The sequence below is a fragment of the Rattus norvegicus genome, chromosome 20, assembly GCF_021556685.1.
Source record: "Rattus norvegicus strain SHRSP/BbbUtx chromosome 20, alternate assembly SHRSP_T2T, whole genome shotgun sequence".
Taxonomy (NCBI): domain Eukaryota; kingdom Metazoa; phylum Chordata; class Mammalia; order Rodentia; family Muridae; genus Rattus; species Rattus norvegicus.
The window spans coordinates 20,609,939-20,682,027 of record NC_141553.1 but is presented as its reverse complement, the minus strand read 5'-3'; the positions used below and the strand labels follow the sequence as shown (position 1 = coordinate 20,682,027).

Here is a 72,089-nt window from a genome sequence, read left to right as displayed (position 1 = left end):
ATATTTTGGAAATAAGGCCTCTATCTGTTGTAGGATTGGTAAAGATCTTTTCCCAATCTGTTGGTTGCCGTTTTGTCCTAACCACAGTGTCCTTTGCCTTACAGAAGCTTTGCAGTTTTATGAGATCCCATTTGTCGATTCTTGATCTTAGAGCATAAGCCATTGGTGTTTTGTTCAGGAAATTTTTTCCAGTGCCCATGTGTTCCAGATGCTTCCCTAGTTTTTCTTCTATTAGTTTGAGTGTGTCTGGTTTGATGTGGAGGTCCTTGATCCACTTGGACTTAAGCTTTGTACAGGGTGATAAGGATGGATCGATCTGCATTCTTCTACATGTTGCCCTCCAGTTGAACCAGCACCATTTGCTGAAAATACTATCTTTTTTCCATTGGATGGTTTTGGCTCCTTTGTCAAAAATCAAGTGACCATAGGTGTGTGGGTTCATTTCTGGGTCTTCAATTCTATTCCATTGCTCTATCTGTCTGTCTCTGTACCAATACCATGCAGTTTTTATCACTATTGCTCTGTAATACTGCTTGAGTTCAGGGATAGTGATTCCCCCTGAAGTCCTTTTATTGTTGAGGATAGCTTTAGCTATCCTGGGTTTTTTGTTATTCCAGATGAATTTGCAAATTGTTCTGTCTAACTCTTTGAAGAATTGGATTGGTATTTTGATGGGGATTGCATTGAATCTGTAGATTGCTTTTGGTAAAATGGCCATTTTTACCATATTAATCCTGCCAATCCATGAGCATGGGAGATCTTTCCATCTTCTGAGGTCTTCTTCAATTTCTTTCCTCAGTGTCTTGAAGTTCTTATTGTACAGATCTTTTACTTGCTTGGTTAAAGTCACACCGAGGTACTTTATATTATTTGGGTCTATTATGAAGGGTGTCGTTTCCCTAATTTCTTTCTCGGCTTGTTTCTCTTTTGTATAGAGGAAGGCAACTGATTTATTTGAGTTAATTTTATACCCAGCCACTTTGCTGAAGTTGTTTATCAGCTTTAGTAGTTCTCTGGTGGAACTTTTGGGATCACTTAAATATACTATCATGTCATCTGCAAATAGTGATATTTTGACCTCTTCTTTTCCGATCTGTATCCCTTTGATCTCCTTTTGTTGTCTGATTGCTCTGGCTAGAACTTCAAGAACTATATTGAATAAGTAGGGAGAGAGTGGGCAGCCTTGTCTAGTCCCTGATTTTAGTGGGATTGCTTCAAGTTTCTCTCCATTTAGTTTAATGTTAGCAACTGGTTTGCTGTATATGGCTTTTACTATGTTTAGGTATGGGCCTTGAATTCCTATTCTTTCCAGGACTTTTATCATGAAGGGGTGTTGAATTTTGTCAAATGCTTTCTCAGCATCTAATGAAATGATCATGTGGTTCTGTTCTTTCAGTTTGTTTATATAATGGATCACGTTGATGGTTTTCCGTATATTAAACCATCCCTGCATGCCTGGGATGAAGCCTACTTGATCATGGTGGATGATTGTTTTGATGTGCTCTTGAATTCGGTTTGCCAGAATTTTATTGAGTATTTTTGCGTCGATATTCATAAGGGAAATTGGTCTGAAGTTCTCTTTCTTTGTTGTGTCTTTGTGTGGTTTAGGTATAAGAGTAATTGTGGCTTCATAGAAGGAATTCGGTAGGGCTCCATCTGTTTCAATTTTGTGGAATAGTTTGGATAATATTGGTATGAGGTCTTCTATGAAGGTTTGATAGAATTCTGCACTAAACCCGTCTGGACCTGGGCTCTTTTTGGTTGGGAGACCTTTAATGACTGCTTCTATTTCCTTAGGAGTTATGGGGTTGTTTAACTGGTTTATCTGTTCCTGATTTAACTTCGATACCTGGTATCTGTCTAGGAAATTGTCCATTTCCTGAAGATTTTCAAATTTTGTTGAATATAGGTTTTTATAGTAAGATCTGATGATTTTTTGAATTTCCTCCGAATCTGTAGTTATGTCTCCCTTTTCATTTCTGATTTTGTTAATTTGGACACACTCTCTGTGTCCTCTCGTTAGTCTGGCTAAGGGTTTATCTATCTTGTTGATTTTCTCAAAGAACCAACTTTTGGTTCTGTTGATTCTTTCTATGGTCCTTTTTGTTTCTACTTGGTTGATTTCAGCTCTGAGTTTGATTATTTCCTGCCTTCTACTCCTCCTGGGTGTATTTGCTTCTTTTTGTTCTAGAGCTTTTAGGTGTGCTGTCAAGCTGCTGACATATGCTCTTTCCTGTTTCTTTCTGCAGGCACTCAGCGCTATGAGTTTTCCTCTTAGCACAGCTTTCATTGTGTCCCATAAGTTTGAGTATGTTGTATCTTCATTTTCATTAAATTCTAAAAAGTTTTTAATTTCTTTCTTTATTTCTTCCTTGACCAGGTTATCATTGAGTAGAGCATTGTTCAATTTCCACGTATATGTGGGCATTCTTCCCTTATTGTTATTGAAGACCAGTTTTAGGCCGTGGTGGTCCGATAGCACGCATGGGATTATTTCTATCTTTCTGTACCTGTTGAGGCCCGTTTTTTGACCAATTATATGGTCAATTTTGGAGAAAGTACCATGAGGAGCTGAGAAGAAGGTATATCCTTTTGCTGTAGGATAGAATGTTCTATAAATATCCGTTAAGTCCATTTGGCTCATGACTTCTCTTAGTCTGTCTACATCACTGTTTAATTTCTGTTTCCATGATCTGTCCATTGATGAGAGTGGGGTGTTGAAATCTCCCACTATTATTGTGTGAGGTGCAATGTGTGTTTTGAGCTTTAGTAAGGTTTCTTTTACATATGTAGGTGCCCTTGTATTTGGGGCATAGATATTTAGGATTGAGAGTTCATCTTGGTTGATTTTTCCTTTGATGAATATGAAGTGTCCTTCCTTATCTTTTTTGATGACTTTTAGTTGGAAATTGATTTTATTTGATATTAGAATGGCTACTCCAGCTTGCTTCTTCTGACCATTTGCTTGGAAAGTTGTTTTCCAGCCTTTCACTCTGAGGTAGTGTCTGTCTTTGTCTCTGAGGTGTGTTTCCTGTAGGCAGCAGAATGCAGGGTCCTCGTTGCGTATCCAGTTTGTTAATCTATGTCTTTTTATTGGGGAGTTGAGGCCATTGATATTGAGAGATATTAAGGAATAGTGCTTATTGCTTCCCGTTATATTCATATTTGATGTGAGGTTATGTTTGTGTGCTTTCATTCTCTTTGTTTTGTTGCCAAGACGATTAGTTTCTTGCTTCTTCTAGGGTATAGCTTGCCTCCTTATGTTGGGCTTTACCATTTATTATCCTTTGTAGTGCTGGATTTGTAGAAAGATATTGTGTAAATTTGGTTTTGTCATGGAATATCTTGGTTTCTCCATCAATGTTAATTGAGAGTTTTGCTGGATACAGTAATCTGGGCTGGCATTTGTGTTCTCTTAGGGTCTGTATAACATCAGTCCAGGATCTTCTGGCCTTCATAGTTTCTGGCGAGAAGTCTGGTGTGATTCTGATAGGTCTCCCTTTATATGTTACTTGACCTTTTTCCCTTACTGCTTTTAATATTCTTTCTTTATTTTGTGCGTTTGGTGTTTTGACAATTATGTGACGGGAGGTGTTTCTTTTCTGGTCCAATCTATTTGGAGTTCTGTAGGCTTCCTGTATGTCTATGGGTATCTCTTTTTTTAGGTTAGGGAAGTTTTCTTCTATGATTTTGTTGAAGATATTTACTGGTCCTTTGAGCTGGGAGTCTTCACTCTCTTCTATACCTATTATCCTTAGGTTTGATCTTCTCATTGAGTCCTGGATTTCCTGTATGTTTTGGACCAGTAGCTTTTTCCGCTTTACATTATCTTTGACAGTTGAGTCAATGATTTCTATGGAATCTTCTGCTCCTGAGATTCTCTCTTCCATCTCTTGTATTCTGTTGGTGAAGCTTGTATCTACAGCTCCTTGTCTCTTCTTTTGGTTTTCTATATCCAGGGTTGTTTCCATGTGTTCTTTCTTGATTGCTTCTGTTTCCATTTTTAATTCCTTCAACTGTTTGATTGTGTTTTCCTGGAATTCTTTCAGGGATTTTTGCGATTCCTCTCTGTAGGCTTTTACTTGTTTATTAATGTTTTCCTGTGCTTCCCTAAGTGTGTTCAGGTCTTTCCTGAAGTCCTCCAGCATCATGATCAAATATGATTTTGAAACTAGATCTTGCTTTTCTGGTGTGTTTGGATATTCCATGTTTGTTTTGGTGGGAGAATTGGGCTCCGATGATGGCATGTAGTCTTGGTTTCTGTTGCTTGGGTTCCTGCGCTTGCCTCTCGCCATCAGATTATCTCTAGTGTTACTTTGTTCTGCTATTTCTGACAGTGGCTAGACTGTCCTATAAGCCTGTGTGTCAGGAGTGCTGTAGACCTGTTTTCCTCTCTTTCAGTCAGTTATGGGGACAGAGTGTTCTGCTTTCGGGCGTGTAGTTTTTCCTCTCTAAAGGTCTTCAGCTGTTCCTGTGGGCCTGTGTCTTGAGTTCACCAGGCAGCTTTCTTGCAGCAGAAAATTTGGTCTTACCTGTGGTCCCGAGGCTCAGGTTTGCTCGTGGGGTGCTGTCCAGGGGCTCTCTGCAGCGGCAGCAACCAGGAAGACCTGTGCCGCCCCTTCCGGGAGCTTCAGTGCACCAGGGTTCCAGATGGTCTTTGGCTTTTTCCTCTGGCGTCCGAGATGTGTGTGCAGGGAGCAGTCTCTTCTGGTTTCCCAGGCCTGTCTGCCTCTCTGAAGGTTTAGCTCTCCCTCCCACGGGATTTGGGTGCAGAGAACTGTTTATCCGGTCTGTTTCCTTCAGGGTCCGGCGGTGTCTGTGGCAGGGGTCCTGCCGCTCCTGGGCCCTCCCCCACGGGAGCCCAGAGGCCTTATACAGTTTCCTCTTGGGCCAGGGATGTGGGCAGGGGTGAGCAGTGTTGGTGGTCTCTTCCGCTCTGCAGCCTCAGGAGTGCCCACCTGACCAGGCGGTTGGGTCTCTCCATAAATAAGCTTTTTAAAATGTTCGTCAATTTCTAAAACTTAGGAAACTTCTTTTGGAGGTAGCCTCCTTTGGGTAACTTCCAGCCAAGATCACTCTTCCTTCTCATTCACACACTGTCCTGGTTGACTTGGAGAACTCCACAAAGATGCACTCTTCTGGTGAAGGTTCTAGAATTCCTCCATGACCGATGTTTCTATAAGGCACCAGAGGATCAAAGGAGGCACATGTATCATTGTTATCTCCCAATTTTTTGCTGACGGATTGATCCTGTGGGCTAGCCTGATCCTGTGGGCTAGCCTGTTCTATAAAGGTCATGTCTACATGGTGGTTGTTTTGTCTTATGTTGCATGGAGGTGTGGATGGAGTACGAACCGTTGCAGTTAACAATGGGAGCATAGCTTCATCTCACTCAGCTTCTCTGAGATGTTTAGAGCATGTCTTTCAGTATGTTAAGCCCTAATGGTGAGAAGGATGGGCATTTCTTTGTTGCTGTATAGAACTATAGACCCTGGGGATCAACGCTACAGAAAAGAGCGGTTTGCAAGGAAAAGCAACATCAGATGAAAATGTCAAGAGTAGAAAATATGCCAAATCGATGTACTTCCCTCTCCATCCGTTCTCACCTTCCACCCACCGCCCTGAGCATGAATCCTTCTGAGAATATTTTCTCAACAATTTTTTTTTGTTCAAGTTACACAGGGGGAAAAAAAAAGAGTTGTGTGATTAGAGTCAGCAGAAGGTTTTGTGTTTCTTTTTGTCACTGAGTCATAAAGAAAGAAAACAAAACACACTCAGTTCAACCTAAATCTAACCAATCACATAACTTTATTAAACAGAGCATCAACAGAAAGAAAATATCTAGTGCTTTCCCAGGAAGAAATAGTGCCAAGAATAGAGTAATTTTCTGGCTTTGTGTTCAGTATCTATAAATTTTGTTCCATGTGTTTCACTATGTTACTGAACAGCTGTTGATATTAAACATGAGGAGAAAATCACAACTAGACAGTGAAATGCATCAGGGGTTAGTGGATACTAACTAGCCACACTCCACCAGGACCCTACTTGTAACCTCAGACTAAGCAAAACATTTTCTTTCCTATTATTCTCTCTCTTCATTTTGTGGCCAAGTGTGTATTGGATACAAAACTTGTTCAGACCAAAACTTGGCAATGTGAGCTCTTGATTTGACTGCAGTTGGGTTACCACCAATTTGCAAAAATGAAGTATGAATAATAATCTTACTTATGAGAGCGCAAAGTAAAAGAAATCTTTGCTTTGCCATCTTATCAAGGAATATAAATCGATCTGGCAGGCAAGTCAACCTTAAGTTCTTATGTAAAGGTTCCAGATGTTGTTACAATTCTGTTTTATAAATATAGCCAGCATGTTAGGCATAATGATATCTAAAGATGCCATGGATCTCAGACAGGGCTCTTGCTCGATGGACTCCATCCAAGCCTTGAGCCACATGACTCAGAAGCTCGACTGGGCTCACTTGAGAGCATTGCCTCCATGCATACTCTCCTGGTCTCTGAAGACTCATGGGTGAACCACCTACTGCTCCAGGAGAAGATTGGAGGTCAGTTCCCAGCAGGTCACCGCTATTTGTACCTTCATTTCCAGGGCAATCTGAGGCCATTGACTTCTTCAGGCACCTACGCTCATGATCACATATTGCCACATAGATATACATCACTAAAAATATTAGGAATAATAAAAGTAAATCCATGAAAAGGGGAAGTTTAAAACAATATCACTGCCTGCACTGAGACTACTATGCCAGCTTGACAAGCAAAGCAAGCCCGGACCCCCAACCAGTGTTGCTCCTTTCCCTGCTCATGACGGGCATTTGGGCAGATGTTTTTCCTGTTTGCAACCAGCCAGCACTCATCAGAAGTTATCCACAGCCCATATCATTTTCATGGTTTTTCCTTCCTTCCTTCCTTCCTTCCTTCCTTCCTTCCTTCCTTCCTTTCTTTCTCTCTCTTTCTTTCTTTAACTCACATATCATGTCAATGTGCGTGGGCATGCATGGACAATGGGGAACAACTTGCAAGAGTCCATTCTCCCTTTCCGCCATGGAGGTAGGTTTCAGGGGTTAAACTCAGGGTGGTGCTTTGGCTGCAAGCACCTTTACCATTGTGGTGGTTTCAATAAGAATGGCCACCATGGGCTCATATATTTGAATTCTTGGTTCTCAGTTTATGAACTGTATAGGTAAAAGTAGGAGGTATGGTCTTTGTTGGGAAATGTTTGCCACCAGGAGAGGCCTACGCCAGACAGCCTCTCTCTTCCTGTCTTTTGAGTGGGGATCAGGTACAAGCCTCCAGCCACTGCTCCAGAGCCGTGCCTGCTTGCCCCCTGTCATGATGCTTGCCATGATGGTCGTAGACTCACCCCCTGAAATGGAAAGCAATACCAAATTAAATGCTTTCTTGTTATCAGTTGGCCTTGTCCTTATATGTTTTCACTGAGCCATGCGTTGAGTTATCTCACCAGCCTTTCTGGCTATTTTATGTTTCATACCTTAGTCTTGGACAATTCTGCACCAGCACTGACTCCAAATGCCAGGGCATGGAGAGTGTCTACCGTATTGAAAGTTGATTATTCTGGGTTGAATAAGGTTGTTTTCATGCATGTATAGAATATGCTTGATGTACATCTCCCCCTGAGCTCTCCTACATCCTCCTATCTCTTGTCCTTATTAATTCTCTTTGTTGCAAGATGGTTGCATTTATGCTTTCCCGTTATCTGTGCATTAGCATTCCATGTGTATGTGTCAGATCCATGACCCACAACTGAGAGAAAACATGGTAATTGCTTTCTGACACTGACTTGACAGACATAATATGATTTCTTCCTGTGGCATCTACTTTCTTGCAAATGACATCACTCCATCCTCACATCGGAAAGCACTCCGCTGTGTACAGAAACCACAGCTTTATGTGTTCCTCTGTCGGTTGCACACCTAGCCAAAGTGCCACAGAGTACCATGTCTTTGTGACATGGTAGCTAACATAGTGAAGAAATAGCCTGCAGAATGAGAGAACTTCCCACAGAGATGATGAATTCAGAATATGCAAAGAACTCAGAAAACAATGTTAACTACCAATCACGCAATGCACTGCATGAATGGGCTAATTCCATAAGCATATGGTTCTCCAAAGATAAAGCACAAGGGCCAATAAACACGAGAAAGATGACTGACTTCACTACCTATGGAAGAGACGCAAATGAAAATTACTCTGAGATTTCATCTCACCCAAGTTGAAATGATGATCCTCAAGAAAATAGATTAAAAACAAGTGCTGAGGAGGATATGGGTAAAGTATATACTACTGCTTGGAATTTAAACCAGTGCAGACACTATAGAAGACAAAAAGAAAGCTTCTCAAAAGTACATCCATTGTGTGAGCAAGCTATCTCCCTCTTTGGTATCTGTTGTAAATCTCATCATCCTTTCTGAGGTTCTGTCCTTACTGGAGTCAGTGGCACCAGATGTTTTTGAATTAAATTACATTTTATTTTAGTGTATTCATGGAGTCTCTTTGTGTATGTATACCACATGTGTGTTGGTTCCTGCAGAGGCCAGAAGTGAGAGTCAGGTCTACTAAAGCCAGAGGTACAGGGGGCTCTGAGCTGCCCAGTGTGGATGCTAGGAAGCCAACTCAGGTCCATTGGAAGAGCAAGGGGCACTTTTAATTGGCATCCCTCCAACTGGGTGTGGATTTTAATGTCTCTTGCGCCTCTTCATCTGGGATCATCTTCAACCTCGATTCTCCACCCCTGCCCCAACTGTCCATGCTCAGACTGCATGATCCTCTTCTATCAAATTAGGTTTGAAGAAGTTTTCCTTTTCTTTTAGCATAAAGAAAACATGACTTCCTTGCTGTCTCTATTTTCTTCCAATTCGTTGAATTTCTCTCCCTTCTCCCCCTTTTAAACTCTGACATATTGAATACTTTGAGACTGCACTGGACCTGTTGCCATCAGCCATTTTGGATCTCTCTCCCTCTCTTACACACACATAAGACCCTGTTCTCTGCTGCCTCTAAGAAGGTGAAATCCTGGGCACTGTTGCCCCATTATTTCCCCTTCTCTACCCTTGGACAGCCGCAGGCTACTGAAAGAAATGGTACATCCTAATATATTTGTGTTAATATCAGAGAGAACTCCCCATTGGCTTCTCGTCTCCCTTTGCTTAGACTTCACTTTCTGCTCCTTAGAGTCAAGCTCAAATCTTACCCAGGCTCCTTTGGTTCCCCCTCTCAGTCCTTACCCCTCCTTTCCCATAACACCCTCATGTCCTACTTCAATCTGATGACTGAGGTCATCAGGGCTGACTCATGCCAACTTCCTGCCTCTCTCCAGTCTTTGCTTTATCTCAACCTACACCCTTCCTTCCTCCCTGGAATCCCAGAGGACATAGTGTCGCTTCTCCCAATCTGGAATCACCCTCTCCTCTCCCCTTTCTCTCCATGTGTTTGACTCCTCTTCTTGAAGAGACCAGTGTCACGGATGGGCTGGCGATTGTCTTCGGAGCCTTCTGTCAGGTTGTCTGCTTCCTGTTGTGAAGTCACTGGGGTGAGGGGCCAGATTCTCCTCACCTAATACTTAGTGAAAATCTGACCCGTAAGGACATAGTTTTATTTATCTGCTTTTTTTTTTAAAGTCACACTTTCTTTCTTAACCAAGCCTGGCTGCATTCCCTTAGAAGCCTGGACAAAAATCAAAACCCAAGCAGGCCAACTAGCTGGGCATATGACTCAGGGATAGAGAGCTTTCTTGGCATCCACAAGGCCCTGAGTTCTTCTCCCAGCACTTCAACCAACCAACCAGACAGACAGACAGGAGCAAAAGCAAAAGGTGAACAGGTCCACAGCAGGAAAGTCTCAGGCTCTCATACCTTTTTGATTTTAATCAAAAACATTTGTGTTTGCCTTTTGTAGAAAATACAGATATACACAATACCTCTTTTTCTAGAACTTTATGTGTTATTAAGAACAGATGTTTCAATTCACCAGTTTAGTCAATGATTACAACAACAACAGCAGCAGCAGCAATAAGAGTAAAAGCAACACAGAAACGTATCAAAATCAAATCTGATAATCTAAAAGTATTGTACTACATAATACTTCTTTTATTCGAAAACTCCTAAAGACAAGAATTTACCTTTAAGTTGATCTCAAATAAAATCAAATAACCAAGTAAAACTGTATGCAGTTGGCTCTCCCTCTCCAGGGGTTCCTTATCTGTGGAGTCAACATGCTGTGAACCCCAAACTTCAGGCAGTGTAAAATTCCACAAAGCAAAACTTGAAATATTCATATTGTCAAGGACCCTGCTGAGTCTTCGGGAAGTAAGCCAGAGGGAGCAGTCTCCTCTGTGACCCTGCCATGTCAGGGGCCCTCAGCTTCCCTCCAGCACTTTCCTAGACATTGCCCTGCAGCTCGGGCTAGCGCTGTGTAGTTGAACCTACAGAAGAAAATTTCATCTGCACGGAATGTGGCCAGACATTCTCCTTACCATTATTCCCCTGACTGTGCATGTAATCTAAGAGCACTGCATATCATGCACACCTTGTATTAGGTACTATGAGTGACTTATGGGAGACTGGAAAGTACACAGTACGAATTCATATGTGTGTAAGAATAGTATAAACACCACAGTATTTTGTGGGATCATTTTAAGCATCTCTTAGCTTTTAGGATCCTGGTCCTGGCACCAATATTTTAGTGACATCAATGGACAATTTTATTTATATACCACTTAACACACTGAATGAATTGAACTATGTTCTGACACTATTTCACATCTGCGTGATGTATACTGACCACATACTGGCCTTTTCCCACCTCTCTGCCTCCCCTCACCAACCTCTTCCTCCCCACAAAGCTCTCTGACATTCGTGTCCATTCATTTTGCTTTGTGTCCCACTGAATTAACATTTTAATACTATATTTTAACTTTGATAGTAGTTTTAGATTTGTACAAACTTTGTAAAAATAGTAACATTTCTTCATGTTCCTTCATTCAAAATTTTCTTTCAGGTCAACACTTCACATTATGCTACTTTTTTCACCAATATGGAGTCCACATTGATTTACTCCACTAACCAACCTCTCCCCACCGTACATCAAGTTAACTAGTTCTTAACGAGTAATGCCATTTCTGTGCTCTAGAATCACATTCTAGTTGCTGTATGGCATTTACTAGCTGCGTCCCTTCTGTTTTAACTGGTTTTATTTGAGGGGAGTCTCTCAACCAGTGTTTCAGAGACTTACGGGTTTGGAGAAGGATACCCATCAAGAGAGTGCCCAGTTGGATTTTGGGGTATTTCTCACAGTGAGGCAGGAATGATACATTTTGGGTAAATGCCCTTCTTTCAGCATGGATGAGCATGATCTGAATGACTGACTACTGGTGATATTAACCTTGACATCAGTGTACGCGTGGATTTTTATCAGTCCCCGGTTTGATTCCTTTTTCCAGAGCTGGGGACCGAACACAGGGCCTTGCGCTTCCTAGGCAAGGGCCCTACCACTGAGCCAAATCCCCAACCGCCGGTTTGATTCCTTTAATGGTCATGGGTGGGACAAAACTGTCTGGGTCAGCTCCACTTTACTGTAGGGACCTTGAGGTAGAAGTTGCCCTGAAATTGGTGGCACCACACCCCCTCACTGCCTCCTCTGATTACATATGAAAGAATAGTAGCTGATGCCTTGCCGTGCTTTCTAGCGTTACCCTTTCTCGAGCTACCACAGCTAGCTGCATGTAGTTGTATTTTCTATATGGTAACCAGCTTTGGGGAGATTCCACACTAGGATAGCCAGTCAGCCAACCATGTAATCAGTAGTGAGCTATATAACTATCTCACTTTGAATACATGCTTAAAAGAAAAATCTCTTTTCTCAAGCTGTTATTTTCGTGTCAAACTTTTTGTGCCTTAAGATTCATGAACACTTTTTAATACAACTTTTTTAAGATCATATGTGTGTGTGTGTTGTGTGCAACATACACATTGATATATTACATATATATATACATGTGTGTGTGTGTGTGTGTGTAGTGTACAGGTGTTGCCCCTGTATGTGTGTCTGTGCACCATGTACCCAAAGGAGTCCAGAGGAAGGCATTGGAAGCCCTGAAACCAGAATTATAGACAGTGATGAACTGCCATGTGGGTGCTGGGAATCAAACCCTGTCCTCTAGAAGAGCGACCAGTGCTCTTAACTACGGAGCCATCCTCCATGGCCACTTTTTGATCTCCCACTAGAGGTAATTGTCTCATCAAAAAAAAAGTGATCTGTGACTTCAAAAGACTACGGGTTTGGGTGTGTAACAGGTGTTCGCTGGTGAGTGACAGAGAAAGCAGAGCTTGCTGCTTATCTCTACAGCTGGTTCTGCTTTAAACAATTATTGTGATTATAAATATTATATATATTCTTTATTATTAAACAAATTAATACTTTTAGCCATTAAAAATAATGAATATGTTTAGTCCAGACTTTGTGCTAAATGATCTCATGTCCGGCTCAAAAAACTCTTTGTCAAATCCCATTAGTGCATTGTCAGTGACGTATTTCTAAGTGTCAGAGTTTTCTTCATAACCCAGTTAGCTCCCAAATAATTGAGCCTGGACTATTTATTTAACAAGCTTTAAGAGCACAACAACCGAGCAGTGTTACCCTATTTTTAATTCTAGAAGCTAAATCTGGCTACCTCTCAGCCCACATCCCTGTGAGACTTGCATTTTAGTACGGATCTGGCTCTCTGTGCTCTGGGTGTTTTCTGATGACATCTCTTAGACTCTCTCCCAGTGGAGAATCCCCACTTCCGCAAGTCCAGCCCTATTCTCTTCCCTGCTCCATCATTGGCTGATCAGCTAGCTTTATTGACCAATCAGAGAACGATTGGGAAGCAGCAATATTTACACAACATTGAGGCAGGAAACTCTCAGAGTAAGAATTGTAACCAGATAGGGCACACAGAAGTCAGCATTTGAGTAAGACAAGGGTAATCTTTGCATAGTGCACAATAACATCATGCCAACAGTACATTCTTTTTAAAAGGTTTATTCTTACTTTATGTATATGTGTGGTTTGCCTGGATGTATGTCTGTGTATCATGTGCATGCAGTGCCCGTGAAGGCCAGAAGGGGAGATTGTATCTCCTAGAAGTGGAGCTAAAGATGATTGTCACCGACTAAGTAGCTTACCCAACACTAATTCATTTCCCCACATTCTGGAGTCTAAAAGTCCCAGAGTAACAACCAAGATCTGACAGGTTTGACTTGCTCTGGAGCCTTTCTTCTTGGCTTGCAGAGAGAGCTACCTTCTTATTTTAACTTTCATGTTCGTTCTCTTGAAGCTAATTCTTCTGGAATCCATGGGCCCCAATATCCGTTTATCCTAAGGACAACGATGAGATTGGATTAGTGCTTAGACCAATTGTGGCTCTGCTCTTGTGGATGCGTTCTCTATCAAATTCATGAATTACTTACCATACTGTTTAAGAAGTGGGCCTTCACTCATCTCTCATGAATGGGTTAGGTGCCCTGTACAACGACTTGACAAGGAAATCTGTCTGTTTTGCCCTCTCACTCTCTGAAATTTCATAATATCCTGTCCTGTCCTTTAGAAAATAGACTGTTTATTGGACCGATGGCTCTGCAGAGCCTGGGACTTCCCCAGTACCCCAAATTATAAGACATGAATAGACAGTTGTGTAGACTAACCAGTCTAAACATTTTGTTAGAGTAACATGAATAACTAAGGCAAGGTCATGTTCTAATGTAATTATCTTTCTCAAGATCTTAATTTTAAAACTGATGCTGAAGAAACCATATGTAGAGAATTGAAACTGGACCCATTTTTTTCCTATTTTGTACAAAAGCCATAACGCAAGGCCTGGGACTTTGATTTTTTTTTAGAAAAACATGGAAACACCTTAGTATATAGACCTGGGTACTTACTTTTTGAATGAGACACTATGAATTAAAAAAAATGGAAAAATATTGACAATTGATTAAGTCAAGTTAAAGAGTCTTTGCACAACAGAAGAAACAATATACAGAGAGTAAGTAAATGGGCTACAGAATGGGAAAGACTCTGTCAGGTTCTCATTTAACACAGAGTATCCAAAATGTACAAAGAAATCAAAATATTGAGAACACAAAGAACATGTAACCCAACCAATAATGGAGTAAATGAACCAAACAGATACTTCAAAAGAAATGCAAAACACCAGTGAATACCTGAAAAGTTTCAGTATTTTTAGTCATCAGGGAATGGCAAATTACAATTATATTATAATCCCATCTCACTTCAGTCGTAGTAGTTACCATGGAGAGAGTGAAAATGATCAAATAAATAAGGAACATTGGTAAGGAAGGGCTAGGGGATCTTCGTGCACTGTTGGTAGGATTGTTACCTAGTCCAGCCACTGTGGAAACCAACATGGTGGTCTCTCAGCATCCTATATGGATCATGATGCCCAGCCTTACCACTTCTGAGCTTGTACCTGGGGGCGTCGAATGCACCGTGTGATGAAAACACAAGCTCACCCATGCTGATCATGGCACTGCTGATGGCAGCCAAGTTTTGGAATCATCTCAAATGCCCGCCAACAGATGAATGGATACAGAAGACATCGGGTAGACATATTACACACTGCAAAGCCCTATTCTCCATGAGATAGAACTAGACAAGGACATTTTCAGGGAAATTTATGGAACTGGAGTTTTTATAAGCCAGCCTTAGGACAATCATCAGTTTTCTCTCATGTGTCAAATGTAAAAATATAGTATGTATGTAGGGAGAGTAAAGTGGTCAGGATAATGGGGCAATGGACTTTGGGAGAAGAATGTAGTGTGTCCTCAAGCATGTTGTTCACGTATCTAAAAGCATCACACTAAACCTATTGTGTGTATTGTTATAAGCTAAGACAATGGAGGACAAAGACAAAATATGACTTAATCTATTTCTAGTTACATTGTGAGATGCTAGGCATTAGGATTTAAAATGTAACACAGGAAGGAGCACTGTTTACCTACAGCCTACTCAGAATTCAAATTTAGCTATATGGATCTGGAGGCTAATTAAACCACTCTGCCATTCTGGGAGGTGTGCACACAAGAGTAGTAAAGACTCTAGCAATTTTAGCATTACTTATCACAAAAGATGCAACTGGATGGTGGTTTTGCGTCACATGGCAGGATAAGGTATCAAGCTCATATACCCACAGGAATGGCACTCATTCCTTTTAATTATTTTAACCCCCACAAGAGAGCTGACCTTAATGAAAATTCACTGGTGACATCTCTGTAGAATGGCAGGTGGGCTTTGTGTGCCATTCATCAACCCTTGTATAACTCCATTTGTTTATTTCACAAATACCTGCTCAGTCTATATTGTAGGGATTTTTCTAAGAACCTTTCCAGATAGTAGCCAGTTTAATCCTAATGGTAGCCAAAAAAGTAACAGCACAACTCCAGTGAAGTGACTTGATCACAGGCATATCACTTAAGAAGGTGAACATTTGGAAAAGGCAAGTAAAATTTAGACACAACTAGATACTCCTAAACTTTAGCTTCTTCTCCTTCACTAGCTTTAGAAAACAAATGTCCATTATTGATAGTTACATTTGAATTTGCTTTCCTTTTTTAAAAGAAAAACAGTCACTACAATTAATGATAAGCCTCTCACCACTCTCCATCATTATAAACTTCCTGCATATGTCTTGCATTTAAGTCACGTATTTTGAGATGGTAAATGAATTGGCTTATTGTATGTACCAGGAACCCAAGACTCTACCTTTATAATGACAGAAAAGGTTCATAAACCCAGAAGAACTGGGGAAAGGAATTCTAAGAACTCCCAGACAGACACAACCTTGGTAGAACCATTAAGTGGAAAAGCCAGAGACAGTGGAGGGGCTCAGCTGCTTCCCTAAGGACACTGGAGAAGCTGACACCATACACCCAGCAGGAGGAGCAGGCTGCTGTGGTGTCAGCTTACTCAGCAGCTGTATCCAGAGCACCAGAAACCGTCAATCACCTCTGTCTCCTTCCTCAAGGGTGCCATCATCGATTCCTTCAAAATAACATGAGCAGTCCTCTCAAGGGAAGGGCAGGAGACAGATCTTGAATTAAGTGAAGCTGTAGAGGACACCACGTAGAATGCAGACCTTCTCTGAAGCCACAGCTCATGTGAGGAGTAGAGAGGAGAACCATGGCTTCAGTCACATCTATGAGGCACACATTCTAGCTATCATTGCCTTGTGGCACTCTGAAAGGAAATGGGTCTGACAAGTATTCCATGCTCCTCTGTCTAGAACCATAGCTCATGCAATGGGCAAACAGCAAATGGAGTCTGTCTGTCTGTCTGTCTGTCTGTCTGTCTGTCTACCTATCTACCTATCTATCTATCTATCTATCTATCTATCTATCTATCTATCTATATCTATATCTATATCTATATCTATATCTATATCTATATCTATATCTATATCTATCTATCTATCTATCTATCTATCTATATATATATATATATATATATCTGTATAATGGTGATTCCTATCCCAGAAGATTGTGACTTCTGAGACCAACCTCTCCCTTTGGTAACCTCTAGTTGGACATGTAACCTTGGACTGTATTCCCACTGCACACACACAGATGTCTTCCTAATCGCTTAACAGGGTGAAGACAGTACGGAGCAGGTGTGGATAGTTGTATCATGGAACATATTCTGTTAGCATGTAAATGCAGATATGAATGGTTCTACATGTGTCAGTCAACATGCCTGACATACATATACACATACACACAGGCATACATATATATGGACCACAGTCTGTTGGATGGTATTGCCTACAACCAAGGTATGTCTTCTCTCTTTTGTTAAATTACTCTGGAATTAACATTTGATATATCTTCCTCTACATCTATTTATCTAGTTTATATCTAATCTGTATCTGTAGCTACAGCTACTTCTCTCTCTCTCTCTCTCTCTATATATATATATATATATATACATATATATGTGTGTGTGTGTGTGTGTGTGTGTGTGTGTGTGTGTGTGTGTGTGTATGCTAAATCTAACTGCAACCACAATCTAGAAGGCAGTAAATGTAATGAAGAAATGACCAAGGAAAAATCAGAATTTAGACTCAGATGAACTGGCAGAACATAAAATATATTTTAAAGGTGTAACTGTGGCCACCAGAAAAAGTATGAATAAAGAGTGCTGATTGATAGATTATCATTCATATCTAGTCTATATCCATCTATGTACCTGTATCTTTATCTCTATATCATCTATATCTGTATCTGTATCTTTATCTCTATCTATAATTCACTGCCGTTACTATGATAAAACATCTGGAATAAGTAACTTAAAGAAGAAAAAAATCTCCCTTCATAGTTTGGGGTCTACAGTACATCAAGGTTGGGGGAATCTAGTAGAGGAACATGAGATGGTTGCCAGGAAACAGAGAGAGAGAGAGAGAGAGAGAGAGAGAGAGAGAGAGAGGAAGCCCAGTGCTCAGCCTCTCCACGTTCTTCCCGTTTTTTTTTTTCTTTTTCAGTCTTGGATTACAGCCTATGGGATGCTGCCTACCATTGTTGAAGGTCTTCCCTCTTCTGTTAAACTGCTCTGAAACTGCCCTAGCACATACACTCAAAGTTGTGTTTCCTAAATGATCCTAAATCCAAGTCAGTTGATGGTAAAAGCTGGTTACAGCAGCTTATTTTATCCTATGGTCAACCCAGACATAGATTTTCAATGTGAAAAGACAGAGAGCGTCTTCGGTCCTTTGAGAATGTATCAACTACAAAACACAGGCATGGAAACACGGGGTTGAGTAACGTGCACAATCGAAAGAAATAATTCAGGAGGACAGAGTTATTTAAAAGCTGTAAATCATATTGTTAAAGATAGTTTGATAGGTGCGAGTCTACACTGAGCAAGAATAAGCTGGTGTGAAAAATAAGATATCAATTCACGATTAAATAGCTTTTCACAAATTGAAATACGTTGACAGATTTCACTGCTGAAGCTTAATAATAGTCAAGAGACAAAGGTAGACATGTTCAGAAATCCCATCAGCGTATAGATTAAAAAGACACACACAAGAAGGCACCTGTCTAGTTTGGTTTTTGTTGCCATGATTAAAACCACTGTCTCCTGTGGAGGAAAGGCTTTATTTGGCTTCCAGGTTATACATAGGCCATGGAGAGAAACCAAGACAAGAACTGAAGGCAGGAACCTGGACACAGGAACTGAAGCAGAGATCGTAGAGGAACCCTGCTTACTGGTTTGCTTCCCCAGGATTACTCACTTGTCTTTCTTAGACAGCTAAGGTCCACCTGCCTGGGGATGGCACCGCCCTCAGTGGACTGGGCTGGGTTATATCACCCAATAATCATGAGAGCACACTACAGACTAATCCCATTGGGAAATCCACCAATTGCCTCTTCTTAGGTGCATCAGGTTGACAGGTAAATCTAACTGTGACCACAATCTAGAAGGCAGTAAATGTAATGGAGAAATGACCAAGGCAAAATCAGAATTTAGGCTCAGATGAACTGGAAGAACATAAAATATATTTTAAAGGTGTAACTGCGGCCACCGGAAAAAGTATGAATAAAGGGTGTTGACTGAGACTAATTCTTCTGGGGAATAGATGTGCACCATCAGATAGTAATTGGCTTTTTCTATTGTTGTCTTGCACATGCAGATACACTTATGTATCAAAATGGTATCTAAATAGTATGCACATGAAATTAAAGGGAGGAATGGAGATTACCACTCTAGAGTTATGTGACTTCTGAAACCAACCTCTCCCTTTGATAACCTCTGGATGGAGATAGAACCCTACCATAAACACACAATGTCTACACCATCAAATACCTAGGCAGAAAGAGGCAGGGATACCTGCATCATGGAAAGTATTCTATGTTAGCATGCAAATCCAGATATGAACGGGTTCTATGTGCATCAGTCAACATACCCGCCGTCTTCCACTCCGTGGCTGCTCCAACAGTTCTACCCAGAATCCCAGGTTGGAGGACCCGGAAAGTTGCACTAAGGTCCTCATTGGGTAAGGATTGTGGAAAGTGAATGGCAGTCAACTGGTAGTCTACGTGGTGGGTGGTGACATGACCTGGTGAGTGACTATCTCCTCACTGTAACAAGATGCTTAACTTGAACTACGCCAGGGAGAAACGATGCATTTTGGCTCATGGTTTCAGAACTTTCATTACGGCTTGACCGACTTCAAGCCCATGGCAAGAATATCAAGATGGAAACAGTCAGGTAAATTCACGTCACTCATCTGTAGATGAGAGGAAACAGGGAGTAGAGACAAGATGCTCCTTTAATCTCACATTCTGTGACGCATCTTCAAATCAGGCCCAAGTTTCTGCCATCGCTACTATCTTCCTCCAGTGGCTGACTCTACATCATTTATGTCAGAGTCGCTCGTACACGCTCAGCAATACCATCAACTAGGGACTGGGCCTTCCACACATGCACCTCTAGGGAATGTTCCAGGCACAAGCCATGAGTCCTGGTATCTAGCTTTGCATTAAAGGAAGTGAATAGAATTCCTTTCCAACTTGAAACCGAAAGCCAACAAGTTCAGAGTTGCTAGGCTGCGATCCACCACCGTAACTCTGAGAAGATGCTACTGCTTAAGTCCACAGCCCACCCGACCCGCTCACTCTCGGTTCTCGGTTCACAGTGAACCTACGACTGCTTTAGAACCCGTGTTCCCTCCTAACAGCTACTCTTTTTCCCTGAGCTGGGAAAACGCTCTACCCCAAAACCCAAATCACAGTATTTTAAAGGGTAGTTTGAGAAAGAATGGTATTCACTTTGTATTCAGAAGGGGAGGGGGTCCTGTTGACAGCTACACGGGAGCCAATGGGAGGTGGCGGTTGCGGTTTTTGAATAACCCCAGCTGACACGAAAAGGACTGCGTATTAACATTGAGACTCTTTGTTGACCTGTGAGGACATTTTAAATTGTTTAATGTTTCTATACCTTTAAAAGCATTATTGAAGATCCCCAGATATTTCTCAAAGCCTCTTTCCTATTTAGACAGACACAGAAAAAAAGGAAAGAGAACTTTTAAAATGTCTTTAATGAAAATTCTGGTCTTTCAGATCCAGATAAATCAGAACCAAGAAAAATGGTTAGAGGACACTGAATGTCTCTTCTTTTATACCCTTTCTGGAGAGGTCCCTGCCGGTGAGGGACAGATGTATCTGTTGTCTCCGTCAGCCACTCCTTGACATCCTCTTCTTGAACAAAGAAAACCTCACACCAGGGAAGATAAATTCTGTGTTCCTGTAGATCAGGATACAAAGAGTTTCCCCTTACACTTCGGTGTGAGCACAGTCAAAACAAATTATTCAAGCTACAGATGACCAAACACTGCCCTATCCAAGTTAGGCTCACCAAGACAGCCAATCTCCTCTCTTTAGCATCCAATCTAATGCCCCACGGTCTTTGAGCCCTAAGACCACCTAAATCCAGCCCAGATGCTTTCTAATAAGTTATTCCTGACATTTAAAAACTTTTCTAACACTCTTACCAATCCAGTCTAGTTTCCGTGGAGTGTCTTTCTCCGGGAAACCATAGTAAATCCAATTTATTTGCCTCCAGGGGGATTAGCTTGATTTTGCTGAAGGCTTTGACAGGTCTTAGGGATGCTGCGACTCTCTCCTCCCTTGCTGGTTTTCCTTGTCTTAATCGCTAAAGAGTAGTGCCAAAGATCGCTATGGTCTCCATCTTCAAACCTATGGACATTGCCTGTGGGTCTTTGATAACATTTCCTGTAGACGTTTCTTTCGGTTACTTGTATGGACAAGAGAGTACTCCTGCTTCCCAGCGCTAGGGCCATAGTTTTCTGAACTCTCTTTGTAACCCAACAAAGAGGGAGTTAGCAGCACAGAGCTTTGAAGGCTCTGGGTAAACCTGGCAAGATTTCAATAACTTAGTTCACTTCATGATTCTTACAATCGTCTTGCCTAGCTGTATAGCCTTTCAATGTAAAAACATAGCTTTTCTGCAGATAGTTTACAGAGCCTTTGAATCCGTTTTTTAAAACTGTAATAGTAATAGTAATAGTAGTAGTAGTAGTAATAATAATAATAATAATAATAATAATAATAATAACAATAATAGTAGTAGTACCCAGAAGGCAGAAAACAAAGAAACAAACATCACACAGGGCTTTGAGGCCCTGACTTCAGTTCTCCTTTTTACTCTGATGCTGGGACATTAACTCATAAATCATCATCTAAAGAGTCCTAGATGGATCTTCTCCCCTTCTCCTCCTCCTCCCCCCAAGCTCTCTCGCCCCGCCCTCATACTCCATAAGAACTCTAAGAACTAAGCTGAAACCGCAACCTTCCTTTAATTGTTTTTCGAGTTGCGGTTTCATACAGGAGCCCAGGCTGGCCTCGAATTCGCAGCAATCCTCCTGCCTCCACCTCCTGGAGACCAGGAGCCACCAGCTAAGAATAAGTACACCAGGGTTACTGAATGAGACGCTGGGAAAGGTCAGACTGTCAGTTGACCTGTGGTTCCGGGGAAGTTTCAATTCTTCAAACTGGGGGGTTGGGGGGAGAGACAAAAAACAAAAAAACTTCAGTTCTAAAACTGCTGGGACAGCAGATTCTTTGGTTCTCCTGAGTCCCAGCTTCCAGTCATCGCGAGGGTCAGTTGTGCTCCTCTGAATGTGAGAGCGATCTAGAGAACACTTGGGGAGAAAAGCAAAGAGAGAGGAGTGAGCGCTGTGCCTTTTCCACCTTTTCGGTCATGCGGCAGCACCTTGGCCATCAGCTCACCTCCACCTCCTTGGAGTGGGGTGCAGGGCATTCTCATGGAATCCCTGGAGTCCTAGGGGTGGGGAAGAGGGCAGGGATTGAGGTTGGCCCCCAGCATCCGCAGGAGGATGGGCTGTACTGAAGAGTAACACCCGAGGGAGCCTGGGTGGTGCAGCCCCAGTTGCCTGCAGAGCCCAGCAGCCAGGAGAAGCTCTGGCTTTGGATTCTGTCTTTGAAGAGTTCTCTGGAAGTTGGAGGGGCGGGGCAAGCGGCGCTCTCCTGTCCTACTGGAGTCTTGCGCGGGAGTGTGAGCGAGAAAGACAATCACAGTCCCAGAGCTGTCCGGCTCCTGAGCTGAGGTGGACCCCCGGTGCTGCCCACGGGGTCGGTAGGGCGCAGGCGCTGGGCTGACAGAGCGCAAGGGCAGAATGGAGGGGCTGGTCTTGCTCAAGGCCCTGGTCACTCGGCTGCTGTTCCTGTTGCATTCCCTGGTCGCTGTCTGGAGAGTGACCTGGGTGAAGGAAGAGCACCGTTACTGGCTGCTGGCTCTGCTCAACCTCTTGCTGGTCCTGGAGACGGTGCTCACTCTCAAGTTCAAGCGCGGCCGAGGCTACAAATGGTGAGAGTGCCCTGGGGGAGGGAGGGCGCACAGGGTCCGGGGCATTGTTCGTCATGGTCCTAGCCGGCGGCACCAAAGCCCGGGTCTCCGATGTCTGTGGTTTCCCCGCTGGCATTTGCCGCCCCCCTCCCCCGCCCGGTTGATTTCCCCTGGAGTTTGGCGGGCACGTGGGATACCGGTGCATCTTTTTGGACACGCCAGTGGTACCTGGGGTCCCAGCGCAGCGCTGGGAAGGCTGGATCCCGGACGGATGGACCTAATTGGTTGATCAGTTAAAACTGTCTACCAAGTGGAGCTGATCTCTGGGTGCCCTGCTTTTTTTTTTTTTTTTTTTTTTAAGTTGGAATGTGAGCCAGGGATGTACCGGCAAGAACCGGGAACCCTTGCGGGGCATCCGCGGTCTTTGCAGAGCTGAGCTCTCCTGAAGTGCGGTCCCCCTTCCCCGCAGCCCCCCTCCCCAGCACCTTTGGTTTTAGCCTCTTCCGTTCTCCACAGCCCTCACAGCGCCTGAGGTTTTAGCCACTTCCAATTTCTTCCAACCCCAAAGGTCCCTGGCTCACCAGTGTGGAACCAGTTTCAGGTGTCTGGGTTTGGAGGCTTGGGAGCTTGGCAGCCTACTTCGCAGGCCAAGACTTGTACTACAGACACTGGAGGAGGGGCGAGCAGGTAGCGGTTTTGTCTTAACCTCAGCGTTGAAACTCCAGGTTCCGCTGGCTGCTGCAATCCTCCCCTATAGACCCAATGCAAGTGGAAAGGCTGACACAAAGGTGGTTTGGCCCTTTGCAAAGAGCACCCCAGCTCCCCACCCTTACCTTCCAGGGAGGTTCCATCTCAAACTCTTCCAAGTCAGGTCTTTTTCCACAAAAAAGGGAAGTATTAGTTTGTTTATCCACTACATACACTTTGCTGTGGTATTAGCCGTCATGTTCAGGGGCAGAGAAGCCCCCTCCACAAGAGAGTGCAAAATGGTTATATATTTCATAGCCACCGTGGGGAAAATGGGCTACCTTTGCAGCTGATGTGTACCTGACTTAAAATCTCCGCTTTTGAAAAACTGTCTAGAAATGTCGGTGCTGACGTTCTTGGAGGATTGGGATAGGTAGCATGGCAAGGGTGGGTTTGGTAGTTCCTAATACCTTTCCCACAGGCGAGGCATTTGCGGCCATTTCTAATCAGACTTCTTGATATCGCAAAGAAAAATCCTATTCAATTCCCAAAAGACGTCTGACTCATAGAGGGGAGAAACAAAGAAGGAGAAAGCGTAAGTTCACCCCTATAACACTCCTATAACAGATAAATCTGAGATTCGTTGCTGCTGTTGCGTATTTGAAATATACTAGACGTATCTTCTATCGCAGGAGGAAGTCTGAGGCCAAAGATTGTCCCGTGTTAAGTAGTCCTGACACCAACCATGAGTGCTTCTGGGACAAATGTCAATCTCAGACTCAGAAAGGAGTCAGTCAGATCAATAAAACCTGAAGTAACCCCATCGTTCCCACGAGCAGGCCCAAACCATTCTGGGCTGGTAGACTTTTAGCCTCTTGTGTGCATTTTGACTGACTGCTGATTCAGGCTATTGTGTCATTTACTCTCAAGAAGGGATAGATCATGTGGACCGAATGTATGTGTGCTAGTGAGTCAGATGACTGGGTAACTGGAGCAGTGGTGGATTTGATGTGTGGGCTGCAGAACTAGACTTGAAATGGGGTAGGTGGTGGGCATTCTTTCTTACTTACCATGTGATGCCAAGGAAGTTATTTGGTGTCTGAAAGCTTGAGTCTCAGATCTACAAATACGTATTTCACAGTCGTCGAAGAATTACGTGAACATATACATATGTTGATAGTTAACTAATCATAAGAGGCTTTCTTTATATCCTGTTTTTTCCCCTTTTGTTCATATTAAAACATTCTACATTGAAATTTCAGCTAGTCACATTTTGTTCTTATGTAAGTCAAGGAACTTTAACAGAGGAACCAGCAAATAACCGTTGGTTCAGAGTACAAAAACACAGAAACAATCTTATATTTCAAACTAGAGACCTGGGCCGTGTGTGGTACATTTGAGCACTGGCTCAGAGAAAGTTTCTGGTTCGATATCCATCAGAAATATTCAAAAGCTAGCAGATAAAAAAGTTGATACATCTGGTTTATTATAAAACTTCAGGAACAAATGAGTGTTTGCAACCTGGTACAAATAACCCACTCAGAGTTCCTCCCAATGCCCACGCTATACTTTGATTTTACTATACATAAGTCTGCAAGCACGGTCATTTGTGCTGTAGGTAAAAACCACAGACAAATATGAGGAAAAAAAAGCCCTAAAATAATACTCTGCTAAAAGTACACATGAAATTATCCTTGAAATATCAGGACAATGAAATGGGTTTTGATTTGAGATCTTTTGCATTCATTCTAGGTTGGCGTTTTCTGAGTAAAACACAGCCTAATCATTTGCGACTTGACAGTGTTAAGAACAGTTTTCTATCCAAAATTTCCACCCGACAGAACCCAAGAGGGGAAAACCCAACATTATTGCAACATCTCTGCTAAGTATATACAGCGAAAGAACACATATTGTCTATATGGGAAAGTGTTAACTTTATTTAGTTGTATGTGTAGATTCACATGAACCGAGATAATTCAATAAGTAGGTACACTTTTGAACCATGGGCTGTTATATTTTGGAACCTGCTCAAAGAACCAAAAGTATCTATATGGAGAGAAATAGGCAAAACCATTATCATCCCATCATAGCGGGGAAAACACCATGATTCACATTAAAGGACTAATTGAAAGAATATGGTTTCTTTAGACTGATGCTATTGAAAACGGTGTGGTAGATTTTAACCACTATCCAAGAGGGCTAGTCACAGGACCCTGCAGGGACAGACTTCTGTGCAATGGCTTATTATAAGGATGGACTTGGAGGAGAACTGTAGGTCTTCCAATTGGAAACAATCGTTCTTTCCACCCAAGAAGAAGAAAGAAAGTAGTTAAGAGCATTTCCAGAGAAGAAGAAGAAGAAGAAGAAGGGAGAAGTGGAGGGATTATTACTTAACTCTTATGTTTTCTTCATTTTTTTCTCTCCATTGTCTGTCAAACCATCCTATGAATTGTCATTTGGGCAAAGTCAAAGCACACAAGACGGGGTTTCAGTTGCTTGGCAGCTCATAGAGCCAGATAGGAAGAGCCTGTCTTAGAAGTTGCAGCTCTCCCATATTAAAGGATCCATCGTATCCAATAGAATCCAACCGATGGCTATGACAGAGTAGAGTCAAGAGACCAGCCCAACCCTGCAGGCAGAGGTCGGCATGCATGCGCAGGGAGCAGAAACCCCGTTACAATACTGTTACACCCATGGACCTCCTTCGGTCTATTCAAGGCTAATTTGAATGATACTCGTTCTGTTAATATTTAAACCTGGACCCTAAAACGCTAAAAAGAGGGGATTTGGCACAAGTCCCAGTGCTATAAAGGACAGTGGAGATTTGGTTTCCTAGTGTAGCAAGCATGCACAGGCCTCCAAGGACATCTTCCCAACCCCTTGGAAGGGAAACGTAGAATTAGATGCTGAGCTCAGCTGCTCAGGGACAAGGAACATTACAGCATCCCGAGGAACTTGCCAGCTGGAGTGGTGAATGCTGGAATCCTATAGAATCCACGGGGCGGGTCTGTGACACACCCTCGCAAGACCCGTCAGGACCATCAGGGGAGCTTGTTCTTCAACCCGTGTTACCTGGATCTTCACTTGTGTTTCTGCAAGATGGAAATCAGCATCACTTAGTTTCATTATTTTTTCTCGATTTTTATTTTCAGTTGTCTGGGCAACGATCCAGTGGATCTGAGACTTACCATTTAGGTAAAAATCAAGCACAAGACAATATTTCAGTTGCTTCCCAGCCAATAGTGATAAAAGAGTCCTCGGGGGATAGAAAAATTACCCAAGATTGTGACAAGTTTGAAGCCTGCTCGCCTGGAAGGGAGGCGGTATCTGGGAATTTAAAAAGAAAAAAAAATCAAGTTGAATTTACTGTCAAAAGTACTGAATTTTAAACACACATCTTCCTTCATCAGAGCATCAATAACACAAAGGATATCTTCTGAGCCTTTGAGTTCGTAGATAGTGGTCCTTGCTGTCTCTCCTTTCTGTTTCCTTTACGTGTGGTCAGGCCAGAACTATTTCTTTGTTTTGTTTTGTTTTCTGGACGGTCCAATGTCATCCTGGTGACCTTTAACCTGTGCTGTTTTCTCTTCCTGTGAGTGTGGTGACTATTGATATATGCCACCAACCCAGGCTTGACAATTATTTGCATGACAACTAACAGCAACATTAAGCAAATATTGAGCCTGAAATTTGTTGTTGTTGTTGTTGTTGTTGTTTTATCGAGGATATAGCATGATTTTATAATCCATATTTATATTTCTTCATCTAAAAAAATGAATATCAAAGTCAGCAAAAAGAAAAGAAAGAACATCGCATGAATGTTTTCCTGAAGGAGTTTCATTCTTACCAACCATAGAAAAATAGAACACTTAACATTTATATATTTCTGCACAACTATAATTTAATTCATACTCAATAGTCACTGGCTAACACTATCATTCATGATAATCCAAAAATACCTAAATTAGCAAAGACCGCATGCCTGAAACTTTAAAACAAAAGGTAGTGTTTTGATTAAGGGCCCAAATGTATGGAATGAGAACGATTATGAGTCTTTAGCATTTGCCAAACCTCAAGGTCCGATAGAATCCATATAGGTGATCTCGTATAATCCAGCACACACAGCAATTGCTTTAGTTTTCTCTTTTTAGCATTTTCAGGAGGGAAACTGAGGCACAGAATTGCTAATCTTTTCACCTAGGCGCACGGTGTTAGGATCGAGGAGTAAGGGAGTCAGGAAGGCTCTGAGCTCTCTTCCTTGTCTGCTTCAGTCTTCAACCATCCAGAGGCGTCAGAGCCTGGTGAGCAAATGCGGAGAGGAGAGGGAACTTGAGGGCATTTGAGCAACAAGGAGATCAAAAGGGCTGAAATCAGCATCTGAAGGGGGGGTGCAAAGCCCGGCTAAATAGAGGATGCTCCCAGCACAGAACCTTGGTACCTCTCAGGTGGGTGCACTGAGCCTCAGCTTCATTCAAGCACAATGAAGCAAACTGGTGTCCACGCTCCTTGTATGTAGTGGGCACGCGAATGTGGAAGACCGGGAAATGAAAGGAGGAAGCAGATTCCTGCCCTCCGACACATCGCACTTTAAATCAAGGGAATCGGAAAACAACCAAGGAAGGATGTAATTGATAAACCAATGAGCTAGCATAACGGTGAACAGACCCTTGGTATAAACAAAGGATGCCTGTGTGATGTGGGCTACGGAATGAGAAACACGCAGGCTCCGCTTGATAGCTGGAGGGGCTCTGGAGAGGATGTGATATCTGTGAGGTCTGTATTCTTTATGTTTCTCTTGCTGTGAAGAAACACTGGGCCACAGACACAGATCAGAGAGAGTGATCTGGAAATGGTACCAGGCTTTAAATCTCAAAGCCTCCCTCGGTGACATATTTCCTGCATCAGGGCCATACTTCTTAAACCACCCCAAACATTTTCATCAACTGGAGACCAAGTATTCAGACTGCCTCAGACTGTGGGAAATGTTACTCATTCAAATCACAAGGGCCCAGATATATTAGAATAATCCAAGGAGGAAAAAGGCAATCAAAGGAGATAATCCTGTGTGCTTCCAGATACTAACAATGCACTGTCAAATGACGATGCCATCTTTTTGCTCTGTTCATTTAGTGAAATGGTAGCATTTCCTGCTGGTCTATGGCCAATCCCGTCTCTGGTTCTTGGCCACCTGAGCAGGCATTGGTTTCATCTCATGCAATGGACCTTAAATTCAACCAGGTAGTCTTTGTCTTCAATCCTATTGATCTTTGGAAACCCAAATGGGGTGAAAGAGAGGAGCATTTGAGGAGAGACCCATCTTGGTTGACTCCCAGGTGGCCATCTTGGATCATGAAAGTTCTCTCAGGAAATAGATGCTTGGCCTGAACTCACTTGCTGCTCCTATTTCCTGGAAGTTCTCTGCATTGTTAGTTCTTCCAGCAACATTTTTAATGGCCAATCATATTTTCCGGCCCCATCTGCAGTGAGTCAATATATATCCTGAGACTTGAGACATTGTCTTCTGTATTCTCTGTACTCGCACAGATGGGTCTGTCTTCTGTATCCCAAGCCTCCGTCTTGGTGTAGAAAGTTAAGGTTACAGTGTTTTGGAAGCACACATCGAATGGCTCGCTTCCTATGACATGGTTTTGTGTCATTCTTGTGGAGACTCAGTCCCAGTTTTCCCCTTATATTCTTCTGTGATGGCCTTTCGAGGTAAAGCCATTGATGTATAATGGACTGGGGACAGATGTAATCATTATACTTGAATAAGAGCAGGTTATCAAGGAAACTGAAGTGCTGACTGATGACCAACCTTCATCCATGAGAACACACAACCGAAAACTTCTAGAACTGAAATCAAGGTGACCGCCATCTTTAGAGGGTTTTTTCTCTCTTTTTTTTGGGGGGGGGGGAGGAGCAAAAATCGATATGGGTAACTCAAATACATCAGCACAAAGATATTCCTATTTTAAAATTTCCTGCGCTTCTCCTCATAACAGTGACATTATTACTTACACAGAATTGGGACAAAGGTGAACTGTTTCATTTTCTTGCTCATTAGAGAATTCACATTTCCATCAAGGCTGAGCTCCTTGTGTGGGTGCCACACACGACTTTATAAATTCTTCGGAATTGTTAGGATTGAGAGGCTGAAGCCCCAGGTGTATCAACCACATTTATTGTGGAAAACCAGTGTTCCTTTTATTCTAAGAATCATAATGCATGCACCATGAGAGGAAACTATTCGAAGGTCACATAGAAGTGATATCCAGGACACAGGAAATTACTCATACGAGGTGACAGAGTGGCAGAGTAGGTAATGACTTGGTTTATTTTCTCTAGACATAAACATGATACATATGTGTTTATGTGTTTGTGTTTATTCACATAAATACACGTATGATATATATATGTGTATGTATATATATTGTACACACATATATATCTTAGAATGGTGTTATGTTTTAATTGATTTATGTGTTCAACCTCAAAAAGTTAGATGATTTGCAATTGACTTAACTTATTGCGCATATTAAAGATTAATAATTCCTAAGAGAATGAAATTTCTCCTCTAGCTTGCACTACTGTCTCTGGTCGAGTTATTTCTCTGCTTTCTATTTTCCTGGATATCCTTAGTGTTGTGTGTAATGCTGTGTTCACTTAGATCAGCCACCAGGTAACGTGGTTGCATTATTTTTGAGTAGTCTCTGGTGATGCTGAGGAGGGAGATGAAGGTGACCATCACGGGGTGACAATGGAGGTGATAGCAGTCAGCAGTCACGGAGCACTGGGGACATAGAATTTGTACATATTCATTGTCTTCTGTAACCGTCAAATGACTGTAAATTCATTTTCCTTTAAAAGCCCATCTTACTGTGATTTTACCGATGCATGGCGAAGTGACTTGTCTAAGGTCCCCAACAGTGACAGCAAACCAGGATTTCCACTTCATTGTCTCTTCTTGCTATGAGGGATAAGGTACGTTCCATGAGGCAGGAAAGTTCATGCTAAACACACAGATCACACATTCAGGTGAAAGCAGATGTTTTCGTAAAAACTAAATAGGTTATAAAGAAAAGAGAGATGGGAATTCTAGACAGCTTCAGTTCAGTTCTCAACCTTGTCTTCAGAAAAGAGTAAACATATACCATTATCTTTATGTCTAAGAAGTAGATTATATTATTAAATACATAACATTCATAGTGTGTTTTATTTATCACAAACCACAAAATTCCTATAAGCGTGACCAATTTAATTTCACTTACGCTTAGTAAACAAGCATTTATTCTCAATCAACAAGCCTTCCTCGTGCGAGATGTTGCTATGTCCCCGAGGGATACGAGGTTTTTCCAGCTGCATGTGCGTGCCAAGTGCCCTGGAGGGAAACAAAGACTCTTCAACAAATTATGTCCAGGGTGCAAAAGGACTGGACAGTCAGGATACAGTAGCAAGCCAGCTGTTGTCCAAGCGAGAAGAAGCGACAGAAGGACACAGATTGAGGAGCTTTCATGACGGTGCTGATGTCTGAGGGAAGAGGACAGAGTTAAGGACAAAGCCCAAGGAAATGGTGGTGACCGGGATCATTAAGGTTCTGCTCAGAACCTGTGCATGCAGAAAGATGTCACAGTTTCCTCTGCTCAGAAACATTTTATGTTAAGAATGGTACACGGGTCCTCAAATCGATCCATACCTTTTCCCTGTCATGAGTTTAGTTGTGAGGCAAGATCCTGAAGTTCAGATATCCTTATCTGGCTGGAATACAGTAGGCCTTGCTTCAAACTTGCTTTGGGACCTTTGAGATGGAGTAAGGAATTTTGAGATTGAGTGCGGTTCGCAGAGAGCAAGTTTCCCTTTCCGCTTACATCACAATTTGTGAGTGTGGCTTTTATTTAAGAAATATTAACAACTGTGACGTTTATAATTCAGAATTTTAATGTTTGCCTTCAGAATTATCTCTCTGGACAAAACTTTTGTGTGAGCACTTCTCAAGGAACCTCAAGTACAGAATGATTCTATTGCAATGTGTAATCCATTCCCAATCTTTTAGGAATTCCTCTTTTGCTAGGAATTTTAGGAATTCCTCTTTTCCTCTTGTAAGTTTCTATGAAAAAACTGAAAGAAGAATCTGTCATCTAATTGACAGTATATGTCTATGGGGGTGGGGGGTTCCCATGTGCTTACAGCCACACAGTAATGGCCTCCCTTGCTGGTTGAAGGCACACACAAGAGATCTAGGAACGGGAGTAGAGGAGAGGGGTAGATTACTTAAAAAGTAAATGGATGCTGGCTGAGGTCAAGACAGTAAGTTCTTAGGAGTTCAGAAGCTGTGCTCTGCACATTGGTATCATTTTAGATGTTATAAACAGGCAGGTAACGGACAGAAGCTGAGGCGTGAGCAACTGTATGGCCCCTCATGGGAGGCCCTTACTAAGGAGCCAAGATGGAGGTCACATAGGCTGAAGGCCACCCAGAGAAACCAGCCCATTTACAAAGGGGCCAAGACATCTTTGAGACATAACTCAGGGCCTCCTTGAAGGACAACTTGGCATACTTTCTCAATTTCCAATAAGTGACGTTTCCAGAAATTATATTGGGCATATTGAAGGGGCTTTACCATCAGATTTTGAAACGTGACTATGTGATCCTTGTATCTCTCTTCTGTTCCGTAGAGTGTAAAACGCCACGAAGTGAAATGGAAATTCAATCAGAAGTAATTTTTGCTTTGCTTAAATATTACCCACATCCACATTTGTATGCATAATTAGAAGCCTGAAATTTCTTTAAAAAAGGAAGCAAATGTAACAAGTTACACTATGGTTAATTTCCCCCCTGTATGTATGTGTATAATGTTCTATGCCTAAAACGAATAGGAGTTACATTTTCAATAAGAAAAGAACAATAATTGTCATTTTCAGAAAGAGCAAAATAGAATCCTAATTCTAGGCCAATGCTGAGTTGAAATACATAAAATCCACTCCAGCCCTAACATGCTAAATGTCATGACATAATCATTTTATGAAAAGGGTTATAATTTATAGAAATGACTACTTTGTATGGTAAATAGCATTTTAGTTTTAGTATGAAACGAGAAGAATGCAGTGAGTATGTCTTTTTAAGAACTCAGTGCAAAGCTGGATGTGGCCGTGTGTGCTCACAACCCCAACGCTAGAGAGATGGAGGGCGAAGGAGCAGGAGTTCAAAGCCAGCCCGAGGTATCCGAGACCTTGTTTTAAAAGAAAAAAATAAAATAAGGAGAGAGTCAGAGTCGAAATAAGCAAGGCATACACAGCCGAGCACATGGTCAGGAAACGAGACCACGTAAACAAATTCGTTAATAGGCCGATAATTACATTAATATACAAAGGCAAGACCCGCGAGGTGCTTCTTTGGAGGGAACTTGTATTAGGAATGTTCAGAGGAGTTTTAATTTAGAAAACACAGCTGAACAAGATAATGTGGTGTTACAGAAACAAGCTGGCCCGGGTAACATTAATGAAGATTATTATGCATTTGAGTTTCTCCAAGCCGTTAGCTCCTTGGTGGTGGGCTATTGTCAGGTTTGCAAAGATTTCCCACTGGGATGTTTTATAGTCCTTAAGTGATGTCCTTAAGTCAGTGTCCAGCAGTACAATGCGTGGCATTTATATAAATAACTGTCCGGAAACCCAACTCATTTGATTTCTGAGCTGAGTCTCTTAGGACATTATTCATCAAACAAGCTGTTTGGAGTCTAAGTATTTCCAAAGCCATCAAGGCAAATGCATATAAACACACACACACACACACACACACACACACACACACACACACATATACCACACCACACACCACAAAAACACACACAGTGCAATTATCTGATCGCTCTAAGAAAACTCGTGTGAATTGATTCAAACTCGCCTGGTTCCAAAGGTAAAGAGTATTCATGACATAAAATCCATAATACTGTAGACTTGGGACAACAAGTTGCCTCAATTTATAAAGGTGCTTGCTGCCAAGCCAGGGGACCCGAGTTCGATCCTCAGAACCCACACGACGGAAGGAGAGCACCAACTCCGGAAGGTTATTATCTGACCTGCATGAATGTATTGTGTCATGCATGCATGCAGCAGACGCTGAATAAACAAATTATAAAAGCATTTTAAAGGATACTCTGGTCTTCCAAACTAATATGGTGCGGCTGTCTTCTCAGAGTGAGACACTGAACGTTCATACGAGCAGAAAAAAAACCAAACAAAAACAACAACAACAACAACAAAAAACGAAACAAAAGCAAAACCATTAGTTTCGCTAAATAAAATTTCTGATGAAAATGATTAACTTATGGTTTTTATTTAGAGAAGCTATCTCTAATCAAAGCAGGGCCTTTATCAAATCACCGTTTGTGGGGAGCCCACATGTGCCAAGCTCTCCGAAAGAGAGCATCATTTAATTAGGGGCAGAGAGTCAAAATTGTGTGCACATTAAATTTAGGATAACCGGGGGGAAGGCGCATAACGAAATGATATCCAGCACATAACACACACTAACATGCCCACGTAATTATAAATTTTGAAACACATTTGAAAAAACAGCGTAAAGGGAACTTTTGCAACCCGTGTGACAGGGGGAAGTTTTGTAGAGGAGTCTATCTTGCTGACGTGAGCCAGGAGAAGGAAGTTATCAGACTCCATTGTGGCAGAGGACAGACGTCCCAGACTGGCATCAGATACGTTCCTGAGACCACGAATCAGGGAGGCATTGGAAGAATTCTGTATAAGCTTGTTGAAGCAACTCAGCCCAGAGGCATGCAGGGCTGGGAGCTGGCTGCTTCCTCAAGCCTACAACAGGCACGGGACCCACACAACTCTCCGCCTTGTAGAGGTCGAGTGTGACGCTAGCGCTCGTGTTCGTGAGTTGTGGTGTTCTCAGCTGTGCTAACAACACCCTGTGATTTAAGCGAATGAGCGGTTTCTGTTTTATTTGCACGTGGAGCTGGTGGGGAGGGCCAAAGCTCTGTAACTGAGACTGAAAGGTTGGTCACATGGGTCACGGTGCTCTGCGAACACCCTTAGCCAATCATACGTCTCCAAAGGTAAGTAATGTACAACCATTAAGGAAAGGAAGAGGAAGCATTGCGATTGAGCTCTTCTGGGTGACCGCTGCTACTGACCGTTATGCCTTAGACGGGATGAGTCATTGAACTGGAGAAGTGGGTGGCTCAGTAGTCAAGATCACCTGATGCTCTTCCAGAGGATCCAGCTCTGTTCCCTAGCTTCCACTTCAGGCAGCTCACAACCACTTTACCTCCAGATGTAGGGTGTCCGATGACGTCTTCTGGCCTCTGTGGACACCTGCACACATGTGGTGTGCACGCACACACACACCAACACACATACATATGCGCGTACATAAAACCGTATGTTAACTCTTTTTGAAAAAAATTAATGTTGAATAATAATTCTTCAAAGGTCATGGCTCAAAGAGCATCTTTGGAACTAACTAGACTGCCAGAAATAAAAGGCCCATGTTCATGTCTGTTGAGTCATCGATTTTTATTCATTCAGTCATTCCTCATCCACAAATACAAGCATTTAAGCAATTAAACTCTTGCTGAACAGGTATTAACTGAACACTAAACAAGACAGTGTGCTGTCTTGGAGGCGAAGATATGAAAACTCAGGAAAAGGGAGCAGGAGGCAAGCAGTCCGCCTTCAGAAAGCTGGTATTCCGAAAGCTAATCTAACATTCACGTGATTGCAAAATAGCTCTGTATTCTTTGGGTCTTGTGGACAACACAGTCTCCGGACACTGCCTGCTGTGCTCTGAACATCTAAGTTGGAGGTAAATGTGCAGACACGTACAGAAGAGCATCCCCAAAAGGCTTTGGTTTTTTTGGGGGGAGCAGGGGGAAGACGTTCACTTTAAAGGTGGTTCCCAACCTCCCTTCACAGCTCAGCCACGTTAGGCTGATCTGAACAAGGTTTGTTAGAAGAGGCCGTGGAAAGAGAGGAATGTGATTGGTCCCTCAACCTGAGCCTTCTTCTCACCTTCTGTGTGTCACAGAGCCCTAAGGAAGAATGGTGGAAGGAAGGAAATTCTGCAAAACTGTCTTTGCTTTAGCAGCACTGAAGCTGGAACCCAAGGCTCCAGAAGGCACCATACCACTAGCCCAGTCCACATCTCCATTGGTTTTATCTTGCTTTGCTTTAAGTTAGCAGTAAGTTGGGGCTGAAGTTGCTGGTTTTCATAGAATGGGGTAGGGTAAGGCATTAAAACAGATCTTGGAGTCCTGACTATGGGGTGAATGAGATTAGACTTTCTATATTACATAACACAGAAATTCTTAAATAGCGAATTGATTGTGTGTGTGTGTGTGTGTGTGTGTGTGTGTGTGTGTGTGTGCGCGTGCGCGCGCGAGCTCGCGCATGCACATGTGTTTACTGAGCTAATCATTTCAGTGTAGGGGCACTACACTGAAATGGGGTAATGATACCTTTTCTAATTATAGAAATGGATCAGAGATATTAAGGTTATGGGTTTCTTTTCGACTTCCCTTGAGATCTACTGTGTTCGGTGCCTAACACTTCCCCCAGATTATTATTTTAATGGCATTACTAGGGATGTGAGGCTGGAAATTAAGTTGAGGTTAACAAACTTTTGTTTGGCCAACATGCAGTGTGTCCAAACACAAACAACTGACAGGCAGCTTGCCCTCTGACCGGAACTGACGTCCTTCCCCATGTCTCTCAGCAAATCTTCCTCATGTTTCCTGTGATAATATAGGTCAAAGGGTGGATGGTTTCTTTCTTCTAAGAGCCTGCTCGACATGGGTTTTTGACATTTCTCTGCAGCTCAGACATCTTCCAAGTTAGAGTTTAATAATATCTTGACCCATAACCTTTTGCTTCAAAATTGGTTTTGGCAAGAAATCAAAAGTAGAAGAGTGTCTATATTAAATATTGATTTTTTAAAAAGACCTTTTTTCCCCTTGCCCTTTCTATTTCTTCTTTTTCCTCAGAAGATTAAGGAAGATAACAAAGGGGGGAAACAGCCTCTCAAAACTCCACCCACTTTTCTTTTTTCCCACTTTTATCTTTTTGTTTGTTTTATTTTTTTCTCTCTCTAAATTATTCTAGTGCAGCTTGGGTAACATTTAATCTCACAAGCATAAGCAGGTACTAAAGACATTCTTACTAAAATGGATTAACCCACTAATTTGAGTTTGAGATACTCTTTCAAGGAAGTTTACTCCAGTACCAAATGCAATTTGAAGAAGTAAATTTGGAAAGCACCTTGTCTACTTCTCTAATATTATTATTATTATTATTATTATTATTATTATTATTATTATTATTATTATTATTATTATTTGGTTTTAAAAGGAAAGATCTTGCTATGCTTTACAAATTGGCCTCATGTTTGCAATCCTCCTGCATCTTAACCTCCAGGGTACTGAGATTACAGGTGCAATCACTGTGCCTGAATCACTAGTTCAAAATGATACAAATAAACTTTCATTGCCCCCTGTGGTAGCTTTGTTTCCCTTCCTGTGATGGAAAATATCCTGACCCAGAGGCAAATTAGAGAGAAACGGCTTCATTTGGTTTCCGAATCCAGGCCCCAGGGCAGTATTGTGGGGAAGTCAAGGCAGGAACTGAATGTTCCCTATGCACAGTCAGAACACACAGAGAATAAATGCTTGGGGGTTTTTACACGTTTCGTTGTTAGCCGTCTTCTCGCTAACACAGTGCAGAGAGATGGTGCCGCCCACCTTCACGGTAGATCTACCCAACTCAATTGGGTTGAGAAAATCTCTCTCACCCATGCCCACCAGCAACCCAAATAGACAATCCCTCTCTAAGAGTCTGTTTCCCGGTGATTCAGGATTGTGAAACTGAGGAGCAGAGGTAGAATTCTGCAATGAACACCCGTGTGGTCCACTCTCCCCTGAGCTCTTTCTTCCAACAGACGCTGAGGCACGCTGACCCTTGCCAGGCCAATGCTGCTACCGTAGTTTCACTCCAGACTCATGTTCATAAGCCGGGCAGGATTTGGAAATTAAATCACATTCTAAAAGTGGCTCCGAGTCCAGTCATGCTGCCTTTCACATGTGAAGGGGGTTGAGAGGGATCTTCCAAACATGCACCCTGAGACAAAGCTATGCAAAGACATCACACAAAAGTTCTCACGTAGGATCCAGAGTGGGAGACTCACTGAACCCCACCACGGTTACCCTGTATCACTATAGAGGTTCAACTTCTAGAACTCAACTTTCAATGGAGAAAGTCAACTCCATTGGCAAAGCCATGTAAGTTGGCCCTTGGCGTGAGGAGTTGATGGTCACCATGATTGTTGCTGATGCGTGCATTGGGAAAGGGATTAGAAGATTGTCAGCACAGGTCATTTGAATCTGTGTGTGTCTCCATCAGTGCTCTCTTCAGCTGTCCTTCTGAACTTTGAATCAGAAAATAACAAATATTGAACAAACCTCTTGAAAATTTCTAAACCTTTAGATGTTTTCTTCTTTCTCTTCCTTCCTTCCTTCCTTCCTTCCTTCCTTCCTTCCTTCCTTCCTTCTTTTTTCTTTCTTTCTTTCTTTCTTTCTTTCTTTCTTTCTTTCTTTCTTTCTTTCTTTCTTTCTTTCTTAAGTTTTGTTTTGTTTCGCAAATGCACAGGAGACCAAAGAACCATTCTCCATCCTTGTCCCCACCATTTGAGTTTTGTGCTTAGCGAGAGGCTATATCATCTGAGAGCTCATAAGTCGATGACTGGGGGTAAAAAAAAAAATTACTCTCAATTTCCTTGAAATCGCAAAGTTGAAATAAATCCAGGATTTGCTCTGGCTGCAAAATTTGCTTTCTGTAAAACATCTTAAATACCAAATAAGCAGTGTTGTGCCTGAATCTAATTGGTGGTGTCCCAGGATGCCATATTACTGTCAGCTTGTATTAATTGGATTAGGGATTCGGTGAGAACAGCAGCTAGTAGTGGCTTTACAGTTGCTGTGTGTCTCTAATCCCTGTGGCAGAAATCATGTAATAATAACCCCGAGCGATAGCGACTGGGCTCCGGCATTTTCTTAGCTCCTTTTAGGGAGGTGTGCATATGTGTGCACGAGCCTGTGTGTGTGTGTGATGCACATATGTGTCCACATTGTGGGAGGGAAAGGGCAGACATTGGATACCTTCTCCAATACCATCTTCTGCATTGAGGCACTATGACAGCCTTGCAACTAGAATTTGACCATTCAGAAATTCTAGCCAGTCAGGCTGCCCACAGGGTCCTACGTCCCCACCTTCTGCGTACTGGGATTACCCAAGACCACCTGGCATTTACGGGGTTCTTTGGATCTGACATTAGGTTCTCGGGCTGTTCAGCAAACACTCTACCTGCCAAACCATCTCCTCCACCACTTCCTTAATTGTCTTCTTTGAAATTTAAGAAACTAAGAAAGCTAAAGTCTCTTCCTCTGCCTTCAGGCTTTCTCCAGCCATCTTTTTGTACCTGATCAACATCATGCCGTCCCTGTGGCTCCTTGAAATGCACCATGGAAACCAGGTATTTGTTTCTAAATGATGGCGACTTTGAGCAGCGATCCATTTTCAGAATAGGTCACGATTTGTTTCGGTTGTGAGCTTTTCCACAGGGATTGGGATTTTCTAGAATTGAAGTAGTAAAGGGCCAGAGGCAAAAGACAGTGGCTCCATAATCTATGAGAAATTAATGAGATAATGGAATAATAGTAGCTGGAGGGATGGCTCAGTGGTTAAGAGCACTGGCTGCTCTTCCAGAGGTCCTGAGTTCAAATCCCAGCAACTACATGGTGACTCACAACCATCTGTAATGGGATCCGGTGCCCTCTTCTGCTGTGTCTGAAGACAGCAATGGCATGCTCATATACCTAAAATATTTTTTAAAAGAAATAATAGCAATTACTTCTGAGTTGCAATTACTTGACAAATACTATTTGTCGGTGATATCTTAGTTTGTTTAGTTTGCTTAGACTAAAACCATGACCAAGAGCAACTTGGGGAAGAAAGACCTTTATTTGGTTTATATGCCTGATCACAGTCCATTGAGGGAAGCCAAGGCAGAAACTCAAACAAGGCAAGAGCCCAGGACATGAACTAAAACAAAGGCTGTGGATGGATGCTGCTTACTGGCTTGCTCGCCATGGCTTGCTCAGCCTGCTTTCTTATACAATCTAGGACCACCTGCCCAGGGGTGGCACTGTCCATTCTGATGCAGGCTCTCCTACATAAATAATCCATTAAGAAAATGCCTCACTAGCTTTCCTATAGGACAGGCTGACGGGGGCATTTTCTCAATTGAACTTCTCTCTTCTTAGGTGACCCAAACTTGTGTCACGTTGACCAAAAAGGAGTGAGCACAGTGATCTTTGTCTAAGGTCCACTCTCCTGTCCCTACAACACACTAGCTATAATTCATTCGGAAATGTGAAATGATATATTTTCCCGCTGACATTTGTATGTACATGTGTGAATGCGGGCTGTGTGTGTGTGTGTGTGTGTGTGTGTGTGTGTGTATGTGTGTGTACACGTGCATATTTATAATTGTCTTCTTCCTGCAGAAGAGAATGGAAGACACAGGATGTTCTCTGTCACTCTCTTCTTCTGAATCTCAAGGCAAGACCTGTCCCTGAACTCTGTCAATAAGCCCCAGTAATTCTCCTGTGTCTGTCCCTGTCCCTGCCAGCTCTGGGGACACGGGATCATGCATCAGAGCTTACCTTTCATACAGGTGTTGGGATTTTCACTCTGCTCTTTGTTCTTCCACAGCCAATACTCCTAGACACCGAGCCATCCCTCCGTCTCTGTGCATGTGATTTACCTCCTGTATCTTCTATGAACTCCAAGACGCTATGCTATGAGTCTCACTAAGCTAAGGCTTCCTTCCAGCATTACTGGAGAAGATATTTCAAAGAGACAGATAGGTAAAAATGAAACTGAAGTAAACAAAACACCTTTAGCTGTGCCCACATGGAGGCATTCAAACTTCTAGGAACCATTGAAAACACATTGAGACACAGTAAAACAGAAATCTCTGGGTCGGAGAGAAACTTATCCGCTGCTAGGAACACTTGCTGCTCTTGCAGAGGACTGAAGTTCAGATCCCAGAACCCACATCTGGCTGTAACAAATCCAGGATCTCTAATGGCCTCTTCGGACCTCAACGGGCACCAGCATGGATGCATTTGCGCACGTGCTTGTACACACACACACACACACACACACACACACACACACACACACACACACACATTTAAAAATAAAAATAAAAAAATGGAACATAAGGGACTTATATTATGAAGTCCATCACAGGGAAAGGTATCGTATATATCCAACTACAGATGACCATGGCTTCCAATCCAATCCCCATCTGTAAGAACAGCTCCCATCATTCAGGTTGGTTTGTTTTCTTGAGTCACAGTCTAGCCTGCTATTTGCTATCTAGCCCAGGCTAGCCCTGAACTTGTCCTAATCCTCCTGCTTCACCTTCCTGTGTCCCAGCATACATGGCTTATGTCGCACTTTAGATATTGACCTGCATCCTCTGTGGACTTGTCTGGCTCAGGACTAAACCTGTCATTGGTTTTGTGAAACCTCCTGCATAAGCCAAGAGGCTTCATTGATAAAATGCTTTAGGCGAGATCTGCTCCAAATTGACCCTGTATGGATTTCTTTGTTACAGCTGTGATTTTATATCACGGTTGAGTCTCCACTTTATATGGAACTCTATCTAAAAAGGCTCCCTTCACACTTGAGGCACAAGGAGAGCAATTTACCTTGGTGGGTCTCCTTCGAAGAAACTCCCAAGCTAATATCAACCTTTTAGCCAACAAGAAGAACACATTTCTCCTCCTCAGATCTCTTAGTGAAACTCATTAAAGTCCGAGGCAGCCTCAACGTCTGCATTAAAGAATGTTTGTAGCTGTAGATTGGTTGATTCAAGTCACCATGTATTTGAGAAAAAAAAATCATGAAGGGCCAGAGGGCTACTTGAGTGTCCTCTCAGGACTATGAAAATAGGCAGTGGTTATTGGAATCAATTTCCCCTCTAACAGATCCAATCATACAGCATGGCTGTTCTCCACAATAACAATTCATTTCTCTCAAATGCGTTCATAATATAAAAGAATTACACAATTAATTGCTACACAGGTCAAATCCCATTATAACCAATGGCATGCAACCAAAAACTCTCTTTCTAATAATAATAGTAATAGTAAAAGAGTTTCGAGCCAAAGGCAAAAAATGTCTGTGATTTTCATACTACAAAAGAAATCAAAACTTTGTCACTGGGATTTGACACTGAAAATAAAAATGAATGTCCGGAGATTGAAGCGGGTGGGGCAAGCAGAGATTAAAAGTTAAAATGAGAGAGAGATGAAAATATTTGGATCCTCTTTAAAGAAATAAGTGACATTGCAGAACTCAAGGCAATGCAGACATCCACTCTGTCCTCTCGTGATAATCCCTTTTGCTAAATAGGAACTGATATTTCAGAGAGTTTTCAATTAGATTTTCTCACTAGATTTAAGGACCCCCCCATTCATTAAGCCCGGACAGCCATATCTGTTTTATAGAAGAAAAGCCCTGGGGCTTAGATCGCTTAAATTCAGAACCAATACATGGTCTAGAAGAGCACACTCTCTAAAGTTTCTGAGGAGCTTGCATAAAAGTCATCTGAATTTTTCCACAATGGGAAGAGTCATTTACTTGTCACTGATGGGACCAGCGAGATAGAGCCCTGACTAAGACATGCTCTGCCCTTGCAGAGGACCCGAGTTTGAATCCTGACATCCACTGGACACACCCTCCTGTAACTCCAGCTCTAGGAAATCTGACACTCTGACCTCTTCAGTCACTGGCAGGCATGTTGAAGAAAAATGCAGAGAAACATACACATAGTTAAAATAAAATATAAATTTTAATTTCCAATATTCTCCATTCATTTACATTCCGGTTGTTCTAAATGACCAGTTTCCGAACTTCATTCCTGACATGATGTAATCTTCACAAATACAAACAAAACCATCCTACGGATCGCAGTTCTAACCCCATGAGAGCTCTTCCTCTGACAGAGCACGTTGACAAGGGTGGAAGTGGCCTGCTTTCTGTGACGTCCATCCTATGTTTGAGCCGAAGGGTTGCATTAGGTTTTAATGACACGGCCATAAATACATAACATGCTGGTACCAAAAAATGTCCTTCCTAAAATCCCTTTCATGGTGATCACTGAAAGGACATGCCCAAAAGCAGAACAAATCAACTTAGGGATAAGGATTCAAACACTGTATTTGTGGTGGCCGTAATGTCGTGTAAAGGAAGGTTCCATTAGTCTTAAACTGAGTAGCGGGAGAGCAAAGGAACCCAGTTACCGTGATGCTCATAAAGAGACCTTTGCTTCCGCATTAGAAAGCACTGAACTCAAGGGTGATATTTCCTGTAAATAGCAAGGTGTTTGTGCAGTTTTAGAGATAAGGGGACCAGATCTTAGCATCTCACTGGTTTTAATATACACTATATTTTCATGTCTATAAAAACGTGGTCAAAGTTTGTTTCTAGCAACACTGTAAATGATGATACACTGTAAAAGATTAAGTGTCTTGTCACCATTGTCTTCTTGAAACCTTAATGGTATGTCTGGATACACATGTGCACATGTATGCGTGCATACACAGAACATACACACACATGCAAAGTCACCCAGATCCGCACACATGCACATACGTGCTCATAAATACACACACATATATAGGCATGCACATATGCTACACACATACATGTACACACAATTGTGCACATACTTATAAACACATGCACACACAGACATGCATCTGTGCGCATACTTATTTGCACTTTCCCTTGCATATGCACACATACACGTACATATGCGTACACACCCCACATGCATGTACACACGTAGTGTGCATGCTCCTAGTTATTCATGCTACTTCATGTGCAACACGAGTCACTTGGGCTCCGAGCAGAAAACAAGGCTTATTGGTAGACTTTTGGTCTACTTGTTTATGGAGAGAATGAATAGATTAGCATTGAGACTAATTAAGAAAAAATCATTTCTTATGACTTGAGCTCTTTTTTCTCTCCCCAATAGTTTCTCTTAAGAAATGTGTAGTCCTGGAGTACGGTAGTGATGATGACTGTTGTAATAGTGATTGGTGGTGGTGATAGATGGTGACAGTAGCTCTCTTCCTCTGTCTGTTTCTGTGGGCTCTCTCTCTGTCTCTCTGTCTCTGTTTTTATCTCTGTCTCTGTCTCTCTATGTGTCTCTCTGTCTCTGCCTCCATCTCTTTCTCTCCCTGTGTGTGTTTGTGTGTGCATGCGTGCACATGCACGTGTGCGTGTGTGTAAAACATGTCAGCACTGCAGATGCTTAGGAAGAGTCACACACTCCCTAAAACCGGTCTGTAAAGTATGTTCCCACAGTGGTTACATTGTCAAAGGTTGTCTCTTTGTTTTCTTATAAATTTTTCCACCTCTCATGTCATCTCAGTTCCCCAGTATCTGTCTAGATCAAACTACAAACAACTTGTTTGCAGACACTCACGTACAGATTGGAAGAAAGAAAGATGGGAATCATCTTTTAGGTCAATTCTCAAATTTCCCACAACCCCAAGCTGGCTTCTATGGCAACACTCGTGTCTGGGACACTCGACATGCTGACCCTTTGTTTGTGCCAGTGCCTGGACTGAAGAGTGAAAAGGGATTGGATTTTTTTTTTAACTGGAGTGGTATTTTTAGATAGAGTGTTCTTGGTAAGAAACAAACTCATAAAGTAAATGCTTTGACAGGACATTCCCAGAGTTTGTATCACAATTGTTCCCAACAAAGGTTCAAAGAAGGGACCCCAGTTACCAACGAACAGGTTTCACAGCTTTCTAAGATAGCTACAAGATAGGGAGACAGGCAGTGAGCACTCTCCTCGGGTGTCTTCCACCCCATATTCTGGTCCTGTGATGTTTACTCATTCTCCGTGGATGTCACGTGTCCTTATAATCTCTTGCATGGAGTGAAACTGCTTTGCCGCTCCTTCGTTGTGATGGTTTTTGCAGACCCGCTCTTGCTCTCGATTCTTTAGTATTGCAGCACGCAGTCTGAGACGGCAGCCCAGAACTTCAGCGGAAGAGGAGACATCAATCAAACCCTGTCATCCCACAGAGCCACCGATGGCGTGGGGAATATTCTTGAACTGGTGAGAGCTTTCCCCACCATTTATGGGAAGTTTCCTAAAGCTGCCCAGGTTTTGGGGGGGGATAAGAATTGCTAAAAAGGACTTCTTTCATTCATTAAGCCCATACCACCCTCATCTGATGATAACTTTACATTAATGAATTAGGAGCATGCTCTCAACATCAGTCTAGAAACATGCCTGAAAAGGCATGGCAGCATGGTAGCTATGTACAAATTTATGTGCTCTAATTACCCATCCATATTTTTAAATATAGCTATGTATACATAACTCTTTCATTCATACACAGCCTCCCCTCATATCACGTCTGGCGCCCTGATGATATGTTAGAACGTCTGTAGAGATTTGAAGCCGGGTATCACGCAGGTTGGCTGACGACTCACTCCAGAGCTGACAATGACCTTGAACGTTTAATCTCCCTACCTCTGCCTCCCACACGCTAGGATGATAGGCATGTATGTTCCTCCACATCGGGTGTGTGTGGTGCTGAGAATTGGACGCAGGGCTGCATGCACACTAGGCACCATATCAACTGAGCTCTATCCACAGACCAAATGTTTTTAATTAAAAATTGATGAACCTCATTGGATGTCATTGTCACCAGAGGTCATAGTTTACATTAGAGTTTACATTGGGTATTGTTTATTCTATGGGTTTAGACACATGTACTATAGTCTGTCTCTCTATGTCTCTATCTCTCTATCTCTCTATCTCTCTATCTATCTATCTATCTATCCATTCATCTATCGTTTATCTATCTATCTATCCATCTATCATCTATCTATTATCTATCTATCTATCCATCTATCTATCATCTATCTACCATCCATCTATCTATCTATCTATCTATCTATCTATCTATCATCTATATATCTATCCATCTATCTATCATTTATCTATCATCTATAGTGTCTATCCAAAATATGTGCTTGCCTGTCAATGAACCTCCATTTTCTACCCACCCCAATCACTCTTTTTTTTTTCTCCTTTCTCCCGGAGCTGGGGACCGAACCCAGGGCCTTGCACTTGCTAGGCAAGCGCTCTACTACTGAGCTAAATCCCCAACCCCACCCCAATCACTCTTAACAAGGGAACCCCCTTCTCCTTCCTTCTGTCTCTCTGTCTTTCCCTCCACCTCCCACTATCTCAGAGGTTCTCAACTTGTGTGTCAAGACCCATTTGAGGGTTACACAAGCTTTTCACAGGGATCTTCTCAGACCATTGGAAAGAACAGATATTTACAATATGGTTAGGAACAGCAGCAAAATGACAGGATATAATAGCAACAAAAATAATTTTCTGGTTGGGGCTCACCACAACAGGAAGAACTGCGTTAAAGGGGCCCCTTTTGTCCTCTTGCCTTTTACAGACTAGGAAATTTTGATTTTAGCGAAGCACAGCTTACTATGTCTTTCTCAGATCTTCACTTAGATATTGTATCTAAAATCACCACCACGACGCACATCATGCTGGCTTTCCCTAACCTGAGCACTGGACAGCTTTGCATTCTACATGCAGTCCTTTGAATTTTGGGAAGAGTGCAAGCTCATTAGCTCCATGGGATTCTTTAATTAATTGGTTAATTAATCAATTAGTTTGCCAGCATTTAGATGCCTAATTATTCTAGGAACTTTAAAAAAAACAGTTATCTCCACTGAAATGCATTTGCTAATACATTGAAAATTACAATGGGTTTGTGGGGTCTGTTTCTGGGTTCTCTGTTCTGGACCATGGTTCTGTGTGTCTGTATCTTTTACACGAAGTGCGCTGTCTGTGTAACTGCAGCAGTAAGTCCTAAGGCTCACGTGGCATGGGGCTCCAGCTTTGTTCTGCTGTGATGTCATGCGAGCTCGTTTGAATATTTCACCTTTCCCTGTAAACTCTAGGCTCAGGTCTTCGCTCGCCAAAGAACTGATAGAATTACAGTTGAGCTGATATTGAATCCATGCCAAGTCACAGACCACTGGCGGGTTGACAAGGTAGAGCGTCCTTATTCATGGACATGAGACCTCTCTCCAGTTCGTTCCTCTTTGATTCCAGCCTTCAAGGACTGCACATAGTTCAAAGCTAGGGCACAGGCCTCACAGACGTGAGGCCCCATGTTTGATTTCCACAAAGCAGAGAGACTGACTTAACTCCTCAGCACTTAGTATTTTCACCATGTATGTGTGTGTATCTGACACATATATGTGTATATCTACATATATGTGTATCCATGTACTAATACATGTATTTTAACAGAGGTATACATGTAGTATGTACTTTAACATTTTGTTAGATTCATAAGCAACTGTTTTATTTTCCACAGTGACAATGTAAGGAACACTGAGTTTTAGCCCCAATATCTATTTCTTTACCAGGATATAGATTGACTCTTGAATGTCAAATTTTATTCTACCATTTGTTTTTAACGTCTGAGAAAGTTTTTTCTTCTTTCTCCCCCCAATTCTTCAAGACTTTCTGCATATAAAAATACGTGTGATGTCTGGAAAAGGAAAATGAATTTCTTTTTTTCCAGTGAGCACAACTTTCCCTTTCTATTATATATATATATATATATGTATATATATATATATATAATGTGTGTGTATGTATATATATGTGTATATATACATATGTGTGTGTGATCTATAATATTCATATAATAGAAAAGACTATTTGCTAAAATAGAGTGAGAGGGTGGTTCTTTTTCTTCACACGTCTTATATTTATCAAGTTGATAATGATCACTTTGAAAACAGTTTACAGAAGGGGCTCAAGACAGACAGAGATTTCTACCACCGAAGGGTGTTTTCTAAAATAAGTCCCAGCGTAGATTAGAGCGACCCCTGCATCATTATCCGAGTTTTAGTTAGAACTTACCCTGTGTCACTGTGGACAAGTCACTCCCAAGTTTCATCTTAACTCAAACGGTCATATTTATCGTGATAATGTCTTGCCCATGTGAGTTAAATGAGTTGTATGGGAAGCCACACAGGAGAAATGTCAAGAAGAAAGTGTCGGGGTTGGGGATTAGCTCAGTGGTAGAGTGCTTGCCTAACAAGCGCAAGGCCCTGGGTTCGGTCCCCAGTTCCGAAAAAAAGAAAAAGAAAAAAAAAAGAAGAAAGTGTCAAAAAATAATTATTGATCTTCCTGTGTGGATTTGACCAGTCCTTGGTCATTTCTCTTGCTTTGTTCGTGTGTACTTGGTATGAGACCTGATCCGAAGATGACCGCCCTAGGCCGGCTGCCTGTGTAGATCACCTGCAGCCGTTATCCTGATTACTTGTGACATAGATCTTGTAGTCTTTAAATATTTTAGTCTAAGCCAATAGTAATGTACTTTAAAATTTACTTAGAAGTTAAACGGGAAGGATATTTCCTCTCGAATATACCGTGGGATCTAACATTTTCTCAAACCTAAGATTAAAGGCAGACTTATTTTTTTTTCTTGCTGAATTATGGACTATCGAGTAAAATACTAATTATTCAGAGTAAAGATAGGAAATATTACAATTATTCTCTTCCACTGGGTAAACAGATAAACACTGTTTTGTTTCTAATTAAGGTTTTAAGGCAGCGATGGACAAAGGGAAGATTGTAAACGTTCCAATGTTAATGAGTTCATATGTTTGAATCATTAAAAGAAAAGAATTGGCTTGTTTTTTATAATTTTAATATGGAACTTATAAAGCTTTGTTATGCGTCACACTTTATTATGGACTATAATAAAACGCCCAATGATCTTTAAAACGTTATTAAAATTTATTCTTTAAACATCACCAAGCATCATCTTACTAGCTGGGTAAGGTTTAAATTAGCCACATGCTAAGTAAACCCCACTTTAAAAACCCCATTGTATTCCTTCTGTAAAGCGTTCGGCTAAAGGGAGTGTCATTTTCCTTAGTGAGTAAAGAAAATGTTGACGAAAACACACTGTCGACCAAGAACTGAAAACCATGTTGGCGTAGATAATCATTTACACACTGATGGTTCCTAACCCCGGTGTCTCTGTTCAACAGGCCAGAGGCTTTGTTGACAACTTATCCATGGTATGTGAACCAGTCTGGACGTTAGGACTCCACCAAACACTCCTGCTAATATTAATCATTGGACGGTGGCTTCTCCCCATCGGAGGGACCATTACTAGAGACCAACTCTCGGAACTTCTTCTGATGTTCGTGGGGACGGCGGCAGACATACTGGAGTTCACTACTGAGACTCTGAAGGAAAATAATGTCAGGTAAGGTCCTGATCCAACGTCAGCACCACATGTGTGGTCACTGCTGTGTTGTGTGTACCACACCCGGCTTGTCTGAAGACAGTTTTGTGTCAGGGCTCAAGAGTTGACTTACCTAGTTAATTGTTTTCTACACAAGCCTCGGGACCCGAGTTCGGATCCACAACTCCCATATAAGCAGCGGGCATGGTGCTGTGTATCCGTACATGTACGTCTGGGATCACACAACGCTGGAGATAACAGGGACAGGAGAACGTCTAGGGCTCGCTGGGAAGCCATTCATGATGAATCAGTAAACTCCGTGTTCGGTGAGAGTCGGGTGGTATGATGGATGAAAACACCCCACATCAAACCTCTGAGCTCCGTGGGCACTTAATCACATGTGCAGACATATCAGTACACATAAGAACACACGTGAATGTATTCACATATACACCACATGTACTATATATACACATATGTACTTAGGTTCATGCTAAGGACCAATCCTTATAGCAAAAAAGAAATGCAGGAAGGAGGTTCAGTCTAAGAAAGAGATGGGATATACCCACCCTGGATAGAACAGAAGACCATCACATAGTTATACCGTAAGTGCTGGAGGATCATGGTGGAACCAGTGACTATAGGTATCTGCAGATTCTCATGTGTCTCTTTCCTCTTCAACCAAGTGTCAGCAGTATAGCCAATGCCAATGTTTCCCCTGAGATCACATAGTTCCAAGAGCCATAGAGACACCGTCCCTTTCTCCAGCTGAAGAATGTACATTTCCCGGTGAGAAGGAGAACAGAGCAGAGGAAGTTTTATTGTACAAAATTTTATTTTTAGTCCGTTTCGTTCAAAGCCCCCACAGGCTTTCTGATGGAGATTGCCTATAAATTAAAACTTATTGAGTTGGTACTTTTATTTTTGCCACCAGCAAGTAAACTCAGAATCCATGATCACATCTGTTTATGGAACCACTTTCTTCCCATTAGGGATTTGAGTCTCCGTGCCTGAATGTACTTTAAGCTTGGGTTGTTTTGTATGATGCTATAAAAACAAATTGGAATGAGGCTGGCTTTTAATGCTACGGTTTACTTTATCCCACTCTCCTCAAACAACAAAACATAAAACCAGAGCAAAACACGCCGACTTATTAAATAAGCCTAATTTCTCAATTACAGAGTGAATCATCATTTATCAGAGAGAGCTTTTTTTTTTATACAAGAACCCTCATCGTTTTGTGCACACTAGTTTTTCTTTTAGTTTATTAAGTTGACGTCATTTTCGGAGGTATCAAATATGAATTGGATGGCTGTAGTCACGGTGTTTATTTTCGTGTGGTGGTTTCAGTGCCTTATGTTTGATTAGCATTTTACATTGTAGAGTGCTTTGAGATTAGTTTGAGATCATTATTATACAATGGAATATGAATGGATCATGATGGAGCCTCTGGAATTATGAGTGTGGATAGTTACAGAGACCTGACATCTATCCGTAAATGGATGCATGCATGCTAAATACTTACAGAGCACAGAGACAGCACAGGATAGTAAAGGCCTTGCAGAGGGCTGTGTTTTATGGAGCTAGTCGTAAAATGAGAGACACACCATACCCAGTTATCTTAATGGGCTCTGTGCGCCCCATCCAGAAGTATCGTCAAAGAGTAATGGATCCCGTGTTTACCAATAAATGTTGATTATTAAATAAGTTTATTTGATTGCTTGACCCATAAAAAAGCACCCTTGGAAGTCACTCAGCACTGTTTAATTGACTAAGAACTGGTTTGATATTTAACATGTGCCAGGTACCCTGTTAGACAGAGCGTGGGCAACAGAGCCGTAAACACGTTATGAATCGAAGATCACGCAGTTCAGCCAAAACAGGACTGTGTTGGTCCAGCAAGAATTTAGGGAGCGCTCGAGGTTTCAAAGCATCACCGATCCCCCCTCAATTTTTTTCTGCCACTTACAATTCAATCCGAATCCTTTCTGAGCATATATTTTGGAAATTTTGAAGTTGCATTTCATGCAAGTCAATGCTCAACGAGGCTGAATAAATGAGAGTAGGCCCTTGTGTCTGCGGGCTTCTGGTCTGTGGATAGAAAGTGTTCTACAAATGACTCCAAGTTCATCATAGCACTATAGCATGGGTTGCATGCAATGTTTTGTAAAAACTTGTGTGTCCTACAAACACTTGCCTATGGATAATATAGGATTTTTTGTTACAGAGTCTATTTCAAAATATCTTTAAATATTGTTTTCAATTGTATTTTCTCAAATTGAAGTTATTTTGTTTCAATGTTCCCGGGCTGTGACAGTAGCCTTTTGTGGTTTCCCATCTGCCACCCCCTTGCACCCCTTACGGAGGTAACTCAAATGCAACTCACCCGGTGGTCAAGTCCCAGCATATATCTAGAGATTTTCCTCTCTTCAAAAGGCTGGCTTCCAAGTTCTAAGTTCTTGTGTCAGGTCTCACATATATTGTAAGAAATGATACCAAAAATGTCTTTGTGTGTGTGTGTGTATGTGTGTGTGTGTGAGTGTGTGTGTCAGTGTGTGTGTCAGTGTGTGTGTCAGTGTGTGTGTGTCAGTGTGTATGTGTGTCAGTGTGTGTGTCAGTGTGTGTGTGAGTGTGTGTCAGTCTGTGTGTGTCAGTGTGTGTGTCAGTGTGTGTGTCAGTGTGTGTGTGTCAGTGTGTATGTGTGTCAGTGTGTGTGTGTCAGTGTGTGTGAGTGTGTGTCAGTTTGTGTGTGTCAGTGTGTGTGTCAGTGTGTGTCAGTGTGTGTGTCAGTGTGTGTGTGTCAGTCTGTGTCAGTGTGTGTGTGTCAGTGTGTGTGTGAGTGTGTGTGTCAATCTGTGTGTGTGTCAATCTGTGTGTGTGAGTGTGTGTGTGAGTGTGTGTGTCAGTGTGTGTGTGTCAGTGTGTGTGTGTCAATCTGTGTGTGTGAGTGTGTGTCAGTTTGTGTGTGTCAGTGTGTGTGTGTGTGAGTGAGTGTGTGTGTGAGTGTGTGTGTGAGTGTGTGTGTGTGAGCTTAGATACTCTCCCTTTCACCTTTGCATTTCAAGTCCTTTCTCTGCTTTTCCACGTGGTTCTCTTGTTTATTATTTCTTTTATTATTTTTTAATATCCCATCTTATATTCTTTCTAATGGTTGTTTTTCCTTTCCTTTCCTTTTCTCAATTTTGTTGCTTTATTGGAGACATCATTTACCCACACAGTGATTCGGTAACCAGCAGTGACACACAGAACTTGCCTATTTTGTTTTATTTCCAGGTTTTACCCTATGTCTGATCCTCCTACTTATAAATGAAGACACTTCTGGTTGTTGCCAAAGTAAGCCTCGTGAATTTACTTTTCTTGTCTTATTCTACTGTCTTCTAGTCTTCCTCCCCACGAGACAGATGCAGTAGAACTGAACGTTTCAGTCTCAAGAGAAACATTTTGTCTTCCTCTGCTAAGGGTGCCCTTGTCGTTTTCGCTGGCACAGACTATCACTATAAACTTGGAGAATGGTATTTTTATTTCCATACTAGTAAGAACTTTTTATTTGTATTGAAAACCGTGGAGTCTGCCTTTATTGATATGATTTTTGTTTTGGTTGTCCTTTATTATAAAAAAAAGACTATATTACGTTAACTGATCTTCAGATGTTAAACCACCTTTGACGTCGGGATAAACTGAACTTAGTTGTGCTGTTTGGTCATTTGTGATGTGGTTTTTGGTCTCATTTTTTCCGTCTTGTCCATGCGGAATAGTGTGCCACAGTATCACCTCTAAAGGTTTTGAATCCAGATAACACTGGCTTTTAGAAACACACCCGGAAGCATCCTTTTGACTTCTATTTTCTGAAAATAATTTTTGCATAATTGATATTATTTCTTCCAAGATTTTATAGACTTCTCCAAGGAAGCAATCCGGGTCAGGCCTTTACTTTATGGGAAGCGATTTCCTTTTCCTCTTTCTCGTCCCCCTCATATTCCTCCTTCCTTTTCCATATCATCACGGGATTCGATGTCATTTCTTCCTTTAGGACTAATTAAATATTTTACATTTTTCTGATTTGGGGTTGTGCTTTTCTCCCAAGGATGTTCTTTTCTGTCTGTCGTGTTTGGAAGTGCCTCTGACGTTAGCATAAACGTGCTAATCTCTGTGGCCTCTGAGGTGACCCCTCCTTTCCGTTTCCTGGGTTTGAATGTTGGCTCACTCTCTTTGCTTTTCCCCAGAGAGGAAAGGTTTGCTTACTTGGTGGGTGAGGATAATCGGCTTATTAATTATTTAATTTATCTGTTTATAGAAACAAATGTGTGTGGGTTTTATTGACTTGATAATTATTCTGTTTTACATTTTTTTTGTTTCTGCTTTGATGTTTGATAGTTTTTTTCCTTTCTTATGCTTGCCTTGGACCATTTGCTGTTTTCATTTCTTACTCAGACCTTAGATTGCCAGTCTTTCTTCTCCAGCATCTGCCAAGTCACTCATCTCTCTTCTAGTATCTCAAATCTAGAGGTGAGGTCAAACTATGGAGTCTTTCAAGTTGATCTTTCACATGGGTCCCTGTCCGGTCGACTCTGAGGGCCTCTGTGTTCATTCCACGCAGTTGCTGTATCTTTACTTGGTCTGTGAATTTGTTGAGCCTTTTACATTCCATTTTTCTTTTGCGTAAGCACAGAACTGTTTTCCAGTTTTGAAAAGATTAGCTGCTTTGATCCCCTCATTCTGGGCTAAATCATTTAATCTTTAGTTATAGGTTCCTCGTTTCTGTTTTTGGTATAGCATATACTTTGTTGATAACTGGGCGCCATCACAAGCTTCTTCATCTGTCACGTCAAAAAATATTTTTATTTTGTGCATATGAGTTTGCCCTCACATATGTGTGTACTCCACATATGTTCAGTGCCTGCAGTGACTAGCCTGGTTTATGGAGCTGGAGTTACAGGTGGGCGCTGGGAACCGAACCTGAGTCCTCTAAAAGAGTAGCAAGCACCCTTGACTGTAGAGAGCGGCGCGGCGAAACAAAGATGGCGCGCACAGCCTTGTCTGGACATAAACGACTTACTGCGCATGTGCAGGCTTGTCTCCTTGCTAGGGCTCCCTCTAGTGGTGAACAGCGGTACTGCACATGTGCGGTTTATGCACCAGGTGTTAGTTGACCGTTAATATGCTAATGAGGTGATTCATTCTCCGCCAATCCCTGGAGGACAAGTAGTGGGGTGATCCAAGCCCCACCAATCCCTGAGAGATAATTAGCATACTGTTGTCTATATAAGCCGAGCGATTTTGCTGCTCAGGGTCCCTGTTCAAGAGAGCTGTAACACTAAGAGAGCTGTAACACTAAGAGAGCTGTAACACTAAGAAGAGCTGTAACACAGTAAAGGCTTGCTCGCAGAAGAATCCTGTTGCCGCGCGTCGTTCTTACTGGCGGGACATTAGGCGCGAGACACTTGACCACTGAAGCATTTCTCCAGACAGATCTCTCCCTTTGTTTCCTTAATCTGCGCAGTCTATCAACTTCTGGATGACACTGGTTGAACCTTATTTGTTTGTTTGATTTTATTTACTCATTCGTTTTATTACTTCTAGGCTTTATAATGTTTCATAAATAATATTATTCATTTTCATGTGATTTGTTTTACTTATCTATTTTATTAATATGTTTATTTATTTGATTTTCAGTATTACTTTTAGCTTGAACCTTGCACAGCTCCATTACAATGACGTAGTTTGCGGTCTGTCTGTAACTAGTGCAGAAATGATTGTGGAACCTTTAACTGCTAACGGCCACGCCCACTGAAGACGCCATGTATTCAGACGGGAACCTTCATTTAAACATTTAGGTTCTCTCTGCATATGCCTCTGCTTTATTAGTCAACTGAGGGTACAGCTCATGTGCCCTCATACCGTTCTTGGTTTTAGAAATTCTCTAATGAATTTGAAGTCTATTCATCACTCACATGAATTGGCTTAACAGTCTTGAAGTTAGTTGTAAATTTTCACTTCCATTTCTAAACAAACAGCCATGTCTCTGGACTACCATATTTCTAAATGTGAGCTTCCCTGTTCTCTCTCTCTCTCTCTCTCTCTCTCTCTCTCTCTCTCTCTCTCTCTCTCTCTCTCTCCCTCCGTCCCCCTTCCTTCCTTCCTTCCTTCCTTCCTTCCTTCCTTCCTTCCTTCCTTCCTTATTTCTTTAAGACTACCTTTGGAGATGCTATAACTCCCTATATAGATTTGGCTGGTATTGAACTCATGGAGATCTGCCTGCCTCTGCATCCTTAATGCTAGTGCAAAAAGTATGTACGAACATGCCTGGACTGGGTGGAATTTTCAAATTGCACCCTAAGCTAGTTCAGCTCCTTTCAGCAGCAAGGAACCTCTCACTTTTAGAACCCAATCTCTGGTCGATCAAGATGGCCTTAACATGTTTTGTTAGGGGTACAGAAAACGACTTGGAGGCAAGAGGTTTTATTTGGCTTACAAATCCTGACAGGATACTGCCCATCAGGCTGGGGAAGGCATGGCTGCAGGGACAGGAAGCTGGCCTGGCAAACAGAAGCAAAGAGAGGAGAAGAGAGAAGAGAGAAGAGAGGCTATAAAACTCTAAACCCCATCTCCAGTGATATACTTCCTATAGCTAGGCTCCGCCTCCTAAAACTTCCATAACCTCTCCAACAGCGCCACCAACTGGGAACCAAACTAGAGACCAAGTGTTCAAACACAAGGGCCTACAGTGGGCATGGGGGCGGGGGGGGGGGCAAACATTTCATATTCAAATCACAGTCAGCCTTTTAGGGTCTCTTCCTTAGAGCATTTCTTACAGGAAATCTAAAATGGCCCTTTACTTCTCGCTCCTGTTGAGTTGTAATCTCCTCCCAGATCTCATCTGTCTCACAGATTTAAGATCCACGTCGTCTTCCAGATGTATTAAAGAACCTAATACGCACGCGTCACAGAGAACGATGGGGCTCCATCTTGCTGAGCTCCTGGGAGCATCAGGGCCTCACTTTAAAACTCGATTAGCAAACAGAAATCCCCATCCATTTCAATCAGCCGCCCCACCCCCACCCCACTCCCTCATCAATCAGCTGCTCCCCCCTCCTGCTCCGGGGGTCCTCCAGGGCTTTCTTTCCAAGGGTTTAAAACCTCTTCCATCTTGTGTTGCAGCCTGTTGCACAAACTACAATTCTTCCCACAAATTACAATCATCTGGAAGAAATTCTTCTCGCCCCTTTAACTCTGCCCTATACAATGTCTCAGGCAGCCGAGCCAGGAGCGCGGACACTTTAGAGACTCACCGCTCGTACCTGAAACTATGCTATATTAAGGAGAGCCAATGTTGCTGAATTTGTGGCTGGTCTCTGCTTCATTTCCACGGCATGGGTAGTGATTTTTGACAGCGTGTCTAATATAACCCATATTTGTTAAGGGGGAGAGGCATCTGTTGACCTTTCTGTTAGCTGGAGTTTCTCTGTCAAACCTTCATGAGTCTAAATTGAGCAGATTCGGGAGAAATAGTTCATCACCTTTGGGAACGCACTCTGTGATTTCTGAACACAGGTTATTTATTTAAAAAGGAAAAGTGTGTTCCAGCACTGTTACTATATCTCAGAACATTTGACAGTGCAGCAAAGACCCTTCCTGAGTTTCTCCTGGGCTCAATCTCTCTACAATTTTCTCAGTGAAATCTCTTTTTTTCCCCCTAAAACCTGTGTGCTTTCTCTTCTTTATTGTCTCAATATATTTGCTACATTTTCAAATGTCCATGAATCCTAGTCACAGATGATCTCTTTTATACTAAAAAATTCTATGCTATAAAAGGTTAGTTAAGAAAATAATCAAAACATGACTTATTTTATAACATTTATCTTTATTTTTTTAACATTTATTTTTATGTGCATGGATGTTTTGCTTGCATGCAGATTCGTGTACCACTCACTCGTGTGCCTGATATCCACTTGGCCAGGGAGACAATATCAGGTCCCCTGGGTGTAGCAGAACAGACTGTCGGCAGTCTCTATGATGCCAGGAATCAAGTCTGGGTCCTATGGAAGAGCAGCCAGCCCCTGTCACTTCTTGTTTTTAATTTTTACCTACTAAGTTGGTTGTGATGATCCATCAAAAGTTAGTAATTCATCTTCCCATTAACTATAAAGAAAAAAAGGATACGCTCGCCTCAGAAATCTTACTTCTGAATCTTTTAATTGTGGACGCGAAGACTCATCCTGAGTATAGACGGAAGCATTTCCTTTGCTGAGATCTGACAGTACCCAGAAAAGGACAAAAAGAAGTGAGACAAGCTGAGTATTCGCCTATCTCTGTTCTCTGACTGAAGATACAGTCGTGTGCAATCATCCAGATTATTATATAATTACGTTACATAATTATACTTTTTGTGTAATATGTACTATATAATCAGATAATATATATAATCTAGATGTAATTATATTATTATATAAACTGTGGATCCTGTGGATATGGAGCCTATTGTATGGGTAATATTTTGAAAGGTTGACTGGCTTACAATGGTGGTAGTGAGATCCTTAGTGATTCTTGCCTTTGACTTCAGATCGGTAGCATATTTACTTTCCAACATTACCCTTCTAGGGGTCGCTCTCTTCATTAATAATTCTTTATTCTTCTTAAGATATCTTTCAGAGGTACCTTTCCAAGGTCATTTTTTTTTATAATTTTACTTAGCATTCACATTCTTCCATACTTAGTGAGTGGATGGTGCATCTGGAAAACTCTGCCATCGATGTCCATGAATTTTCACCTTGACTTTATCAACTCGATGGGATTTGAAACCACCTAAGAGATGCATCTCTGGGTTTGTCTTTGAGGGTCCTTCCAGAGAGGATTAACAGAAGAGGGAATGTCTTCTCTGAGTGGAGATGGTGGTGGCACTGTGTCCTAGGCTGGGTTCTGAGACTGAATAACAAAAAAAAAAAAAAAAAAAAAAGTTGGACAGTTGAGCAGAGAGCTAGAATCCATCTCAGTCTGCATCCTGACATGGATACAATGTAGCCCATCATGTACTGCTCCAGACTCTGTGATGCTGCAATGGTGGACCACGCCCTTAAACAGAGAGCCTGAATCAACCCTCATTTCCTTCCTCTTGTCACGTTTGTCACAGCAAAGGAAACAATAACTAATAGAGAAAATTAATAGGTATACGTGGACGTGTTCAGGTCTAAGGGAAGTCTAGAATTTATCTTGATATAATTTAAACGTAGAATTGAAACACAAAGACTTTTAGACAGAGCATAGCATAAAATAATGTCAATAACAGTTAATTATGGCTTATTTGACAAGATGTGTACCTGGAATTGTTCTAAGTTAATAAGTTATTTAATGTTTACATTCATACTGGGGCAGACACTGTCCTGATTATCATATAATGAAAACATTTATTTCTTTTTTTTTAATTTAGAGAATACTTTATTAGTTTTTGTAATCAAACCCACGTATATAAGACCTTACATATTTAATACAGTGTGTTACCCCTGTACAAATGGAAAAAACTTAAGTTCAACATTTCTAGACCAATATGGCTGTTAATTTCTGTACAGTGCCAACTCAACACAGTAAACGGGGATACTTTTTTCGAAAGTTGACAGCACAGGTAAAGTTTCAAAAAATTCAAATTATATATCTGTATATATATATATTTATATTTATATAAAAAGACCAATAATAGCAGTGTGTTATGCATCAACAGCAGCAACAGCTTTTCCAGGTTCTGCAGTCATCTGAACAAAACTGTAGAGACATCCAGCACACTCCATTAAAAAAAAAAAGTAAAAAAACAAAACCCGAGAAAACAGCACAGTTCTGTTACTCTTGTGGTACCTGGCACCATTTTTTTTTAAATTAGCTTCTCAATCATCATCTGGAAAGAAAACATTCTGAGCAACATCATTAAAAACAGCTCTGATAAAGCACGGTCACTACTACGTATCATAAAGCAGGTACAAGCTATTTTACATCCACAGAGGTATGATACAGTACTGTCCTACATCTATAATACTAGAGGATACAATTTAAAAGGCATTATTTGAGACTTGATTCTACTTTTCCAGCAGAGGGCCCAAAGGATGGTGTGACACAGCTTTGTAAAGAAACATACTCTAGACAGGATTTCCTTTCACTAGTGGCACAGTTCTAAGGATTCATTCTCTCCATGAATGTCAGCTAAAACCGTTATTAAAAAAATGAAATATCCCTAGAACAAAACCGTATAACCACCGGATTCACATGAAGATGACCTAGTGGAGACAAGCTGGACCTCACCTTACCAACAAGCTATCAAATCTGTTATGTTTAAACAGTGAGACCTCCAAGGAAGGAGATGCCAAGTAGTGCTTCAAAGCTTTGGACCACAATCAAACACAGCATCCTTTTCAACAGAAGCAGAAGCTCATCTGAATATGCTCATGGATGCTGATTCAACCAAATCACCATGTTACAAAAATAGCAAGCTGCCATAATAAAAAATAAGGCTCCTCTATCCAGCACCAGATAGCATCATTTTACTTTCAAGCCTAGAAATTGCACACTTGTATATAAACCAATCGAAGATGAGGATTGAGAGTTCATCTTGGTGGATTTTTCCTTTAATGAATATGAAGTGTCCTTCCTTATCTTTTTTGATGACTTTTAATTGAAAATTGATTTTATTTGATATTAGAATGGCTACTCCAGCTTGCTTCTTCTGACCATTTGCTTGGAAAGTTGTTTTCCAGCCTTTCACTCTGAGGTAGTGTCTGTCTTTGTCTCTGAGGTGTGTTTCCTGTAGGCAGCAGAATGCAGGGTCCTCATTGCGTATCCAGTTTGTTAATCTATGTCTTTTTATTGGGGAGTTGAAGCCATTGATGTTGAGAGATATTAAGGAATAGTGATTATTGCTTCCTGTTATATTCATATTTCGATGTGAGGTTATGTTTGTGTGCTTTCATTCTCTTTGTTTTGTTGCCAAGACAATTAGTTTCTTGCTTCTTCTAGGGTATAGCTTGCCTCCTTATGTTGGGCTTTACCATTTATTATCCTTTGTAGTGCTGGATTTGTAGAAAGATATTGTGTAAATTTGGTTTTGTCATGGAATATCTTGGTTTCTCCATGTATGTTAATTGAGAGTTTTGCAGGATACAGTAACCTGGGCTGGCATTTGTGTTCTCTTAGGGTCTGTATGACATCTGCCCAGGATCTTCTGGCCTTCATAGTTTCTGGCGAAAAGTCTGGTGTGATTCTGATAGGTCTGCCTTTATATGTTACTTGACCTTTTTCCCTTACTGCTTTTAATATTCTTTCTTTATTTTGTGCGTTTGGTGTTTTGACAATTATGTGATGGGAGGTGTTTCTTTTCTGGTCCAATCTATTTGGAGTTCTGTAGGTTTCTTGTATGCCTATGGGTATCTCTTTTTTTAGGTTAGGGAAGTTTTCTTCTATGATTTTGTTGAAGATATTTACTGGTCCTTTGAGCTGGGAGTCTTCACTCTCTTCTATACCTATTATCCATAGGTTTGATCTTCTCATTGAGTCCTGGATTTCCTGTATGTTTTGGACCAGTAGCTTTTTCCGCTTTACATTATCTTTGACAGTTGAGTCAATGATTTCTATGGAATCTTCTGCTCCCGAGATTCTCTCTTCCATCTCTTGTATTCTGTTGGTGAAGCTTGTATCTACAGCTCCTTGTCTTTTCTTTTGATTTTCTATGTCCAGGGTTGTTTCCATGTGTTCTTTCTTGATTGCTTCTATTTCCATTTTTAATTCCTTCAACTGTTTGATTGTGTTTTCCTGGAATTCTTTCAGGGATTTTTGCGATTCCTCTCTGTAGGCTTCTACTTGTTCTTTAAGGGAGTTCTTTATGTCTTTCTTGAAGTCCTCCAGCATCATGATCAAATATGATTTTGAAACTAGATCTTGCTTTTCTGGTGTGTTTGGATATTCCGTGTTTGCTTTGGTGGGAGAATTGGGCTCCGATGATGCCATGTAGTCTTGGTTTCTGTTGCTTGGGTTCCTGCGCTTGCCTCTCGCCATCAGATTATCTCTAGTGTTACTTTGTTCTGCTATTTCTGACCGTGGCTAGACTGTCCTGTAGCCTGTGTGTTAGGAGTGCTGTAGACCTGTTTTCCTGTTTTCTTTCAGCCAGTTATGGGGACAGAGTGTTCTGCTTTCGGGCGTGTAGTTTTTCCTCTCTACAGGTCTTCAGCTGTTCCTGTGGGCCTGTGTCTTGAGTTCACCAGGCAGGTTTCTTGCAGGGGAAAAGTTGGTCCTACCTATGGTTCCAAGGCTCAAGTTTGCTCGTGGGGTACTGCCTAAGTCCTCTCCGCGGCAGCAGCAACCGGGAAGATCTGCGCCGCTCTTTCCGGGAGCCTCCGTGCACCAGGGTTGCAGATGACGTTTGGTGTTTTCCTCTGGCGTCTGGATGTGCACAGAGTGCAGTCTCTTCTGGTTTCCCAGGCGTGTCTGCCTCTCTGAAGGTTTAGCTCTCCCTCCCACGGGATTTGGGTGCAGAGAACTGTTTATCCGGTCTGTTTCCTTCAGGTTCCGGCGGTGTCTCAGGCGCAGGGGTCCTGCCGCTCCTGGGCCCTCCCCTACGGGAACCCAGAGGCCTTATACAGTTGCCTCTTGGGCCAGGGATGTGGGCAGGGGTGGGCAGTGTTGGTGGTCTCCTCTGCTCTGCAGCCTCAGGAGTGCCCACCTGATCAGGCGGTGAGGTCTCTCTCCCACGGGGTTTGGGAGCAGAGAGCTGCTGCGGGCCGGGATCCGCGAGTCGAAAACATTTATTTCTAATACAGTCTCAGGACTATATATGATAAAATAAAAGTAACTAAAGTGCATTGGCTCTCCTTCCTCAGACACAGTCTGGGTCAGGTCCTGTATCAAGATATATATTCACAGTCAAAGAATACACTTAAACAATCCTATGAAATCCAGTAGCTATTGTGATTGTCAGCCTCAGGGTACAGAGGAGTAAAAAAAACAAAACAAAACAAAACAAAACAACAACAACAACAACAACAACAACAACAAAACCCAAAAAAACAAAAACAAAACAAAAAAACCTGCAAATGTTAAATGGGAAGTGGATACATTGTAGCCAATAAGTGTCAGTTTATGCAGATGTTAACCGAGACGTAGTTACAATGTAACCTATAAGCATCAGTCTAGCATGAAAGCTTTTTATTCTGCTCTTCTGAGGGTAATGGAGCTGCTGTTTGCATCCCTAGGAACCAGACCGTGTACTGCCACTACAGGCCACCATATTACAGACAAATGTTTTTGGCTGTGCTATTGAAGTTTGAGATTACAAGAAACTTCAAAAGTGACCATTTTAGAAAAACCCTCCTCGCATTTATTTCAGAAATCCTCTCTAAAATATCAACCATTTTCTTGCATGCTCTTTGGGATTAATCCTAACAGAGGCTGTCTGCCCCGGAAGTGATGTTTTCTGTCTTTAGGCGATATTTTTAGGAATGATAGATGCGTCTAAAATCCTTTGAGGCTGAGCTTTTGCTCTAAACTTACAGGACAGGAGGTTATTTTATCTCCCCTCACTGGATCCCTTTAAGCACAAGGGGGAATAAACATTTAGCTCCTTGATCTCTTCCCTACCTAACATTGTTCTTAGTTTCCTGGCAATAATATGTTCTGTCCTTTTGCGCAAGTTATAAATTCCTTCCCTCGAACATGAAGCATGGTACATACTTCCAATGTGTGCTGAACATTCTAAAATACGGTAGGACTAAAACTTACCATTTAATTCTTGGGAAGGGCACCAGGATGCTGGTGTGATGTCTGTTTTGCATTATCGACTTGATGGGCTTTAGAGACACATCTGGGAATATCTATGAGGGAATTTTTGAACAGATTTGACTGAGAAAGGAAGACTTAGTCTGAATGTGGGTGGCACAGTACAGTCTTTAGTGAATTATTTAGTTTGTACACAGGGTTCCAGGGGACCAGAATGAATGGGAAAATGTGTGTGTGTGTGTGTGTGTGTGTGTGTGTGTGTGAGAGAGAGAGAGAGAGAGAGAGAGAGAGAGAGAGAGAGAGAATATGAGCAGAGTGCTTACAATAATTTCTATCTGCTTCCTATTTGCAGAATGCCTGTCCGGCCATTAAAGGTGACATCACTCAAACCTTGAGCCAAGATAAATCCTTATTGCCTAAATTTACTTTGGCTCTTTGTTTTGTCACAACCAGGAGAAAATTAACTATTGATATTAGTTTAAAGACTTGATGTGTGCTGGAGTGATGGCTCAGCAGTTAAGAGTGTGTACTGCTCTACATGAGGACTTGAAGTCTGTTCCTAGCACCAAAGTCCGGCAGCTGTGACTCTAGTTCCCGTGGCTCTGCTGCCCCCCTGTGGCTTCCATGGGAATCTACATATACACATACAAATATGCACACACACACACACAAACACAGAGAGAAAGAGAGAGGGAGAGGGAGAGAGAGAGAGAGAGAGAGAGAGAGAGAGAGAGAGAGAAACAGTCACTTTTAAGAGGATAGATGCTAAAAAAAATCAGCTATTTAATGTTATTCTTTTAAGAAAATCTATTTGGACATACTTCTCTGACTTACCGTGTCTTAGTTTCCTTCTTGATCAGACATGAAAACACAGATGCCTTCTTCGTTGAGTTGCTAGAGGATTAAGTATAATCATAGAAACCATATAAAATAAAAGTTAGAAATGTAAGGTTTGCCCTGTATAGACACTGACAGGTAAAGAAGTGGTTTAGTCTGCATTCTCAAGGGACTTCCACTTAAAATTCGATTTTATATTTCTTGCGAACTGACCTGTGCTTGCATTTGACTCTGGAAAGCCGTAAATCATGTCCCGCCACAGGCGCATAATTAGATATCAAGGGAGAAACCACTCACTGCTCCTGGGGAAAGGGATATTTTCTCTCCTGCCTCACCCTAATTTAGGTTATTCAGTCACATCATTTTGGGCTCACGACAGGGTTTTTTTTTTCTGTATCCATGTACTGCATGCCCATGAGAAACCTCCATCAGCGCCATCAACAAGGTCATTGATCAAACACACAGAGGAGTGGAGTCCAGGACAGAGCCTGTGGCGATCAGTTAGAGCATTCCATTTGGGGACTCATTTGCTCATTCTGAAATCCACCTAAGCACACTCGCTCGCAATATTTCTTAATTTTGTTAATAGGATACCGTGGGAGATATTTGAGGGAGGCTTATCTAGATCTGAATGTCTATTACCGATTTATAGCATTATCAGTCTGGTAACCCCATGCCAATTTTTTCTTTTGAAATAAAGACAAAATAAGCTCATTTGAGAGCAGTTATTCTTGGCTAACCCACAGGACTCTGGTAATTATTATCTTTTCTGAGGCCTCGCAGACACCTTCTGATGACTCCCTTATATAACCTAAGTAGGTGTTAATGGTAACTTGCCTTCCATCCTTTGGAATCCTGCTTCACTTTGAAGGTGGAAACTTTTTAATTTCTGTCACCAACCCCTTCTCCAGATCAACTGCTGAGGCAGGTGATGACAGCTTAGAAGTGTCCTTCACAAACTCAGCTCTAATTTCTCAAGGTCTCCACACTTGAAGCATTTACAGACAGCCCTGAAATCACCTCGTCTAGTTTTCTCTCCATCACACTTTGGGGATTCTCTGGCCCTCTCTAGGTAAAACTCCTACTTGGGAAAAGTTGGAAACAAAAAAAAATCTGTTGTTATATTATGCAGTCTTGGTATGTTTGCCTGTTTGTTCATTCCTACCTTTGCATTTATGCAACTTCTCTTTTTTTTCTGAAGCTACCTTTCCAGATTGTTTTTCTGAGTCTGTGATATTTGGGAGTTTCTTTAAACACAGATGTTTCTTTTGTATGTCCAATCAAAATTTTCTATAAATATATTCTGAATACCTATCATTCCCAGGTATTATTCTAGGGATTGAGAATATAATAACACACACATATGTGTGTGTGTGTATACATATATATATGTATTGCACAAAGACACAGACACACACACCATACTCAGACATGCACACACTATACACACAGACAGATGCACACACACCATATCACACATACATATCCTACACACACAGACACATGCATACACATACACACACCATACATACATATACCACACATACACAGATACACAAACACACACACTATGCACACTACACACACATACATATATCACACAGAGAGACAGATACACACACACCATACCACACATACATAGATACACACACACACACACACACACACACACTTTGCCTTTTAGACCGGACTCTGTGGCAAGTCGTTATTTACTAAAATTATCACTGCCATTTTCCTTCCTAAGGGTGGTTTCCTTTTACTATGTTGAGCTTTGGGTAAATAAGCATCAGCTTGCCCTTTTGAGTTGTCTCTTTGTAAATTTTATTTATTTTTTAACTGTGTGTATATGTGCTCGTCTACGTTAATACGTGTATCTGGTACTAGAGGTCAGAGCTCTGTGGACTGGGATTGAAGATGGTTTTAAGATGCCCTGGGATGCTGCACACCCAAACAGACCCTCTGCAACGGCAAAGCAGCAGGTGATCCTAACCACTGGGCCATCCCTCCAGCCTCCTGGATTGTCTTTTCAATGGAGTCTTGGAGTCTTGGGGCTATCATTAGCATTTCCGAGAGATCGTTACTGAAACTGGGGGGTTTGAATACCTATGTCTGTATTGAACTATTTCTGATAGCGTTTCTGTCCTGCGGTTTTTCTAAGGTGTCATCAAATTAGAGAAAAATACTGCATAGTGGGCTTTATTTTCATTTTTGCTTATTATGATTATTATTGTGGTTATTGTTGTTATGGTTTTTAAAGAATAGATCACGGATAGACCGTGCTGGTCTCAAACGTGCTATGCAGCCAAAGACCCACTCTTTTGTATGGTTCCATTACCGTGCATGTTTTTTTTTAAATGCATTTATTATAACAGGAGATATTTGCCGACTCACAAAAATCTTTATTTAGTTCCTAACAAGCTGTGATTTATTACCTCTCTTGTCTGCACGCGGTCGTGTGGTTAATTGCTAATTTTCAATGCTATTGTCTTCTAGAAATAACCCTGCACTGGTCTCGGGAATCCTTGTGGTGTGGACTTGGAGCATGCTCCAGTTTCCCCTTGACCTGGCAGGTAAATGTCTTCCTGTCTGTGTAAATAAATAGAAAATCTTGACTCTTACCTAGAAACCATACTAGCACAAAGGGGGAAGGGGACTGAGGTCGTGCTTCCATAGCCTAGTGATGGCTCTACTCCGACTTAGGAATAAGGTTGATACTCAGGAAATCCAAGTGTAGACTCACGTTGGTGTGGGGTGAACTTAAGATACATGAGTGTAGCCAGGTATGATGACATGTAACTTTAATGCTACGATGGCGAAAGCAGGAGGAGCAGGGGTTCACACACATCCTTGCCTACATAGCAAGTTTGAAGTCAGCCTGCTCTATAGAGAATTCAGTTTCCAGAAAGACCCCCCCCAAATTAATAATACTAAATACTTGAGCAGTTAACTACCCTGCTTTATATTCAACCCAGTTAATACTTCTATTACTTAGTGTCTCTAATCCTGCAAAAATTAGTTGAGATAGGTGCCTCAATTTTTCCATCTGTGAAATGGGATGACCGAGCAGTTCAAGTGATGACTCATTAACTCAGTGAGTGCCTAGCGACCTGGCAATGTGTAGTCTCCATATGTTGAGCCAATCACATTTTGAGACCCACGTGTAATGTAAGAGGAACAATTTCTAGCCCCAGCATAGGGAATTAAGATTTCCTTTCATGGAAGCTCTTGCTTTTACTTTATCAAGTACATAAATCTTTAAGGGTTGACAAGAAGCAAACTGTTGGGGGTTGGGGATTTAGCTCAGTGGTAGAGCGCTTGCCTAGCAAGCGCAAGGCCCTGGGTTCGGTCCCCAGCTCCGGAAAAAAAAAAAAGAAAAAAAAGAAAAAAAAAAAAGAAGCAAACTGTTGGGCTGGCCTTCCTTATTAGTGATTTTTTTACAGCTGCAGTTTCGTCCTACAGTATGGTACCCACCAGCCACACACAGCTGGATGGGTTTGCATTATGTCAAACCAAAGGAACAACTCTTCAGTGACACCGGCCATGTTTTACCTGCTGCTTTGCCTATGTGGCTCCCATGGTGGACAGCAAAGATACAGAACTGTTTTACAATCATAAAGCATTCTATTGATTGGTGTCAGCTAGGAATTGAGCCCTAACTCATTGGCATGTTAGAGAAGTGACTCAGGAATTCCTCTCCTTGGTGCTTTACTCTTGAGACGCCCCAGACTTTTATAATTCTTTTCCTTAGTCTATTTTATTCTTTGGGACATTCTCTCTGATGACTTCAGGGTGAAGAAAAGTCAGAATAAATACGTTTTGGCATCCACATTAATAGGTCTTGAGAACATTTGAGGTCTTCAGTACCCACTTTCTTGTACAAAATGTTTTCCTGGATAGGTAGATAGTCGCCTGACTTTTTTCAAGTTAGGAAACCAAACAAACAAACAAAGAACAAAAGTGAACAAAGAAACGAAGCACAGTTTGGGCATGGCAATGTATTCTTTGAAGAAAGGGGCAAATAGATCTCTGAGTTAGAGGCCAGCCCGGTCTACTTTGTGAGTTCCAGGCTAGCCACAGCTACATACTGAGATCCTTTCTCAAGAAGAAAAGAAAAGGAAAGAAAGAAAAAAGGAAAGAAAAATACAGTCCAATTACAGATTAATAGTCGAAAATAAATATATGCAAACGACTTGCAGGGGTTGTGCTGAAGTAAGCTTTAGGAAATACCACGGTATCTGTTACCCATCCAGAAGCCAGCCAGCTGTCACTCTGATAGACTCCATCCTTTAGATATTGAATAGTATTACCCTTAGGGGGTCTGCCAGGAGGAATTTCCTGAGCATAGCTTCATAGGAATGACACTAACTGACCTTATGTTTGTCTTTCATGGTCATCCACTTGCCTCCTATCTTGTGGTTTACAGACTTGCTAAGAAAGTTTGTATTCAAAAAAAAAGAAATGTTGCAAATGTGCAGAGGTGACAATTCTCTGCAGCTGTTTGAAAAACAAAGACCAAATGTGGCTTCTGACTAAACCCGCTATTGTACTCTCTAACAAGCAGTACGCTGCGTTCACCCATATCAAAGCTCTTTCATGATATTTGCACGCTCTTGCTAGATGGAGACATCCTTTGTTGGGCAACTCCAAATGGGCGGCTTTATTCTTACAAAAAGGATTACTTCCTACCCTTGACCCTGAATTAAATTTACATCTTGGAAATTAAAACAAAAGTCTCATCTGTTGATGGACTCTCCTTTTGTTCAACCGGGGGAAAAATACCCTATGCAATTAAGCTCAGTCTCATAAACTGGGACACAAAGGCAGAAGGAATTGGGACCAAATAAAATAATGGCTTTTATTCGGGCTCGCACACATACACGCACCGTCACCAACATTAGAAAAAATATGTTTAAGCGTGAGTTAATTTGAATTTGAATTCTAAGCACTTGAGTTTTCGCAGCAGAACTGGCCCACGAGGTTGAGTGAAGCAGTACTTAGGGACAATGTAGAGAAAAAGCATCTGGAATGGTCTGTGCTGGGAACTCTACTGTTCATATGCTGCACTTACCAGTCAAGAAAACCACTCACCTGCCTCCCCCAAGAGGAAGAATGAAGGAAGAAGCTGAACAGAAAGGGAGACAAGATGTTATCCTAACCGGAAAACAAGCCAATGAGTAGACCCCTTAGGATTCATGCTATCAGGGGCTTTCAAGGAAGAAACTAAAACGCCTGGAGGTTTTATAACATGGCCAATATCTCAATGCTAGAGAGCAAGGGAGTCAAGGGAAGTGTCAGGCTCCCTGACTTGAGGCCCTGAGCACAGCTTTCTATAGCAAACTACCAAACACACACGCACACACGCACACATGCACGCACACACGCACGTACACGCAATTTCCTTTACACCTCCCTCTCTACAGTCTCTTTAATGGATCATTCCCTACAGGGAGGCTGGAAGATGGATGCTAAATCTTTAAAGTGGATGGAACCACGTTACCAGGGTGGGACTGAGGTGGAGAAATGTCTCCTGTTCCTCTACACTAAACTGGACTCCCTCCTTCACAACCAGACCACCCCAACGATTGTCACATGCCCCTCCGTTTTGCATTTCAGAACGTTAACCGTTGTTTCTTCCATTTTTTTTCCAGTCCAGTTGAAACTGGTATGCCCCGCCTCAGTGAAAGCCAGGGGCTTCCTTAGGGTTTTCCTGTGCCAGTACAGTGCGGATCTATGGGCCATTGGCCTTAGCTTCTTCATCCAAGATGGCCCCTTCCTTGTGGTGCGCCTCGTCCTGATGATCTACTTCAAAGTGATCAACCACATGTTGGTGTTCTTTGCTGTGAAGAATTCCCTGGTGATGGCTCTTCATTTCTACCGGCTTGTGGCTTTGATCATGGCTACCCGTGATTTCATGCAAGATCATCCAGAAAGTCCCAAAACGGAGCACAGTGGCCCGGACCAGCCTTCTGAGAGTGGGCCCAGTGAATGGGAGGACACCTCCCCGGAGGCTCTGCCTTTGCGAATCTCACCGGTCACCTCTGAGGAGTCTTACCCGACAACGCCTTAGTTACTGTTTCTAACATGCAGCGGCAAGGCTTGACTCCTTCCCTTCTTGTAGACTGTTTCTCTTCTTACCCCCGCCCCACGTTTGCATACAACATTTTTTTTTTAAGGAATCAACATGAAAAAGATGATCTTGTCTCAAAGTCAAAGTACTGCTCTAGTTTTTCATCTGAGTGGAAGGAACTTTGACAAGTGGCTGTCACTATAATCTTCTGCTTCGATAGTGGACATTACACTTCTCTGGGAACCATTCTGAGTGATTGGTTCTTAATGAATTGCTTGAAAAGTTGTAGGCCGGACATCATAGCAACCCTCCAATGACTTAAGGCAGACATTTGCCACAAACTTCCCTATCTCTTGTTCTCCCTGGTTGCCTAATAGTACAGAAACTTTTGACTGGCTAGACTGTCACTCTCTCATCTGAGGCTTTCTGCAATGTCCCTCTGACATTAAAAAAAAAAATGTATACTCAGTGAATTCTGAGCAAAGGAAAGGAAAATGTTCTTAAAATCAACTTGCCATGGGCTAGAATCCGGGAACTAGCACGGCTTAGCTTCCTCTGTGGAGAAAAATAGCTGTGGTAGCTGCACAGGCCTTTACAGGAATCCCATTCTCCTGGACCAAGGTGCCATTCTGTGTTCTTAGAGCATTGTGATGGCTTTGGGCTTGGGTAGCACAAAGTTCACAACAAGTCACTTGGTTTCTACCAACTTCGTAGCCAGGCGATATCAATGAGACACCTGCAAGTCACACTTTCCACCTAGTACAATTTACAGGACCGCTGGTATTTAAATGCTTGGCTACCCTTTTCTTCATTGTCAAGGTGAATCATGTGATCGGGGTCCAAGGAGCAGTAGCATGCCGTGATGAAGGAGTCTGAGGCCCTTAGCGTTACCATGGTTTCTGGCCGCTGCCAGCAGCTGCTGCAGAAGCAGCGACAGTAACAGAGATTGGTGTAGGGCCAAGGAAATGCCATCACTGGCCCCAGCTCGGTTTCAGGAACAAGTTAGTGGAAGGTGGTGCCAATCTCATGCCTCCATGAATGTAGGGAGTTGCTACAGGCCACCCTGGGGACTCATGGTGGCTTCATTTCCCATGAATGGAATAGTTTTTCTCTTCCACAGTGCTGTACATTCTAGGTGGAAATGACTCCAAGCCTTTGAAAGTAGCTCTTTCTTTGAAATACATGGTAAAAATGTGACTTATGTTATTTTAGATCTAAAATTGCAATGTTAGAGTTAACGGCACCAGCCAAGCCATACTAGAATCCCCAGAAAGACATTTATTCATCAAACTTCCTAGATTGAAGATGACCATTAGACAATCAGTTGGGACAATTATTTTTTTCAAACCTATGAATTTCTGGTATAGTATTTATCCAATATGTTTGATAACAAGTTTTATAAACAAATTCTATTTTATACAAAACCACCACTGTCTTTCTAGTCATTTCTACTTCCTTTTGTTTTAATACTGTCATGGTTGTAAAATGTTCAGCAAACAAATGGAATGCATTAGTAATTTTTCATAATTGGTGTATGCAAGCTAAGGTCAAGATTGTATTTACGTAAGTGAAGAATGTGACAACTTTTAAAGATGCATTATTCAAAGTTCTTGGCAATGACACTCAGGGACATGTCCCATGGTTAAGAGCATGAATTGCTCTTGCAGAGGATCAGAATTTGTCCCCATCTACTCCACGGGTTTTACAACCACTTGTAGCTCCAGCTTTGGGGGCTGCTTTTAGCCTCCGTGAGAACTAACTGCATTCATGTATGTGTGCACTCATACACAGAGAGATTTATTAAAAGTAATAAAACTATTTTATAATAAAAAAGTCAGTAATGGGATGCAAACAAGAAAAAGCAATACTACTTCTCAAACTGCCTCAGCCACCACTAACTGTGCGGGATGCTTTGTGTTGAATACATGACATATATGTGCCCCCATAACATACATGTGCCCCATGACATACACATTCCCCTATGACATACATGTGTCCCAATGACATATATGTGCCCCTATAACATATATGTGCTCTTATGACATACATGTGCTCCCATGACAGAGATGTACTCCTATGACATACATGTGCCCCTATAACATATATATACCCCTATAACATATATGTGCTCCTATGATATATATGTGCTCCTATGACATACCTGTGCTCCCATGACATACATATGTCCCTATGACTTATATGTGCCCCGTGACATATATGTGCTCCTATGACATATATATTTTCCTAAGACATATATGTGTCTCTATAACACATATGAGCCACTCCTTACTTCCTGATTGCTCACAACATATTTTTTTGTGATTTTCGACCCCCTAAAAAACAAATACTGAGCCTTCAAAAATAAACCATCAAGTAGTATGACTGTTGCAGGAATAATTTTAAGTGCTTTCAAATCTGAGGCTTGGCTTGGTTTCATGAAAGTCTTTCTTAGGTTTCAATAAAGTATTTGGTAATTAGCCTTCTTCCTCAGGCCTGTCCAAAATCTGGCTTAACTTAGAATGCCGGGAAGTCAGAGAGCACCCAGGACCGGCTTGGTAATTAATGGATGGTCAAAAATAGACACACGGTCTTCAAGGCTCTTCCAGGAAAATCTGCTAAAGACGGCATTTAACTCAACGGCAGTGTTTCCATTTCCTTATGCTGGCTGCTTTGATCATAGGAAAAAAATGTCTGTTTGCTTAGTCTAGGTTTTATCTCTGATGAAATGCTAAAAATATACTCTGTTGGCTGTTTATAACTATTACTGCTCTTTTACCCTGTAAAACTGTATGTTTGTATTCTAGGCTCGTGCACCTTGTAATGTTTTTAGATATCCAAGCGTTTGTCATAAACGGAACAGAATATCAGTCATCTGCCTTACGTCAGAGTCTTGAGACTTGCTTACATTCCTAGTGAGATA

General features: G+C 41.8%; 1 protein-coding gene across 2 annotated transcripts; it reads left to right on the top strand.

Annotated features, from left to right (window-relative positions):
• The first annotated feature begins 21,695 nt into the window (after positions 1-21,695).
• On the top strand, positions 21,696-71,045 carry Tmem26 (transmembrane protein 26). 2 transcript variants are annotated; one of them, NM_001107623.1, is made up of 6 exons: positions 21,997-22,436; positions 38,564-38,642; positions 44,208-44,321; positions 48,320-48,540; positions 65,596-65,672; positions 68,751-71,045. In NM_001107623.1, exons 1-6 carry the CDS (start codon positions 22,246-22,248, stop codon positions 69,167-69,169), a joined length of 1,101 nt encoding a protein of 366 aa, NP_001101093.1. In that variant the 5' UTR covers positions 21,997-22,245; the 3' UTR covers positions 69,170-71,045. The 2 variants fall into 2 exon arrangements, with proteins under 2 accessions (XP_087453626.1, NP_001101093.1); XM_087597500.1 differs by lacking the exons at positions 65,596-65,672; positions 68,751-71,045 and adding an exon at positions 51,793-51,852 and having other exon boundaries at positions 21,696-22,436.
• The last annotated feature ends 1,044 nt before the right edge of the window (positions 71,046-72,089 follow it).

What these genes read in the sequence shown, in the direction of transcription:
- Tmem26 (NM_001107623.1), top strand. Translation starts at nt 22,246, where the DNA reads ATGGAGGGGCTGGTCTTGCTCAAGGCCCTGGTCACTCGGCTGCTGTTC. An exon ending in CGCGGCCGAGGCTACAAATG is followed by an intron (nt 22,437 to 38,563) that starts GTGAGAGTGCCC and finishes CTCTGCCTTCAG; the next exon opens with GCTTTCTCCAGCCATCTTTT. An exon ending in TGGGGAATATTCTTGAACTG is followed by an intron (nt 44,322 to 48,319) that starts GTGAGAGCTTTC and finishes TCTGTTCAACAG; the next exon opens with GCCAGAGGCTTTGTTGACAA.